Source organism: Quercus lobata, chromosome 9 (assembly GCF_001633185.2).
Source record: "Quercus lobata isolate SW786 chromosome 9, ValleyOak3.0 Primary Assembly, whole genome shotgun sequence".
NCBI classification, from domain to species: Eukaryota; Viridiplantae; Streptophyta; class Magnoliopsida; order Fagales; family Fagaceae; genus Quercus; species Quercus lobata.
Window position 1 is genome coordinate 28,431,922 of NC_044912.1, and position 72,089 is coordinate 28,504,010.

At 35.2% G+C, this 72,089-nt stretch overlaps 2 protein-coding genes and 1 long non-coding RNA gene across 3 annotated transcripts; 1 reads left to right on the forward strand and 2 right to left on the reverse strand.

Annotated features, from left to right (window-relative positions):
* Window positions 1-15,440: 15,440 nt before the first annotated feature.
* LOC115962175 (organic cation/carnitine transporter 2-like) lies at window positions 15,441-17,401 on the reverse strand. The gene has a single exon (XM_031081060.1). It carries the CDS (start codon window positions 17,376-17,378, stop codon window positions 16,158-16,160), a length of 1,221 nt encoding a protein of 406 aa, XP_030936920.1. The 5' UTR covers window positions 17,379-17,401; the 3' UTR covers window positions 15,441-16,157.
* Window positions 17,402-34,226: 16,825 nt separating this feature from the next.
* Window positions 34,227-35,798, forward strand: LOC115961523 (organic cation/carnitine transporter 3-like). Its single transcript, XM_031080496.1, has one exon. It carries the CDS (start codon window positions 34,227-34,229, stop codon window positions 35,796-35,798), a length of 1,572 nt encoding a protein of 523 aa, XP_030936356.1.
* Window positions 35,799-57,866: 22,068 nt separating this feature from the next.
* Window positions 57,867-58,687, reverse strand: LOC115959367. Its single transcript, XR_004084857.1, has 2 exons — window positions 58,374-58,687; window positions 57,867-58,156 (listed from the first exon to the last, which is right to left on the reverse strand). It is a non-coding gene; the product is annotated as an uncharacterized LOC115959367 (long non-coding RNA).
* Window positions 58,688-72,089: the final 13,402 nt, after the last annotated feature.

A 72,089-nucleotide genomic window follows, 5' to 3' on the forward strand; every position in this document is an offset into this window, starting at 1 on the left:
CGGCCATTCCGGCTGGAACGGAATGGAATTCATAACAATGATTCAAACTAGTTAATTGGATGCCTGAAATACAATGACGACTAAAGGTTTGCTAGAATAGTGCCCCCAAAAAAATTGTTTATTATAAACTTCGAACCTGTATATATTTGCCGAATGGATACAATCTGCTCATAATTAGACAAAGACAAAGTAGTCCACGAGAATTTTGCAAAATTTAAACTAATCAATTAGATATCTGAAAAAATAAAAATAAGGACAAAAAATTTGCTAGAATACATACATAACAGTTAGGTGGAGTTTGGATAGCATTTTCAACTGTGCGCATTTGCATTTGTCAGTGGGTCACATGCACTATTCACAGGACCCACAAACTTCTTTTTTCAGCAAAATTTTCATTAAAAATAAGTCTCACGGCACTATTCACACATTTAAAAATTATTTTACTATAATGTTTTCAATTTTCAACTTTTACCAATAAACGGTATCTAAACAAATCCTTAGTACCCTAAAAAACTTGGAGCCTGTACTTGCCGAATGGATACAATCTGGTCAAACAAAGACAAAACAGATCGCGAGAATTTTGCATAGGAGTGATTTTAAACTAGTCAATTGGATATATAAAGAAAAATGTCGACAAAAGGTTTGCTAGAATACAAACACAACAGCTAGCGATACCAAAAGTTTATTACAGACTAGTTACAAATTCCTAAGCCACCTGATTCTTTGGACTCTCTCCCCAATAGACCACAAAATTATCACTCACAAATCATCCATTGGCAATGGAGGCAAAGTGAAGCAGGCACGTAATTGTGTATGTGTAAAACGTTTCTCTTGAAAAACTACAGATACAAGCAGCATTACAAATGAAATTAAGGTTTAACCATGGTTATATATGGATCTTGGGAAAACAATAATAATATGTTATATTGTTATTCTTAATTGATTTGCAAGCTAGCAATCTTAGTTGGGTGCTTTTTTATTTATTTATTTATTTTTATGAGATAGTTAAGTGCTCTTAATTTGAATGTGGTCACTGGCCAAGTTAGTGGCGACTCTAGGAATTATTTTTAGGATGGTCACTAAGAAACTTAAATTTTATAAAATTTAATATAAAAATAACTTGAATATATCAATATCTCCAAAAAAAAAAAAAAAAAACTGAAAATGTATGAACTGTTACTACTTTTTTCTACTAACAAAGAAAAAAAAAAGAACTGATAAGAGATAAAGTGGGAATTGAGAGTGCTGAGATAAGAGTAATAAAGCAAGAGAATTGAAATGATAATATTGAATAGAAAGAAAAATGGATGATGTTTGCTATAGCTATGAGCTTGAATCACTAAGGAAAACAAAATTATTGCCACTGCAAAGACAAAAAATGCATAACTACCGGCATTATCAAGGATAACTCATGAATACAATATTTTTCTTGAGAGGTCAAAATTACTTTTGGAGTAATGCTACATCTATAACATTTTTAAAACAAATCTTATACAACAATTTGTAATTAGTGCTATAAAAAGTGATGTCAATATTAAAACCAAATTAGAATTAGTAACCGATTTTAGCTTATCACATAAGATTTGTTATGAAATTAATGTAAAAATGTTGTGAATGGAACATTATTCTTATTTTTATTGAATTAAAATTCTTGTAATTCTCAAATTAGGGTTGGTAATATTTTTGTTAGGGTGGTCAAAATATATTAGTTTAGAATATATATATATATATATATATTTTTTGGCAAGTCAGGATGACCCTGAGATACATGTAGAGCTGCCCCTAGGCCGAATAGCCATAGGAGTGTGAAAGGGCTTTGATTCTCACAAACATCTATGATTTTACATCTCGTTTTTTGCATTCATTTTTATGAATTAAAATGTGAAAATTCTTGTATCAATTATGGATATGTGTGTGAAATAATGGATGTGAACAAGTGAGAAAGAATGTGTATACCCAATAATCAAAATTATAAAATTGCCCCTAAAACTTGAAAATGACCAAAGTACACCTAAAGTCCTCTAAAATTGCCGAAATGCACCTTAAACCTACAAAATGACCGAAATACCCCTGAAACCTTGAAAATTACCAAAATACCCCTAAAACTTAAAAGAGAAACAAAATATCCCCGAAACCTAGAAAATTACCAAAATACCCCCAAACCTAAAAAATTATTGAAATACCTCCGAAACCTTTAAATTACCAAAATACCCCCCTAAACTTAAAAAAATGACCGAAATACTCCAAAACATAAAATTACCAAAACAACCCTAAAACCTAAAAATGACCAAACTATCTCAGAAACTAAAAAATTATGAAAATACCCCCCTAAACCTAAAAAATAACCAAAATATCATCAAAACCTTAAAATTACCAAAATACCTCTAAAAGTTAAAAAATGTCCAAAATATCCCTAAAACCTAAAAATTTACCAAAATACCCCTACACCTAAAAAATAATCGAAATATCCATGAAACCTAAAAAATGACTGAAATACCCCTGAAACCTAAAAATTACCAAAATACCCCTACACCTAAAAAAATGACCAAAATACCCCAAAACCTAAAAATTTCCAAAATACCCCTAAAACCTAAATATGATCAACATGTCATGGAAACTAAAAAATTACTTTAATGACTAATCTTGTGCTTAAGTCTTGTATTATTTGTATTGAGGGTAGAGAGTTATTGGCTGATTTGGTGTTGTTAGATATGCATGATTTTGATGTCATTTTGGGCATGGATTGGTTGGCTTCTTATTGTGCTAGTGTGCATTGCTTTGAGAAAGAGGTGGTGTTTAGGCCTCCAGGTGAATCAAAATTTTTATTTAAGGCTTCATGTTTGCCTTTTATACCTCATGTGATATCATGCATACAAGCAAACCGCTTGCTTAGAAAGGGATGCCAAGGATTCCTTGCTAGTGTAGTGGATTTACAAAGTAGAGAATTGGAGATAGGAGACATTCCCATTGTGAGGGAAATTTCAGATGTTTTTCCTGATGACCTACCTAGGTTTCCCCCAGATCATGAGATTGAGTTCTTTATTGATCTCCTTCCAAGTATTGCACCTATTTCTAAGGCACCATATAGAATGACACCCATAGAGTTGAAAGAACTTAATAAGCAATTGGTAGAATTGCTGGACAAGGGGTTTATTCGCCCTAGTGCCTCACCTTGGGGAGCTTCAATTTTATTTGTCAAGAAAAAGGATTGTTCTATGAAGTTATGTATTGATTGCCGTGAGCTTAATAGAGTCACCATTAAGAATAAATATCCTTTGCTTCGTATCAATGACCTATTCGATCAATTGCAAGGAGCACAAGTCTTTTCTAAGATTGACCTTCGTTTTGGTTACCACCGGTTGAAGATTAAGGGTGAGGTTATACCAAAGATGGCCTTTCGGACTAGATATGGTCATTATGAATTTTTGGTGATGCCGTTTGGATTAACTAATGCCTTTGCTGCTTTTATGGATTTGATGAATAGGGTATTTCATGAGTACTTGGATCGATTTGTCATTGTGTTCATTGATGATATTTTGATTTATTCTAAGAGTCAAGAAGAGCATAAAGAACACTTGAGGATTGTTTTACAGATTCTAAGAGAAAGGAAGATGTATGCTAAGCTGAAGAACTGTGAATTTTGGTTGAATCAAGTAGTGTTCTTAGGTCATGTGATATCTAAGGATGGAATTATAGTGGATCCTAATAAGATAGAAGCGATGGTTAATTAGGATAGGCCTACAAATGCAAGTGAAGTTAGAAGTTTCTTGGGCCTTGCTGGTTACTATAGAAGATTTGTAGAGGGATTTTCCCGTATTACAGCTCCTTTGACACAATTAACTCGGAAGAATGTTAAATTCGAGTGGAACTAAGAATGTGAGAAAAGCTTCGAAGAGCTAAAGCGGAGATTGGTCACAGCTCTAGTGTCAACTATCCCTTCAGGTACAGGGGATTTTGTCATTTATAGTGATGCTTCTCATAAGGGACTGGGTTGTTTGTTGATGCAAAATTAGAAGATTGTGGCTTATGCCTCTCGTCAGTTGAAAAATTATGAGAAAAATTACCCCACTCATGACTTGGAGTTGGCTGCAGTTGTTTTTGCTTTGAAAATTTGGAGACATTACTTGTATGGGGAAATATGCGAGATTTTCACTGATCATAAAAGTTTAAAGTATTTCTTTACCCAAAAGGAGTTAAATATGAGGCAACGGAGATGGTTTGAATTGGTTAGGGATTATGATTGCTCTATTAACTATCATCCTGGTAAGGTTAATGTTGTAGCTGATGCTCTTAGTAGAAAGCCTTCAAGTTTTTCTACTGTTTTGCTAACCACTCGAAAGGAAATTATTCGAGATCGTGAAAGGATGGAGATTGAGGTTGTTATTGGCCATTTTGAGGCCTACCTAGCTAGTTTGAGTGTTCAACCAACTTTGGTGGAAAGAATAAAACTGTCACAGGCCAATGACCCACATTTAAAGAAAATTATGGATAAGGTGCGTAGTGGAAAGAAATCTGAATTTTCTATCTCTAAGGATGGAGTTTTGAGATTTGGGAGTAGACTTCGTGTGCCAAATGATCCATTGATTAAAAAGGAGATTCTAGAGGAGGCTCACTACTCCCCATATACAATACATCCGGGTAGTACAAAGATGTACCATGATCTTCGTGAAAACTTTTGGTGGAATAATATGAAAAGGGAGATTACTCACTTTGTAGAGCAATGTTTGACTTGTTAGCAGGTTAAGGTGTTGCACCAACGACCCTCGAGTTTGTTGTAACCACTTCCTATTCCCCAATGGAAGTGGGAGAAAATTACTATGGATTTGGTTTCAGGATTGCCAAGGTCTCCTAAGGGTCATGATGCTATTTGGGTGATTGTTGATAGAATGACAAAATCAGCTCATTTTCTCCCTATTCAAATGAACTACTCCCTTGATCAGTTAGCTTAGCTCTATGGTGATGAGATTGTGAGGCTTCATGGAGTACCTACTTCTATTGTTTCAGATAGAGATCCAAGGTTTACTTCTCATTTTTGGGGTGGTGTGCAAAAGGCCTTGGGTACTAGATTGAATTTTAGCACAGCTTTCCACCCTCAGACAGATGGACAGTCTGAAATGACTATTCAAACTCTAGAAGATATGTTGAGAGCATGTGTTTTGGATTTTAAAGGGAGTTGGGCTAGTCACTTAACTTTGGTGGAGTTTGCTTACAGTAATAGTTACCATTCAAGTATTAAAGTAGCACCTTATGAGGCTTTGTATGGGAGAAAGTGTAGATCCCCAATTTGTTGGGATGAGGTTGCAGAATGAAAAATCTTGGGGCTAGAGATTATTCAGAGGACTTGTGAGAAGGTAAATATGATTTGTGATCGACTACGAGCAGCCCAAAGTAGACAAAAGAGCTATTAAGACATCAAAAGGAAGGCTTTAGAACTTGAAATTGGAGATAAAGTTTTCCTATGGGTTGCACCAATGAAAGGTGTAATGAGATTTGGCAAAAAAGGTAAGTTAAGCCCTAGGTTTGTAGGGTCTTTTGAGGTCTTGGAGAGAGTGGGCGAAGTTGCATATAGAATTGTCCTACCACCGGCCCTGTTGGGAATTTATAATGTTTTCCATGAGTCTATGCTAAGGAAATACATTCTTGAGCCTTCACATGTTTTGAGCTATGAGCCTCTTCAGATTAGAGATGATTTATCATATGAAGAAGTTCCGGTAAAGATTTTGGATCGTAAGGAGCAAGTGCTACGCAATCGAACAATATCATGGGTAAAGGTGCTTTGGAAGAATCTTTCACTGAAAGAGGCATCTTAGGAGCGTGAGGATGATATGTTGTCGAGATACCCAAGCCTTTTTCAAGATCAAGGTACATAAAATTTCGAGGACGAAATTTTTATAAGAGGGGAAGAATGTAACGTCCCAGTCAGCGAAAAATAAAAAATAAAAAAAGGGAGAGAAGTCAAATTTTATGGGTCACATGTGCCTCCCAACTACCCCACCTACCCCACCCATTCACACCACACATTTCACTCCACCTTATCTCCCCTCTTTGGCCAGCTCATTCACTTCACTCCTTTTCTATTTTTTCATTTTCTCTTATACACTCCTCTTTACTCTTTTATCCTCTCTCACCGGTACTTCCACACCACCATCACCACCATTTCTACCATCATTTTCCGGTGAGATCACCGGAAAATTCTTTGAGAACCTATAAATACCTTCACATCCTTTTTTGAGGTAAAAATCTCTAATCTTTGGTGGGTTTTACACTTTTGCTTGAGGTTATTTTTATCTAAGCTTTAATAATGATACCCATGTGATTTATGAGCATTGAAAGTGATATTTATGTGTTTGTAGGTATGGGTTTTGTATTGGTGGAATTATTTGATGAGTGGGTATATGGTTTGTGCTAGTGATGACTACTTAAGGTTTATGTATGATGGGAAATTTAGGGGTTTTGAGTTATAACATGTGATGGTTGGTAATCTAATTTTTTCATTGCCATTGGATTTATTTGGAGTTAGTTGAAGTCCTAAATTTGTTGTCTTTGAGGATATTTTGATTTAGCTTTCATGGGTCTCTTAATGATGTAATGTAAATTTTATGGAAGCTAGTCATGGTGTTGGAGATGATATTAAATGGGTTAAATTTATAAATTGGAGTTTATGCCTTGTGAATCAATTTGTTGAGAAACTATGGAAGTGGAATATATTATTATTAATGAGGTTAAATACTAGGCTTGCTTAATTAAGTGCTCATTTGGCAATTCCTAAATTGTAGCTAGATACAATTTCAAGTTCTATGCTTATTGTGATAGGTTTACTTGAACTGTTTAGGTTCTAGTTAATCTCCTTGGAGTTTGGAGAATTAGGCTTTTGCAGTTGCGAGGTAAGTAGCTTTTTAATGGGATTTTTGAAAAATAAACATGTTGCCTAAATGATGTTTTTGGGTTAGACACACTTTTGGAAACTACCTATGAAAATTATATTTTCCTAAAAACTATTGTGTCATAACCTTAATATATGTATGATTACATATGAAAATGCATCATATTTGGTATTGCATTTGGGGAAATGCATGAATTTTTGATATGGAAAAATGAGAATCTTTTATTTAATCTTTGATAAGGAAATCTTGGAATTCATGGTATATTAGAAAATTTAAAGATGCTTATCTTGTCTTGTTATATGGGAAATTGATAGAAAATCTTTTGTTAAGAATGAAGTTGAAAACCTTACAAATTTTGGGGAAGTTAAATTATTTAAAGTTTTTTTAAAACTATCTGGATATAAATTATGTGTTTCAAAGTAATGTAACCTGTGAGCTTTATATGGTTTTGACACCGTGCCATGTGTGATTCCTCGGTGATCACCCAATTTGGTCTCCGTAGTCTTTGTGACAATGGAATCAAATTCGGGTCAATACCCTTTCACTTTGGATGATGCGTTCTTCCCTGCTGCCCATGAGGGGAAGAGGTTCCTTGATTGTGTGTGGGTGAGGCTGCTGCCTTTGGGGCCAAGAGAACACATGCAAGAGAGGTCCTATTTGACATGCTCTCTTTGTTGCCCATAGGGGGAGAGAAAAACCTCGAGGGTATGGGTGATGTTGCTGTCCATGGGGCCAAGAGTTTGCATACTTGAGAGGAAAATATCATACTAGTTGTGAATTGGTGGATCCCCTGACCAGTCTATATGGTAGTGTGGTATATTTGTGATAATTTACCTTATGTTAGATATTATAATTTTGGAAATTATATTGTTGGTACTCACAGATTCTAGTATATAGTTTCAAGGTATTTACTTTGAGAAACTTTGTGTTTCATTATTCAATCATTCTTGTCATATCATATTACTATTATTGAAAATGGAACTTGCATTTTCGTCACCCCCATTAATTATGCTACTTAATAGGCTCTGTCTCATTCCATTATTTTATAAATTTTTCAGAGTAGGCAACAATCTTTTGAGACAGCTTTTTGGTGGCTAACAGTAGTTAGACTAACTACTGATGGAGGCTGAATTTTTGTAATAGAGATATTAAATGATGTACATCTTAGAATAGGCTTGACTCATTTTTTTGTATATTATAGTGGTTGTGAGTTTATTCCCACTGATGGGACAAGCTGATGTTATATAATTATTTATTCAGACCTCTATTCTTTTATGGCCAATGATCCTTGTAATTATTGCTTAGAGCTCTGACTTACTTTGAGAGTATATTCAATGGAATTATCATGATAATTCTTGATATTGGTACTTGATATGATTTATGTGAATTAGATTGTCAAAGAGGAAAATCTACAGGTACTTTGAGATGTCTTTCTCATGCTTTGTATCCTTTGGGGTTTGGGGCATGACAATATGTGTGTGTGTTTTTAGAAGATCTCATTGTGGTGCACCAATTTCATTATTTTTCCTAACCTAAGGTGGTTGTGTAAGAGTGTGTGAGAGATGCAGCCACATAAACTAGAAGAAAAAGTAGCTTCTTTGTCTTGTGATTTTAAGAGAGAGAGAGAGAGAGAGAGAGAGAGAGAGAGGGGTAATAATATTTGTTTGGGGTTTGCATTTAGAGAGAAAGTCTTTATGCCACCATTGTAATATCTTTATTTTAAAAGTGAAAATTTGTCCTTGTCATCATTTGTGGATGCAACTATATTACCAAACTATGTAAATTCTTGTATTATATCAATGAATGCTTACTATTTATTTTGTCTTTAATGTTATTTGAATCTTATGCACTATTTGCCGAACAACCTATTTTGAGAATATGACCTTTACATAACATTCCGGATCAAAATTTGTAAGGTTGAATTTTATCAACCATCTTGTTGGCTTTATTCCGTATCAAATTTTCTTGTATTTTAGCAATTAGTAACTCTGTATTTAGGAGGGAATCATGTAAGGGTAGTGAGTGAGAGAGTGTGAAGAAATGATCAAGATTGTGCAATGATGCAGAGACTCGCGACTGGCAAGTCGCCAAAGTTGGCACATGTGTGGAGCATGCAGGGGAGCTGAAGAGTCATGCCAGCTGTTGCACTACAGGACAAAAGTCCCAGGCTGGCCAGGTCGTTAGCTCATGGCTTGAACTCGCAACTCAGCCTAGTCGCGAGGTCAAGTCACCAGACCACCCTGTTTGGGAAAAACTGACTTTTCATATTCCTTCTCACCCTACCATATATATACCCTTATACCCACGATATTCAGAGAGCTTCTAGAGAGAATTTTGAGAGAGAAACCCTAGAGAAAAATAAGATTGATTCATCCACAATCTTCACATAGAGACTCTTCAAATTTCTCTACTCTCTTCCTCTCAATTGTCAAATCCTTGAGAGGCACATTACCAAAACATTTTCTCACCATACCCATATCTGTGAGAAGGCCATTTGGTGTTTAGGAAGTAGTTAAAAAGGGACTAATTTCATATTAGTTGATGCTATGGTTAAGTAGCGGAATCCTGTAAGCTAAAGAAGAAATAGGTTCGGCGTAACCTCGTTGGAGTAGGAGTTTAGAGGGCTTAGAGGGCTTAGATACGTTAGGTAGATTAGGCTTGGAGGGTCTTTTGCTATTCATGCATCTCAACTACATTCTTTAGTGGATTGTTTACTGCTTGGAGGGCGGTAGAGAGGTTTTACACCGAGGGCTTCGGTTTCCTCTTCGATAACACATCGAGTATTGTCCTTGTGTTTGCATCTCTCTTTCCTTAATCTTTTCCATCTAATTTCTGCTGTGGATGTGATTTTATTTGGTTTAGATTGTTTATCAATTTTGCTTTAAGCTTATGTTCATATTCCGCACATTAATTGTTTGACTTTAAGCTTGAATTGGTAATTTGCATATTGGGAGTTTAAACGTTCATAGTGTTTTATACACTAATTGAACTTTCAAAATTTAACTATTTAATTAATCATGGAGGTATGACCCAACAACCAATCAATAAAATAAATGTGAAAACAAGAAGTATTTAGATGTTTCCTAATACATGTTAAAGGGCACAAGAATTTCAGTTCATAAATTATAGTTCTCCAAGCCAGTCATCAAAGCTTTAGCACCATTCCAATGTGGCAATATCAACTAGAAGCCAGAACCTTGCAAGTTCTGACTCAACTGAGCAAGAGACTCCAAGGATCATTCAAGTCATTCCTTCCTTGTCTCTAGATGAAACAATTGAACAAATTATTGGAGGTTTTGGGTGGTCTCAGTTCATGCAAGCCATCCTCGTATCAGTGCGATCGTTCTTTGATGCATAACAAACATTCATCAGCATCTATACTGACGCTCAACCAAAATGGCATTGCACTACCTTTGATACAGCATGCAACTCAAGCTCCAATATTTGCCAACTCCCAAAAAGTGCTTGGTCTTGGGATGCACCTTCTCACAATAAAATCATATCAGAATGGAGTCTCCAATGTGCTACTTCGTTCATCACAACCCTTCCTGCTTCCTCATTCCTCATAGGCAACCTTATTGGTGGATTCATTCTTGCTACACTTGGTGACTTATGTCTTGGTAGGAAGAACTTGCTTTACCTTTCATGTCTAATAATGTCTTTTGCATCACTTATCACAGCTTTCTCGACGAATGTTTGGATGTACTCGAGCTTGAGACTCGTAAGCAGGTTTGGTTGTGCATCAATTCTAACATGCTCTCTGGTTTTGTTAACTGAGAGAGTAGGAAAACAATTGCGTGTCCAAATAGGGACGACAACATTGTTTTCATTTCCACTCGGGTTATTAGGCTTACCAGCTATAGCCTATTTGAGCAGAGGTTCTTCATGGAGAATAATTTATCTTTGGACTTCCATTCCATCAATCTTGTATTGTATTATAGCATATTTCTTTTTGTATGAGTATTCTAGATGGCTTTTTATGCAAGGGCGTGACACAGAAGCCATAGCAGTATTGAAAAGTATTTCATGTATAAAAGGCAGGAGTCTAGGCTCATACCTATCCAGCATTCACCATAGGCAGGGAATATCAAAGGCCAATCCTGGCAAATTAATTGAACTATCTAAGAGAAGATGGGCTTTGCAACGGATATTGGCAACTATGGTACTCGGTTTTGGCATTGGAGTGGCATTCTTTGGCATGTTATTTGGGGAGGGAAATTTGTGTTTCAACGTCTATTTGAGTGTCATATTTATTGCCTCATTATTATTACCTACAAATTTACTAACCTTGTTCTTTATAGCAAGGTGGAAAAGTAAAGTCTCATTGTTTTCCTTTTGTATAATAAGTGGCATATGCAGTATAATGTGTTGTTATAGGCAGTGGTAGAGAAGGCATGCAGATTTGGCTAGAACTGGCATCCTTCTTTTGCTCATGTTTGGCATACAATGTGTTGATGATATTTACAATTGAGTTGTATCCAACAAGTGTGAGGAACTTGACCACATCACTTGCTAGGCAAGGTTTTGCATTTGGTTCAGTGTTTGCTCCAATATTGACTTCAACAGGGAGGAGAAATGAGTTCCTATCTTTTGGGATTGTTGGATTGACAATATTATTATGTGGGTTTTTTGCTATCATTTTGCCAGAGACAAGGGAAAAAAATCTTTGTAACACGATTGATGGACAAGAGCGTAAGGATAGCATAATTGAGTGAACTTATCTTACAGTACATATAAATGTATAACAACATGGAGACACGGCCTATTTTACATGTATACACGGCCTATTTTACATGTATACATTGTTTCTTTATATTTTCCACTACTAAAACAATAACATAAACAACAAAACCCTTGTTTTTAAATCTTTGCGCTCAGCTATAGATCATCAATGGATTAATTAAAACTTTTTTCTTTTTATACTCTCTCTCTATCTCTTTTCAAGGGAAAATACGGAAGAAAAAAAATACACAAGTGGTTCCTAAACTCTAGTCCATGGGTAATTTTAATCTATGAAGATTAAAAGTCACTTTTAGCCCACAAAAAAACTTAAAAGCGATCGCTTTTGTTCCTTTAGTTAACATATATGAATATCTCAATTGCAACAAGGATGTGGCCTAACTAAAAATTGACAGTTAATCACTCCATTAGACACAATAGGAAGTAAAAGTGATAAAGTTAAGTTTTTTAGGGATGAAAATTGATCCTTAAAATTTTGGGAACTAAAAATCACTCATCCACTAATGTTTACAGGCAAAAAATGTATTTTAGCTGTAAAGTTGTGTTTTACAACTATTTTGTGTTGGCTTTAATTCCGTGCCAAATTTGATTGTAATTATGTTCAATCTTATGTACCCTGTATTTTATGTAGGATTTCTTTGTAAGGGTCGTGTGTGAGAGAGAGTGTGAAACTCAAGGCAAAGTGAAGAGCAAAGAAGTTTTCGTAGTGTCTCGTGAGTAAGGCCTTCCTGCGAGATACCTGCGAAACATTTTGTTTTGCCAATTTGTCATATCTGATATACCAGGTCTCTACACACTATATATACCCATATTACCCACATTACCCACATATTGGAATAGTGCTTTTCAGAGAGAAAACCCTAGCCACAACCTTTGAGAGTTAGAGATTATTATACCTACAATCCTCTACACAATCCATTATGGTTTTTCTCAACTCCTACCTCTCCATTTCCAAATCCTTGATATGTTGATAGCCTAAACACTTACCACACCCATTCTGAGTGTAAAGTAAGGTTTTGGTGCTGTTGGGAAGCATTGAAAGAAGCCATTTGTTTAGTGGATGCAATCGAGCTGAATTGCATGATTTAGAGAGCTAGAGAAGACAAGTCTTGACGAAGTTAGTTGGTAGCAGGAGCTTGGAGGGCTCAAGTACATGGGGTAGACTAGACTTTGAGGGTCTTTTGTTATTCATGTACTCCAACTTATTATCTAGTGGATCAATTTACCACTTGGAGGGCGACAGAGGTTTTTCGCCGAGTTCTTCGATTTTCTCTTTGATAACACATTGGCGTGTTATCTTGTATTTGTATTCTTCTTCCCTACTCTTTTAGCTTTCATTTTACTGTTGTGATTTGATGAATATGGCTTAGAGTAGTTATTTTGTTTATTCGCTCGCATTTACTCTATTCCGCACTTAGTTTAAGTTAGAGTAAAATCGACCGAGCTATAATTTTATTTTGGGGCTCTAAACAACTCTTATGTTTTTACACAAATTCGAGCTTTCATTAGCCAATAAAAATCTAGTGGACATATACTTTGTAATACACTAAAAATTCTCTTTTATCAATTCTCACCATTTTTTTTTCCAAAAAAAGAAGACATTGAAAAGTAATTGAATGAAAAAAGAAAAATGAATTTTGAAAAAAAAAAAAAAAAAGATAAAGATAAAGAAAATTATTTTTTTTTCCTTAAGGCACCATAACCATTCGATCATGTTAAAGATATGAATACTGAATTATTGGTTAAAGGCTTAAAACTCTTCTATAACTTTATTCCAATTTCATTAATTGTATCTAATCTTATTTAGAGTGTAAGGAAAATAATCATAATCCTATCTATTATGATATTCTTGAGAGTTTGACCTAAAATACTCCATTATACCATTTATAAATATCCTTCCATGAGTTTATTGCAATACATTGAATTTGATAGTATTATTAATATTCTATTGTGAATGTAAACCTTTAAGGCTGAACCATATTAACTCCCTTTATTCTCTCAATCTTGCTACTAGTCACATTATAGGCTCATCATGTTTTATTCCTTGTCGTGGATAATGTTGAGGTTCACTCTAAGCCATTCTATTTGCTCATCATGACATATTCCTTACCATGACCTGTATGCATCTTGACAACACCATAAGCATCTTTCTCATATCTTATATATGTTCCGATTTGAATTTCTAGCGGGACTGTTTTCCTCAAGACAACACTCCATAGCTTAAATTATTGGATCAATAGTATGTAGCAGTAAATTTCTCAAAATAATCACTTCTTGGTTGGTTAATAGCTCAGCTTTCAGTTGTGATTTTGGGCCAAGCCAACGGGTCCTGTTAATCCATTTAACTTTAACTGAAGGGCCACGGAAGCTATGACTATATATGCATGTAAATTTAAATATTTATTGCAAAAATAAAACTATACCCATCTAAGAATATTTCCTGGATTGGCAAAAATTTGCACTCTGAAAGATTTAAAAACCAAACTCAATTAAATTTAACATAATTATATTTCAGTAAATTTAGGTATAAGATAGGAGATTCTCAAAAGAAAAAAAAAAAAAAAAAAGGTATACCAAAGGAAAAATATATTTCTCATAATAGACTTTACATTTTAGAACGTATTTACAAGAATGCATTCCGTTAAAATACATTTCTACATGTGTAGTTACCCAAATGCCACTTTAGGTAAAGTGTTATGAAAGTGAAGGTATAACATAGTGAATAGAAATTATTTGGCCTACCGTAAATGTTCCACTTTTATGCTCCTCCAATCCAGTCATAGTATTTCATGTGTCTCATTTTTTTTTTTTTTCATATTAAATTTTTTCTATTTAACTGAAATATAAATGTATTGTGTGGAAGGTTGTAATTGATGGAATATAAATTATTGTGTACAAAATGGGACAAAAAAAAAAATATTATTTTGTAAGGCAATAATGGCAACCAAATAAAATCTTTTATAACTCCAGTCTATAACTACAAAAGTTGAGTCCTTTTATAGTTGTACTCTAATTAAATAATGTATTATAAATCCAGTTAAAAATACTAATATTACTATTTTTGTGTATAAACCAATCACAACGTATTACATTTTTTCTTCCATTATAAAATAACTAAAGCTTAAAATGGAAACAAATCAGAGACATGAGATATTGCAGTTGGTGGCGCATAAAGCGGAACTTGAAAGGTAGAACAAAGGTTTCCATTCAATAACAACCAATATTTAAGGTATAGAAAATTTTCTATCTCAAAATTATTCGCTTCTATAAGAAGAATCCTCCTCCTATCATGGAGGGAGGGGGGGGGGGGGGGGGTGAATCCTACCATGTGTCCCATACAAAGACCCACACTTCTTGTGAGAGAAAAGAGGACTCCTTCCATAGGAGGAAATAATTTCTTGTAGGTGTTCTATTTTATTCACTTCAAATTGCACCTTGTAGCATTTATTTTATTTTTTAGAATCCCATAATGTGTCAGTTGAAATTATTCCTTTTACGGGAGGAGACCTCCTTCCTCTCTCAACAACATATAACTTGTCACATTTGTTGTAAATATTAGGATAATATAGTGGAAATATACTATCATATAGCTTTAATGCTACATAGTACATATAAGAATTTTTTTTATTATTTATTTATGGGATACGTTAGGATAAATGTGTTCAATAAAGAATTTTTGAGTCCGTAAATTATTGAAAAAATTGAACACATATAAAAAAATAATAATAATAATTGTGAAGGGCAGTACCTAGCTATGGTTTCATAACTTCGTTCATTTGGAAAATTTGGGGGGCATTGGAATGAATTGAGGTCAGGACCTTGTACCCTATTTACAGAGAGCATTGTGCCTCTTCATGGAGAGAGAGATCTTTGTGAAGAGTTGTTCCTCATAAAACCAATGCAAGTCGTTATTGAGGGTTCAATATATAGCTTCGCTAATCAGATTTCTTACATATGATTTTCACCATCGCGGGATTTCATTTCTCTGGGAGAACAACACTTATTTGACACTGAAACTAAAAAGACAAAATAAAATAAACAAAAAAAAAAAATTACTTTGTTTATGCAATGAGTTGCTCTCTATGTATTGGTGTCATGCACCATTCGTTATATCCCTTACTCTCCTTATTTGCAGCTGAAACTAGATAGAAACAACAACAAAACAACAAAACAACCCAAAGAAGAAGAAAAGAAACAAATAAGCTGCTCTATATATAGCTCCGAGGTGCCATGCATTATATGTTTATATAAATCACACCATCGTACTATCTTTGCTTTCTTGTTCATCCATGGTGTTGCAAAGAGCTTTACCCCTTGTCTCTGGCAAAACGATCACAAAGAACCCACACAACAATATTGTCAATCCAAAAATCCCAAAAGATAGAAACTCATTTCTCCTCCCTATTGAAATTGATACCGGATCAAACACTGAACCAAGCGCAACAGCTTGCCTAGCCAACGATGTGGCTGAGTTCCTCACACTTGTTGGAAACAACTCAATTGTGAATATTATCAACACATTAAATGCCAAACTTAGCTAAAGAAAGATGCTAGTTCTAGCCCAATTTGTATGCCTTTTCTACCTTTGCCTACAATGACACAGACTATGCTGCATATGCCACTTATTGTACAAAAGGCAAACAATGAACTTTTCCTTTTCCATCTTGATATAAAGAACAAGGTCAGTAAATTTGAAGGTATTAACAATGAGGCATTAAATATGACACTCAAATAAATGCTGAAATCCAAATTTCCTACCCCAAGTAACATGCCAAAGTATACCACTCCAACGCCAAAACCAATTACCATAGCTGCTAATATCCTTTTCAAAGCCCATTTTCTCTTAAATAAGTCCTTCATGGACTTATAAGGATGAACCTTTGGTATTTCTTGCCTGTGGTGAATGTTGGATAGGTATGAGTCCAAAATTCTGTCTTCTATGGATGCAATTCTTTTCAATATTGCTATGGCTTCTTTGTCACGCCCTTGCATGAAAAGCCATCTAGGAGACTCATAGACAAAGAAATAAGTTATGATATAGTAAAAGATTGCTGGAATGGAAGTGTAGAGAAAGAGGATTCTCCATGATGAACCTCTATTAGTATATGCTACAGCTGGTAAGGATAATAACCCAAGAGCATAAGAGAAAAATGCCGTTGTCCCTACTTGGCTACGCAGCCTTTTTCCAATTCTTTCTGTTATCAAAATAAGAGTGCATGTTATAACTGATGAACGGCTAAGTCCACTTACAAATCTCAAGCTCGAGTACATCCAAATGTTTGTTGAGAAGGCTGAGAGAAGCGCGGTCACGGACATTATTAGGCTTGAGAGGTAAAGCAAATTCTTTCTACCAAGACAAAAGTCACCAAGTATAGCAAGAGTGAAGCCACCAATTAGGCTGCCAATGTAGAAGGATGAAGCAGGAAGGGATGTGATGAATGAACTAGCACATTCAAGACCCCAGTCTGATATGATTGAGTAATGAGAAGGTTCATCCCAAGACCAAGAATTTCTTGGGAGTTTACAAATATTGGATTTTGGGTTGCATGATGTATCAAAGGTATTGCAATGCCATTTTGGTACAGCATCAGCATAGATGCTAATGAATGTTTGTTGTGCATCAAAAAACGCTGGTACTGATACGAGGATGGCTTGCATGAACTGTGAACACCCAAAACGTCCTATAATTTGTTCAATTGTTTCATCTAGAGACATTGAGGGGAGGACTACTTGGTTAGAATTTGATACTTCCATATTGGAATAGTTGTGCTAATGCTTAGATGACTATTGCATGCAGAAATATCATTTAAGTACTGGTGGTCTTAAGCCCTTAACTTCTAGGCTTCTAGCAGTCTGTATTTGAATGACTGGTTGCTAGGCCTGCGTGCATAGTAAGCTGTAGAGAAGAGTTATGCTTTTTATTTAGAAGATAAGGAAGCGTGAGAATACTATTAGCTCAAACAAAAGAAAGCCATGTCCGGTCCTGTCTGTCCCCCAATTTGACAGAATTCTCCACAGTTTATGAAAATAAGAGGAGGGGTGAAAGCCACCGTCCATTTGTGCAGAATATTTTCACTGTTGAACTACAAACTGTGAAGAACCTAAAAGAATGGCCAAATATATGAGTAAAGCAAGAAAGAATATTACAATTTTTTTTTTTTTAATTTGCACCTTTTCAAATCTAAATATTTTATATAACATCATAATCATTACTTACATTTTTTTTTCTTTCCTATTTTTCTTTGAGCATAAGTTTATTGTTCTTTAAATAATGGTTAAAGATTGGTGTGGAACAAAAACAAATGACACCAGAGTGTCCCATTCAAGAAAATAACTTGATAAAAAACCTTACCATTTGAGAAACAAAAGCATACACATACAAGGGAGAGAGAAACGAAAGTTATATATATATTAAAAGGAAAGTTATATATATATATATATATATATATATATTTGAGAAACAAACGCATACACATACAAGGGAGAGAGAAATGAGTTCTAACACAAAGACACACCACAACTCTACTCAAAAGCTATGGTAACTTTTAAGGGGGGGTGAGTCAAGTTATACTACACACAATACACTCTCTTAAGCAATGTATCTAAATGTTTGCAATTTAAAATATCTAGAAGAAGCTAGTTATAGTCATTTTACAATAGATTATCAGCACTAATTGAATGCACTCGAATAAATAGTGAATTATGGATTCTCTAACTTAGAACTGCCCTGTAAATGGAAATATTAAGAAAAAAATAACATTTTTTGGGGTATGACATAGATAGATACGATTAATGCTTTTTCTTGGGTCATTACACATACAAATTTTGTCTAAGATAAATACATGTTTTCCACAAATGGAGCCAAATGAAGATTCAGACGATTATAGGTCCAAACTCGATTAAGGCACCTACAAAGAGTGAAAGAAAGAAAATCTAAAACAGAAGCTTCTGTTTTCTAGGTTTTATTTTGGGCAGACTAAATATTGGGCTCAACATGACAAGTCGAACATGTCTTAATTTGTTGGCCTGCTCAGCCCATCCCTAACAAATCCATCAAATCTCTTTTCTTTCTTTTCCCTGGTGACCAAAAGACACAGTTCTCTTACCAACTGCAATCTATTGAGTCTATCAAGAGACCTCTTCCCTAACACCCTAACATTTGGGAGTGCTCTTTAGTCGTTACTTTAATACTTTAGTAATTTCCTAATAAATGCAAAGCAAGTATGAGAAAATACACTGTAATGATGTGAAAGGCTTACTCCATAGGAATGACATTTTCAAAATATTAATTATTGTTGCACATAGTTTTTGAAATCGTGATTGTGTTTGGAAAAAAAAAATTCAGTGATAATTGTAGATCAGTGAAATAGTGTTTTGTGTTTTGAAAACACGATTTTAATTTGTACGTAAATACTATGTTGGATAATCATTATACTTTTAAAAATTCATGTTCATCTTGATGGCAAATGTGCTTACTAGTTTTCATTCCACCAAGGTTAAGTTGTTTGTTGAGTTATATATTGATCCTAGTTAATTAATTCAATTACCAAAAATTGATTAATTAGTCAAATTACATGCAAATCAGATTAAGGCACAAGCAAATCACCAAACTAAATTAAGTGCAGCAGAAAATAAGCTTGACACGGCAATTTGATCATGATGGGAAAAACCCTTGTAGGCAAAAAACTCACCAGGTGAATTTCAAGTTACCACTCCTGAAGAATCCACTAATCAAGAAACAAGTGGTTACAAGTGCAAGGAATTTTACCCCAACTAAACTATCCCAAAGTATCAACCTATAGTAGAACCTACTGACCTATGCCAATATAAACTCCAATGCCCAATTCAACTTGTTTTTGTAGAGATTTCTCATTTGCACGGATTCGAGTACGTGACTAACACCACAACAATTGTTACTTGTTGTAGTTTAGCAGAGTTGTTCAATCCATGCTTAAAGATCTAGAAGTATCTGGCACAAAACCCTTAGGAGCACAAAAAGTCGCAACAACTCCTATTAAGCGTGTATCTCTGTATGTCTCTCTGTGTATGTATATGATGACGATTATAAAATAGCTTTTTTATGCTCTAGAACCCCATGCATGAAACCTTAATACACGAAACCCTAGGAAGCCTTGTCATCATGGGTAGAAAATTGATCTTGGAATTTAAAATACCCGAAACTTGATAGATTGAGAGGTGTCAAACTATCTATCGAGGTTCATTGAATCTTGATAGAATGGTAGCTATCGAGGAGGCATCGAGATGTGTAGTTCTAGCTTTGCTTGAGTAGTTCTTTGAGTGTTCTTGTATCTTTAATAATACCTCTTGTAGAATAACTTCTTGATTTTCTTGAACACATAAAATTAAGACTCAAATAGATAAAAAGTGTGTTTTAATCTCAAATATACTTAACACATAAAAATAGGACCCTTACATTGTTTATACAATTCCAGCTAATAAGTTTATTTATTATGTTCTCTTCAACTTTACACACATATCATTACCATGGTGATTACGGTTTCAATATATTGCTACTACAATAATGGGTGGCTCTGACTGAGAGTGAGTGCCATCTATAAGAATATGTCAAACGTTTTGTGTCATTCCAAATATTTCTATTTTCTTTTATTAAATACTTTAAGGATTTGTTTGATTTTCCACTCTTTCAGAAACTATTCGGTCCTCCGTAGGAATTTACTTAACAAAAATGCGTGTCATTTAATGGACAAAACACTTATAAGCATCGCATGCACTTGGGTGTTTGGTTAGTTAATATTTTCAGCTTGTTTGGACGGAGGGTTAGTAAAAGGGAGTAAATAAGATAGTTAGCTGGTACTCCAAATCAATGAATAAGTATAATGTAATCAACAAAAACAAAAACTTTAGCAGCACTATATCTATACGTTGTTTATTTATATATTCACATTTTAAAGGCCTTTTGAGTCTTTGACATGAGGGAAATTAAAATAAAATTCTTCTCATTCATATTTTTATTTTTTCCTTGGGCATGAATCACACCAGTCGGCAGAAAATGATTCATGACAAAGCTGGCATGGTATAAAGGGAAGTCCAAATTTGATCCGCCGCTATAAAACCGTAGTTAGGAATATTTGCCAGCCCATTTTCAAATTCATGAATGTATTGAGGAACATTTTATTTAATATTTTGTTGAAAACTTTTTGGTCAAAATACTTTAAATAAAAATTAAAAGTTGAATGAAATATTATTTATTATTAGACCAAGTCACTAATCGGTTTTTGGAATATGTAGAAATTGAATCTCAAATATCTTATTCAATCATAAAAATTTTTATCAATTAAACTAACTGAAACTCACTATATATATTTTTTTAAAGTACTATGGCAACATAAAAGTAAATTGGGATCTGCAATAGGCAAAAAGCATCTTACTTTGTACAAGAATCATAAGGTAGGATTCCCAAACAGTTACTTTACCTAACTTGTTAGACAAAAAAAAAGTTTTACCGACATTAAGTTAAGTTTGAATTTTTTTTTTTTTCCGTATTTACGTAAGACTCACAAATAATACATAATTTAAGCAATAAGCCAACTGATAACTACTAGCTTCCAAACGCAAATTGATGATTCATGCAAGGGATGGAGACAAGTTGCTTTCTTAAATTCAATATTTAATCAATCTAGCATCTGGGATTTCTTTGGCGCACATGCTACTCGCTCGAATACCAAAAACAAAGTCGTGAGTCACAGTTATGCAAAGACTGATAATATTCTCCCTTTCATTTCTTTTTATATATATATATATATATATTTTACTTTTCAATATATATATATATATATTTTAAACGGAAATACTAACGGATGTCTTTAGGACATTGATGAACAATCCATTTAAAAAAAAGTTTTTATAAAAAAAAAAAGTAATTAATGTTTTGATAACTTTTTTCATTTTTCATAAAAGTGGTGTTAAAATTTTCTTAAAATGAATTGTTAACTATTGCCCTAAGGACAGTCATTAGCATGACCATTTTTTTAATCTCACAATCTTTTCCCCCAGTATTTAACTATAAAAAAGGATATTAAAAAAGAAAAAGTGGTGTATATAAGAGCAAATATATTAAACGGTTTTGTTTTATATATATATATATATATATATATAAACAATTCCGAAAAAAAAAATGCTTTAAGCTAGTAAAATGTATATGAGGAAATTGAGGATTTACAAATCAATCCTGTGTAACTCTCTTTCATATATATATATATATATATATATATATATATATATATATATATATATATTATTCCTTTAAGCTAGTGGCTAAACAGCAATGATTAGCTTACCACTGCATATTTGGCAACAGATCTTTGAATTCCGTAGTTTCCACAAGATTTAGTTCTTCCTACTAATTTATTTATAAAAATAAATAAGAATATTTACTTACCTATAAGTTACAATTCTGTATGTGTTTTATTTCGTTTGAAAAAATAAATATATGGATCCTACAATGGTAATATAATTGAGCAGCACCAACATATAGTCCTAAAGTACCCAAAAGAGAATAATAATGACCAATATGCAGTCCTTACTCCTCACAATAATTTGAGAGGATTTACAACAAAAAAAATTTTCAAATGGTACCAAAGCCAGATTTTTAAGTCTGTGTTTTAACTTTAGTAGCTTATCTTAACAAATATTATAACTCGATGGGGATTTTTAAATGATGACTAAGCCTCCCTGTTCCTAATTTCAGGTCATTTAAAAATTTTAAATAATATCCCTCAAAAAATTATTTAAATGATATGATATTTTGTATGCTGTTAAATCTAATAAATAAAATTTTAATCATGAAATGAATCTTTTGAAATGGAGAATATCCTATATTGTAAGTAGGACTGTCCAAACACATCCGAAAATCCGACCCACCTAAAGAAATTGACCGGATCCGATTCGACTACTCCAGTGGTCAGCGGCAGGCCTTCACTGCTAGAAAACTGACTCCAGTGGATTGGTTTTGGTTTCCCTCCCACAAAACCCAAAAAACCCAAACTGATCGAAAAATATCTAGATTCCGGTGAAAAAATTTCCAAATCCTGACAAAAACCTAGATCCCAGTGAGATATCAGGTAGATCCGATGAGATTTTCACTAAATCTGGGTTTTCCTCATCGTTTTCTCTGAACAATGACTCTGATCGACCCGTCCACCACCTGTTGAAGGTTTGATCTACCCGATCCAACCAGTCTATCAGTCGGCAACGGGTGAGATTTTCGGCCACCCAATTCCGTTAGGTAGTTTCAGGTTGGGCACAAACGCGACCCAGACCGACCCATGGACAGCCTTAATTGCAAGAGTCATCACTAACTCTAACAAGATATCGATGCTCTATTCTTGAAGTAATTTCCAAATGTGTTATTATGTGTGTTAACGTGTAATAGGGCTGTGGGCTTTAGGCCCACTTTATTTGCTTATATAGTACACATACTTGTACTACACACATACTTGTATTACACACTCTACCTCCTATATAAAGGCACTCATGTACATTTTATTCTTTGAGAAATACAATAATATTCATTCAATATTTTTAACATGGTATTAAAGCTACTACTCTAATCTTCTAGTGTGCTGCTCTTAAGCAATCTTGTCTTCTTGGGTGTCATCCATTGCAGTCGTCGTTGTCATCGCTGCCTCCACCGCAACTATAGTACATCAAAGACCACTGCCTTGCCACTACCACCACTTCTGCTTCTCTGATCAGACCACAGATTGCACCATCAGAAAGTACTCTCTCTGATCTGCTCGCTTGTGAAAAAATGTCTTCATCGGACCTGTCATGCGCCTCCACTTGCCCCTACAAGTATTGGCGGTATCATCATATGCCTGCACGCGCCAAAACTCCATCTGCTGAAGTCATCTATGCCACGTCAGCCTTAGTAATGTCATCAAGCCACGTCATCACTGCCACATCATCATCATCCAGTCATCTGCTTACATCAACATTAGTCACCTGCTTGCGTCATCACCGTTGACTTCGTTGACCGTACCGTTGATTGTTGACTTTGACTTTTTGCACTCCAAGTGCTCTTTACCCAGTTTTTTGTGTAGATTTCATTTTCGCATATTTTGCTTATAAATGAAGAATAAGGATAGGTCTTCTTTTTATTACAACAATCGTTGTTGATAATCCAACAAACAATTTTTGCAATTTTTGCAAATGTCTTGGTCATAATATTGAGACTTGCCATCAACGCAACAAATTAGCTATTTCCATTTCTATTGCTACTGTTGCTAACACTGAGAATATCCAACCAATGGCTCCTGTCTCCACAAAGTCCAAGTCTTCCGGATCCACTATCACCATTTCCACAGTTGACCTTCAAAACATCATTGCTAATACCGTTCGTATGGTTGGTAATGCATCTTATTCCTCTTCTCTCTCAGTTTCATCCAGTATGTCTCCTTTCTCTTGGCTTATGGATTTTGCTTGTTGCAACCACATTACACCTCACTCATCCTTATTTTCTTAACTTGAACCTGCACCACACCCTTTTAATATTTGCACAGCTAATGGTTCCACAATGTTTGGTCATAATATAGGTTCTATCTCGACCTCCAATCTCTCGGTTCCTAGGGTCTTTAACGTTCCTAACCTTTCTTACAATTTATTTTCTGTGGGGCAATTAGCTGAGTTGGGTTATCACATTATCTTTGATTATTCTAGGTGTATTATGTAGGATCCGAGGACGGGATAGGAGCTTGAGACTGGTCCCAGAGTTGGACATAGGTTTCCCATGGACAACCTTTGTCATCCACCTATTGCTCCTGTTTCTGTTGCTATTACAACTACTGTAGTTTCCTCTATTCCTTCCCTTGCACTTTGGCATGTCCGACTTGGTCACGTATCTTCCTCTCGGGTACAACATTTGGCTATTACAGGTTTGTTAGGTTCAGCGTCCATAGAAAATTTTGATTGTGTTTCATGTTAGTTAGAAAAACAACCAGCTTTGCCTTTCAACACTAGTGAATCAATGTCCACTGATATCTTTGACCTAATTCATTCTGATGCCTGGGGGCCTTTCTCTGTCTCTAGTATTGGTGGATCTTGATATTTTGTTGTCTTTATTGTTGATTATTCTCACTATAGTTGGATTTTTCAAATTAAACATCGTTCAAAATTGTTGCAAATATATTCTAATTTCGTAAAATTGGTTGAAACTCAATTTTCCAAACATATCAAAATTTTTCGATCTGATAATGCTCTTGAATACACTCAATATGCTTTCTAAACTGTTTTGCATTCCTATGGCACTGTTCACCAACTAACTTGTCTAAGTACCTCTCAGTAAAATGGTAGAGCCGAACGAAAACTTTGTCATATTCTTGACACTAATCGTGCTCTCATTCTCTCTGCCAAAGTTCCTACTTCTTTTTGGGGTGAAACTATTCTTCATGCTATTAATCGCATTCCCAATCCTGTTATCCAAAATCAAACTCCATATAAGCATCTTTTTGGGTCACCTCCAGACTATCACCACCTTCACTCCTTCGATTCTGCTTATTTCGTTCTTCTTCAGCCATATAAGCATAACAAACTTGAGCCTTGGTTTAGACTTTTTTATTTTCTTGGTTATGGCGAAACTCAAAAGGGGTACCAGTATTATGATTTTGTCTCTCATCGTCTCTGTATCTCCCACAATGTTGTCTTTTGGGAACATCGCTCTTTTGTGGAGCTTTCTTACTTCCGTGCCTCCCTATCTACCTCCTCTGTCTTAGATCTTTTTCTAGATGAGCCACATATTCCTTCTATAGTTACTCTTGATCCTCCTATAGACTTCTCTATCCAACCACTAGATATTTTTTATGCCTCTCCTAGATCACCCTCTAATGAACAGGTGGAAGATGAACAGGTTGAAAATGAGCTACCCAACCCTAAACTTGGATCCCCTGCGCCTACTCCGCCTGAAGATCTTGCATAAGACATTCCACCTTATCACTCAACTCGGGTAAGATCCATTCTTGCACATTTATTTGACTATCATTATTATACTGCTCTTGCTACATTGCACGAGCCTCACACCTATCGTGAGGCCTCCACTGACCCTTTATGGCAGATTGCATTGAAAGAGGAACTTGATGCATTATCTAAAAACCATACTTGGGATTTGGTGACTCTCTCCCCTGGGAAATCTGTGGTTAGTTGTAAGTGGGTCTACAAGATCAAGACTCACTCTGATGGGTCCATTGAGCAATATAAAACTCGTATTGTTGCCAAAGGTTTTACATAGGAGTATGAGATTGATTATGAAGGAACCTTTGCTCTGGTTACTCGTATCTCATCTATTCGTGCCCTTATAGCTGTTGCTACTGCCAATAAATGAGACCTTTTTTAGATGGATGTCAAAAATGCCTTCCTTAATGAGGATTTAAGTGAAGAAGTTTATATGCAACCTGTTCATGGTCTCTCTGTTGAATCAAACAAGGTTTGTCACCTTTAACGTGCTCTTTATGGCCTTAAACAAGCTCTAAGAGCTTGGTTTGCCAAGTTCTGCTCCACCATTTTTCACTTGGGTTACACTGTCAGTCCTTATGATTCTGCCTTATTTCTTCGTCGCATCGACAAAAGCACCATCTTGCTTCTCCTATATATGAATGATATGATCATAACTAGTGATGACTTCAGTGGAATTCAAGAACTCAAAGATTTTCTCAGTCAAGAATTTGAGATGAAAAATCTTGGAGTCTCAGTTACTTTTTGGGTCTTGAAATCACTCATTCCATAGAGGGTCTTTATTTTACTCAAGCCAAGTATGCTTTTGAACTTTTGTCTCGAGCTAGACTCACTAATAACAAGATTGTTGACACTCCAATTGAACTTAATGCCATCTAACTCTTTCAGGGGGGGGGGGGGAACCATTGTCTAATCCCTCTTGAAAGCTCGAAATGTGTGAAAACATAAGAGCTTGTTTAGACCCCCAATTCAAATTATGGCTTGGTTGATTTTACACTAACTTAATACTAAGTGCGGAATAGTGTAAACACAAGCATACAAACACGAGAGCTACTCTAATCCATATTTAAAGCAACACAGCAGTAAAATGAAATAAATAAGAGTAGAGAAGAGAGATGCAAACACAGATAACACCGAGACGTGTTATCAAAGAGGAAACTGAAGAATTCGATAATCGATCCACTAGACAAACAGTTGGGATACATGGGTAAGCAAGAAACCCTCCAAGCCTAATCTACCCACTGTACCTAAGCCCTCCAAGCTCCTACTCCAACAAGGCTTCTCGGAATCGTGTCTTGTCTAGCTCTCCGGATCCCGCAACAAGCTCCATGTTGCATCTGCCATCCTTGGCTTCTTCCAATATTTTTCAACAGCACCAAAACCTCACTAGACACTCTTAAAAGGTGTGGTAAGGGTTTGGGCCATTGACCTCTCAATGGTATGGAAATGGAGAGGTAGGAGATGAGGAAATCCCATAAATAAAGGTGTAGAGAATTGTTGATATAACAATTTCTAACTTTCAAGTGTTTTAGCTAGGGTTTTCTCTCAGAAGCTCACTCTCTCATTTGTGGGTAATATGGGTATATATAATGAGGGTACAGAAAATGTGTATCAGGCAGTATAGACTGGCAGAACAGAATGTTTTGCGGGTGTCCCGCAGGAAGGTCTTACCTGTGAGATACTCGTGAGACACAGCTGTCTCCATCTGTACAGACTCTTCGTATTCCAGTCATGTGCAAGATACATGCTTCACTTCGCGGGAAGCTTAGTCGCGAGACACCCGTGAGAAGTCTTCTAGCTTCACTTGCTTGAGTGTTCACATTCTCTCTCTCTAACACACAACCCTTACAATCACATCCCACAACAAATACAGGGTACACAAGATTGAATAAAATTACAATCAAATTTGGCACGGAATAAAAGCCAACAAAATACATATTTGTAAATCACAACTTTACAATCTCCCCCTTTGGCTATTCCGTGACAAAACCCCTAACAACAGACTCTAGACTTAAACGTGAGTTTAGGAACAAAGGCAAAACTCACTCACACCTAATCTAGAAACTGTGAAGCACTTGCAGTTTATACCTATAACCTGAAACACTCGCACATAAACAAAACTTTCATTAAGCTTATGACAAGATGAACACAAGGTATGAACAAGAGTAAGCATAGTGCGATCAAGTATGTAAACAATAGATATCATGCAAACAAACACTTGATCAAACAAGGGCAGTCATTAAAGAATGACTCCAATGAACATATAACAAGTAAATGTTCATCCGGACATTTACAACAAAGCAATCACTTATGATTACTTGCATGTCCACTCACACGACCAATGCAAAATACAGGAAGTATATGCATCTAGGAATAATCCTATCAGGGCACAAGTGTGAAGTACTCAAGACATTATAGCAATATCTCAAAGTACAAAGAAAATGCTACACAAGTATTGAGATAGTCACAAACTTTTAAATAGCTAAGCATAATCATGAACTATGAGCAAAGCAAACATAGTTAATATAGCACAAAGCTCTTTCTCTGCCTATCATATCACTCCCCTATCATGAATCATAGGAGCTGTGATGAACTTGGAACATATATACCTGTAACCTGAAACACTTGCACAAAACACATTAGACCCTCAAGGTAAAGCAAGTAATAAAATGACAAATATAATGTAACAAGTAAATTGCGATCAAGTAACCATGATGTGAAACATATGAGCAACTTGATTATACACTAGAACAGTCATATAGAAATGACTACAATGATCACATAGCAAAGCAAATGATCATTCAAACAAGCATAAGGATGTATGCATGTTCAACACAAAAACACGATGCAATGAGAGCAATAAAGCATAGAACACAAAAGAATGTCTTCTCCCCCTTGATATATGCATCTCCCCTATGGATTTCTTCCCCTACGAATGTGCACAAGGTAGAATTTCTCCCCCTAAGAATGTGCACAAGAGTCATATAGAAATGATGAAAGTATACACTCCCCCTTTTTGTCACGAATAGACAAATGAATCAAGAGGAAGGTGGGAAAAAAAAGAAGATATGACAAGGATTAAAAAAAAAAATGCATGAGGGGTGCAAGATGAATGAGAAAATGAAGCTCAAACATAAGGCAAAAACATCAAAAAAAAATCCTACAAAGTATAAAGTAAACATGACATGTTAAGGATGATGGACCAAGATATAAACCTAGGCATAACAAGGACATAAGAACATGTAATATGAGCTAAAAGGTCTAAAAAGACTTAACTAGCATCAATGAATGCAAAACATGTCAAGTGTTACAGTGTGTACAACAAAGGTGCAACTAGTGTGCATGTGAGATGCATGACCAATGCATGAATAAGCACTCACGGGGCAAAGTGTATAAAATACACCATCATTGATCAAAACATGATAAACATGAATAATTATGGTGATCCCCAAAGTTTGGTACTCATCGGAGTCCAAGACAACGAGAAAATGCCATTTGGGCATTTTATCAAACACTTAGAGTGCACACACTACACATGTATGATAAACAATGCAAGAACATATGAAAATCTTGCCTTAATACATGTTATTTTTGCCACAAGGGGCCAACATCCAAAGCAAATTATCATTTAAAACAAAGCCCAATAAAAAAGATTGACAAAAAATAAATTTTCCAACTTCCATTTGAGAAAATCCCAACTATGAACATAAAACCCTCTAAAACATAATTTAAGGATCAAAATCAATGAAAAGTATTAAAGATTACCTTAGAGATGTTAATGGAATGAAAAACACTTGAATTTAGTTGGGTTTTGATGTAGAAATATTAAAACAGAGGTTTGGGAGAAGATGAGAGACGTTTAAAACAAATGACCCACGAAATGCCCTTTAAAAAGCTGATTTGGAAATTTTTGCGGGAAGCTAACTCGCGAAAGTACTCACGAAATTTTTCGCGGGTAAGCCTTACTCGTGAGCTACTTGCGAAACAATCGCAAAACTCTCTATCCAAAGCTGAAAAGCCTTTAAAATTAGACCATTTAACTCCCAGTTGAACTTACATATGAAAAGGGTTATGAAAACACCCAAAAAACATGTTTTTCATACAAAAACAACTTGAAAAACATTGAAAAACATGGGTGATACAAATCACTTCCAAAAGCAAACAAAAAAAATAAAAATCTTTTTGGTTTGATCCACATATGGTTAAGCGCACACACATCACATTTGAACATGTACAATCACACAAATGAAATAGATATTCATTGAACATTAAACTTGTGTATTGTGTGTGTGAATCAAGTGTGGAATAGTCCGTAGACCAGAGTGAAGTTTCAATGATCAATTCAATCAAATCATACACAACAGGTACTAAATCAAGTGGTCTATCTCAATTATAGAAATGAACATATATGACCTCCCACAAAAATGATTACAAAATCTTTGAAGCTTTTCATTTGGCTTTTTTACAAATCATAACATTTGATCATTTTTTGAACAATACATCCTTTTTTGAGATTGGTGCTTGAAATTTTTGATATTTTAACATTGAGAGATAGCCTTTGGCTTTTTTTTTTTTTAAGCACCATACATTTTAATATAAAAGTCGCTTTCCCTTTTTCCTAGTCAAATACTAGTATGTGCGACAGGCTTTTGCAGCTCATTATCTCTTTTCATTTGGAGATTTACATTTGGTGAGCTTTATAGTAAAAACATAAAAATAAAGTGGGAAGAGATATAGGCTCAAGTCTATGCAAGTATCAAGACCATCAAGACTATTAACCAATCATTCATGACAAGTTTGAAGATCTATTTACAACAATCACACATAGTTTTCAAGATTTCTCCCACAAAGATATATGTGCATACATAACAAGCTAAGCTCATAAATGCACTACGCCATTAATACGAAGATACTAGGCCAAACTCACATGTGATATGTGCTCAAAACTTATACGGTCAAACTTTTTGAATTTTTCACTTTTTATGTGGTTTTGGATTTTTACACACACAAAATAAAGACATAAAAGTAAGATAAAAAACAAAAACAGAACAATGCATATAAAGAGATGTAAGATGTACAAATGCATGACAATAAAGCATCTAATGCATGAAGGGTCCTACAAAGATCAAAAGAATTAGATCAAGGATCAAAAGAGCACAATCTCAACCATAGGAACCCTTCCTCATCCAACCGTTTGGATGAGTGTCTCATAAGAAGTGAGACGAGGGTTGGAAGAATGAGAACCGGAGACGCACATAAACAAGGAGTTAAGAGCATTAAACACTTTCTTTAATAACATGCTATTTTCACTCAAATTCGGTTTACCCTTTTTAGTACAACTTCCAAGAAGCTCAAGTTTCCATTTTCTTTTAATTCTTTTAAGAGCATGAAACTTAGAGCAATGATGTCTTAGATGACCAAAGACACCACAATGGTGACAAACAATGTGTTTAGGTCCACTAGGCTTTTTAGGAAGGGATCTAGTAACATGGTTTTGTTCCCTTTTCAACTTATGACATTGAGGTCTTATATGACCAATCACACCACAATAGTGACAAGTTGGAACAAACTTAGATCCATCCAAAACCTTAGGTTGAGATCTAAACAAAGGCTTTGACTTAAGAGCCTTTCTTTCCACCTTTTGGTTTATTTTATGTGGAAGAATGTACAATGATTTATCCTTTGAGGTAGAACACACAATAGGCACAAAATCGGGTACTACAACATGATTGCAACAAATATTATCATCATTTTTAGCAGTAGGTTCAGCAATCAAACACTTGGCATGCATCTTAAGAGATTCATTTTCAGATTTAAGATCATCAATAAGTTTGTTAGACAAAACAAGTTTAGCATCCAAGTCCATATTCAAACATTCAAACTCTTTTAACTTTTCAAGAGAAATTTCAGCAAGATTCTTATATTTCTCAACTAATTTGTTAGATTCATTGAGCTTAGCAATCAAATCATCATTTTCACAAAATAACTTACTCAACTTCTTTTGAAACTTCTTAGCATCTTTCTTCAAGAGTTTGATGTTAGGAATATCAACAACACCTATAGATTCATGTAACATGGCATCAGAATCATGAGGATAAACACTCATAGAGGCGTTTTCACAAACACATGGCATGTTACAATCAATAACATTCATAGAAGCATACAAAGCATTACCCATGGCAAAACACACAAGGGGTTAAGGATCACACTTAGGTAATGAAACCAAATCAAGTGTACCCGCTCTGATACCAATTGAAAGCTTGAAATGTGTGAAAACATAAGAGCTTGTTTAGACCCCCAATTCAAATTACGGCTTGGTTGATTTTACATTAACTTAATACTAAGTGCGGAATAGTGTAAAAACAAGCATATAAACACGAGAGCTACTCTAATCCATATTTAAAGCAACACAGCAGTAAAATGAAATGAACAAGAGTAGGGAAGAGAGATGCAAACACAGATAATACCGAGACATGTTATCGAAGAGGAAACCAAAGAACTCAGCGAAAAACCTCTCCGCCGCCCTCCAAGCGGTAATCGATCCACTAGACAATCAGTTGGGATACATGGGTTAGTAAGAGACCCTCCAAGTCTAATCTACCCACTACACCTAAGCCCTCCAAGCTCCTACTCCAACAAAGCTTCTCGGAACTGTGTCTTGTCTAGCTCTCCGGATCCCGCAACAAGCTCCATGTTACATCTGCCATCCTTGGCTTCTTCCAATGTTTCCCAACAGTACCAAAACCTCACTAGACACTCTCAAAAGGTGTGGTAAGTATTTAGGCTATTGACCTCTCAATAGTATGGAAATGGAGAGGTAGGAGATGAGGAAATCCCATAAACAAAGGTGTAGAGAATTGTTGATATAACAATTTCTAACTCTCAAGTGTTTTAGCTATGATTTTCTCTCAGAAGCTCACTCTCTCATTTGTGGGTAATATGAGTATATATAATAAGGTACAAAAAGTGTATATCAGGCAGTACAGACTGCCAGAACAGAATGTCTCGCGGGTGTCTCGCCGAAAGGCCTTACCCGTGAGACACTCGTGAGATATAGCTATATCCATCTGTACACTCTTCGCATTCCAATCATGTGCAAGGCACATGCTTCACTTTGCGGGAAGCTTAGTCGCGAGACACCCGCGAGAAGTCTTCTAGCTTCACTTACTTGAGTCTTCACACTCTCTCTTTCTCTAACACACAACCCTTACAATCACATCCCACAACAAATACAGGTACGCAAAATTGAATAAAATTACAATCAAATTTGGCACGGAATAAAAGCCAACAAAATACATATTTGTAAATCACAACTTTACACCTCTCTTTACAGATGATTTGTTGGCAGCTTAGTTTATCTCACTGTCACTCATCCAGAAATTTCCTATGCTGTTCACCAGGTGAGCTAGTATCTGTTTGCTCAACGATCAACTCACTATGCTGTTGTTCTGTGTATTTTTTGATACCTGAAGGACACTCTCTTCCATGGCCTTTTCTACTCTGCTCAGTCTCCTCTTGTTCTCCGTACATTCTTTGATGCTGATTGGGTAAGATATCTCACTGATCGCAGGTCCACCACTGGTTATTGCTTTCTTCTTGGTTCTTCTCTGATTTCTTGGCGAAATAAGAAACAAACTCTTGTGACTTGCTACAGTACTGAAGCAGAATATTATGCCCTTGCTGATACCACATCTGAGCTCCTTTGGCTGTGATGACTTCTTAAGGACTTAGGTGTGTCCACATCCTCACTACTCCTCTTTATTGTGATAGCTAGAGTTCCATTCATATTGCTCACAATGATGTTTTCCATGAACGAACTAAACACATAGAAATTGATTGTCATTTTATCCGTTATCATCTTGTCCATAGTGCTCTTAAGTTGTTCTCAGTCTCCTCTAAAGATTAACTTGCAGATATCTTCACCAAGTCACATCTTAAGGGACGCCTTCATGCTTTGGTTGACAACCTCAAGTTGGTCTCACACCCACCTTGAGGTAATTTGCAAATGTGCTATTATGTGTGTTAACGTGTAATAAGTCAGTGGGCTTTAGACCCACCTTGTTTGCTTGTATAGCATACATACTTGTACTACACTCGTACTAAACATTCTGCCTCCTATATAAAGGCACTCATGTATATTTTATTCACTGAGAAATACAATAATATTCATTTAGCATTTCTAACAATGTGTGTTTGCATATATTCAGGACGACTACAAAATAGGATAATAACAACATCTCCCTTTAGTAATGGATTATAATTCTCATACATCCACTATTTTTCTTTTTCTTTTTTCACATCTACTTTATTTGTCAAAATATATAGACATGGTAGATATTTCTGTAACAATAATGAATATGAATATATGTGAGATAATAATGTAAACTAGTGTGATTGAAGCAATTATTGTGTTTAAATTTCGATGTGTGAGGTGTAGGCATATCATCATGGATGAGTTTTTTTTATTGACTTTGTATCTTTGACATTTCATGCTATGTACGTGAAGTTGGAAGTAGAAGTGACAAATTCTCTTTACGACCTAAAACATCTATAAAAGACTTCACTCATTCACGGACCTCTCATTCACACTCTACCTTTGCATAAACTTAGTTCCAAATGGCCAATACAACTCCACTTCTCTCCCAACCCAACTCAGCCGAGTCAGAAAGCACCCCTCCACCTATAGAGAAACACCATCCATCCCTTGATTCCTCCATTGAAAGGTATATAGGAGATTTTGGGTGGGCCCAATTCTTCCAAATCCTACTTTTATCCTTTGCATGGCTATTTGACGCGCAACAAACATTCATTAGTGTCTTCACTGATGCATACCCAACATGGCACTGTACTAGTCATCAACTTGGTTGCAACTCAGTCTCCAATATATGCTATATTCCAAAAAATTCATGGGCATGGGATTGGCCTTCCTATACATCAATCATATCGGAATGGAACTTACAGTGTTCTTCTTCCATTATCACTGGCTTGCCCGCATCGTCTTTCTTCATGGGTTGCGTAGTGGGTGGACTCGTTCTTGCCACACTTGCTGATTCCTCACTTGGTCGCAAAAACATGCTCTTTCTCTCATGCCTAACTATGTCTCTATCTTCTTTGCTTACTGTCTTCTCCACCAACATATGGGCTTACTCAGCTTTAAGATTGGTTTGTGGGTTTGGCCGTGCAACAATTGGAACTTGTGCACTTGTGTTAACAATTGAGCTTGTGGGAAAAAGGTGGCGAGGCCAAGTGGGTGTGATAGGATTCTTTTTTTTCACAATAGGGTTTTTATCACTACCAGCTATAGCATATTGGAATAAAGGCTCATCTTGGAGATCTCTTTATTTATGGACTTCTATCCCCGGAATCTTGTATTCTATGTTAGTTCACTTCTTTGTTTGTGAGTCACCCAGATGGCTATTTGTTCATGGACGTAAAGAAGAAGCAGTGGCCATATTGAAAAGCATTGCACCACCAAGCCATAGTGGTGGTTCAACCTTGAGCTTCTCTGAGGTTTCGTTTGAGCAAGTAACTTGGCATAATGGGAATGTTTACTCAGCTATCACAATGTTGATGCAGAAAAAATGGGCCTTTAAAAGGTTGTCACCGGTTATGGTGATAGCTTTTGGGATTGGAATGGTGTACTATGGCATGCCATTAGGCCTAGGAAACTTGCCATTCAATCTCTACTTGAGTGTCACATTCAATGCCTTATCTGAGATACCATCTTCATTGTTCACTATCTTGCTTATAGGTAAGTTGAACAGAAAATTTTCTGTGCTTGCTTTCACTACCATTAGTGGGATTTTCAGTATCATGTGTGCTTTAAAAGGTAAGGAGTGCACAAGATTGCAGATTGGGTTTGAGCTAGTATCTTTCTTTAGTGCTTGTTCTGCGTTCAGTATATTACTCATATTCACAATAGAGTTGTTCCCTACTTCTGTGAGGAACTCAGCTACTTCGTTGGTGAGACAAGCACTTGTGTTTGGTGGTGTATTTAGTCCGATGCTAGTGGCTGCTGAGAGAAGAAATGGAATTTCATCCTATATGGTGTTTGGGTTGGTTATAGGGTGTTGTGGACTGTTTGCAGCATGTTTACCAGAGACAAGGGGTAGAGCACTTTGTGATACTATGGATGAGGAAGAACGCAGAGAAAGTAGCCTGCAATGTGGCGGTGATGTCTTAGCTTAATTTTTGGTTTTCTCAAAGAATGAAAAAATAATTCTAAACCAATCTCTAGAACAATAATAGAATTCATTGTTATCCATCTACTAGTGATGATGGAAGCAGTTTGAAAATGAAAAATTATCCTGTCTAGAACGGGCCTCTAGCTAGATTGGTAAGATTTTAAAAATATTTTTGGAGAAATTATCATTTTGGTCCCAAAGTTTGCCATATGTGTCAAGTTGGTCTTTAATATTTTGAAATTGTATCTGTTTAGTTTCTAACTTTTTGATGTGTTAAAATTGTCTATATAATTAAGTAGTAAATGGAAAAAGCTGACGTAGCTAATTATGATACTCCATCAAATAATGCTAGAACCTAGAAGTACAGCATATTTACTACAAGTCCTACCCTTTACAAACTGATGTGACATGTCACCCCAATCTCACTATCATCTAAGTCCAATTAAATTTGTGGGTTTCAGTTAGCACAATCGGTAAAATTTCTAATGATTGAATAAAAGATCTGAGATTCAATCCTCGCCTACACTAAAAACCGATTGATGTCTTAATCTGATGATAAAAAGTTATCATCATGAGCAGACGACATATATTGAAACTCTCTTTTAAAAAAAGTTCAATTAAATTTCCCTCTCACCGTCAACACAATTCTTAATTTACTCACTAGGAAATCAGATTTTGACCGTTCATATCATCCTCCATCCTCACATATGATCACAGCATCATTGAGTGATCCCCATTTCACCAACGCCACCACACCTCTATAACCAAAGACTGGCCATGAGATGATGAGAAGTAAAGGAGGAATACATCTATCTCTCTTTCCTATTATATGATATCATCCCGTCAACTTAAATGGATCCCATTTACTCAATCTTAGATAAATTTTGGAAAACTGCCCCATTGTCATTTAGATTAAAATCAAAATATTCCATGAAAATTAGGGTGGACAAAATACGGTGTTGATAGTAAGGGTTTTGATTTTATTTTTTAAATAAAAGATGGGTACCCAGCTGTTTTACCTATTAATACTCATTTAATTCGGTTAACAATAATTTTTTACCCATTTAACACATTAATTGGGTGTATAAAGATTTACTTTTTAAAAATGGATAATTTAATTAAAATATGCAGGTCATGAGCGAGATAATTAGTATTGAATCTTGTAAGGTTGAATTTATTCAACTATCTAATTGGCTTTATTCCGTGCCAAATTTGCTTGTATTTCAGCATTTAATAACCCTGTATTTAGGTGGGCTTGTTGTAAGAGTAGTGAGTGAGATAGAGTGAAGTTTGCTCAAGAATGTGCAAGAAAACAGAGACTCGCGGCTTGGCCTCGCGGGTGACTTGCGGCTGCAAGCCGCCAAACGCAGCACATGTGCCAAGCATGCCGGAAGGTGAACAGTCATGCTAGTTGGAGCACTACAGGACAAAACAGGACAACTGACCATACGGTTATCTCACGACTGGATCTCGCGACTTAGTCAAGTCACGAGGTCAAGCCGCGAGCCACCCCTGTTTTGTAAATCCTGACGTTTCACATTCCTCTCCCACTCCAGTATAAATACCCCTTTTACCCACAAATGTAAGAGAGCTTCCAGAGAGAATTTTGAGAGAGAAACCCTAAAGAAAAACAAGATTGATTCACCCACAATCTATACATTAGAGTCTCTTCAAATTCCTCAACTCTCTTCCTCTCCATTGTCAAATCCTTGAGAGGCATTTTACCAAACCTTGTTCTCACCATATTCATCACTGTGAGAGAGCTGTTTGGATTTCTGGGAAGTAGTTAGGAAGGAACCAATCTTCATTAGTTGAAACTACGGTCTAGTAGCGAAATCCGAGAAGCTAGAAAAGAAAAAGGTTCGGCGTAATCTCGTTGGAGCAAGAAGCTTGGAGGGCTTAGGTTCACTGCGTAGATTAGGCTTGGAGGGTCTATTGCTGTCCATGTATCCCAACTATATTTTCTAGTGGATTGTTTACCGCTTGGAGGGCGGCGGAGAGGTTTTACGCCGAAAGTTTCGGTTTTCTCTTCGATAACACATCGCGTGTTGTCTTTGTGTTTGCATCTTCCTTCCCTTTTATCTTTGCCTTTTATTAACTGCTGTGGGTTGTGTTTTTAGTTTGGCTTAGATAGTTTTTCCAATTCCATATTATAGCTTATGTTAAGTTTCCGCACACTAATTGTTTGACATAATGCTTGAATTGGTTAAGATGTAATTTGGGGGTCTAAACGTTCAAGGGTGTTTATACACATATTTGAACTTTCAATTGGTATCAGAGCGGGTACACTTTTATTGGTTTCAATACCATTGTGTGATCCTTGACTCCCTTTTGAGATGGATCGGTCTTAATCCCTAAATGCACCTCCATATTTTGATGGTAGTAATTATACTTTTTGGAAGGTTTGCATGAGAGCTTTTCTGTGTTCTATTGATGAATCTGTTTGGGATGCTGTTGAGATTGGTTGGACCAGACCTGAGGCAGCCAAATCCACATGGGATAAGGCAGCACTCGCTGCATCTAATGCTAACAGTAAAGCACTCAATGCTATTTTCTGTGGTGTGTCTCCAGATGAATTTCACAGGATCTTCCACATTACCGTTGCCAAAGAAGTATGGGAGATTTTGGAAACCACCTACGAAGACACGAAGAAAGTTAAAGACACCAAGTTGCAAATGCTGACCACTAGGTTTGAGGAGCTCAAAATGAGTGAGGATGAGTCCTTTGACACTTTCTATGGGAAGCTAAATGAGGTGGTTGTCAGAAAAACAATTTGGGAGAGAAAACACAGGATTCTAAAATTGTAAGAAAGATCCATCGATCATTGCCGGAAAGTTTTCGCACCAAAGTGACAGCGATTGAAGAGAGCAAGGACCTTAATGACATCAAAGTCCAGGAGCTGGTTGGTTCTCTTCAGACTTATGAGATGTCGCTGCCCAATCAACGGAAGAGTAAATCTCTTGATCTTAAGACCATTAATGAGAAGGTGGAAGATCAAAGCTCATCAGGAGAAGATGTGGTTGACAAAGATGTTGCATACCTTGTTAAAAATTTTAGAAAATTCTTGAAATTCAAAAATAATGGCAAATTTGGTGATAAAGGAAAATTCCAAAGTTCAGGAAGGGAGAAAAAGGAATTCAAAAGGAAAGATGGAAAAGAATCCCAACCTACACAAGGTGTCACTTGTTCCGAATGTAACGGGCATGGACACTTTAGGAAGGAATGTCCGAATTATTTGAAATCGAAAGGCAAAGTGTATGCCACGACATTGAGTGACTCGGATTCATTTGACTCAGAATCTGAAGAAAGCTGTGATGGAGAGGGGAACTACTCAGCTTTTATGACTATTGCTCATGTTGAGCCTTCAGACGAGTTGAATCTGCTTGTACAAGACCTTGGAGAACATAGTGATGAAGAATCACTGGGAATTGTTGAAGAATCAGATGCTGAAGAAGATGAAAGCACAGCCAATCTTCAAGAGAATTATAACTCACTCCTGGAGAAATCGGGTGAGTACACAAGGGTGGCCAAGGCTGCTATGAGAAAAATGAAGAAGGCAGAGGAGGATTATAAAAGTCTCCTAATCCGATATAGGGAGGCCAAATGTGAGATAGAAACACTGAATGGTGAGCTGTCAGAAACTTACACAAAAGTGAGATTTCTTGAACAAGAGGTTGTGCAAGCAAATGCTAAAATAGAGAGGGTCACCACCAAGAAGGTAGATGATGTTATTTCATCTCAAAAGAGTTTTTCAGACAAATCCGGATTGGGATATACCGGAGGAAGTAGCTCATCTGGAATTGTCACTAAAAAAGTGAAATTTGTAAAGGCTAAAGATCTAGTTGTAGTTGACCTTACTGCTGAGAAGCTCAAGATGGAGGAGAAGAAGAATGTGGAAAACCAACGATTGTTGAATCCCCGCAATCAGTATGTGGGCAGGTCTGAATCTCGTGCCAAGTCTCGTCCACGACCACAAAGAGGTCCTAGATCAACTTATGTGTGTCATCATTGAGGACTTCAAGGGCATACTCGGCCAAATTGCCAAAAGCTGAGAGCAAAGAATAGTGCAACTCCTCAAAGGTCAGGAGGACCTAGAAATGATAGAAGAAATTGGGTAGGTGAATAATCTAGAGATCAAAATGGCGATCCCGGAATGATGAACGTGATGAAGATGATAGGTGCATTCACCAACTGCTTGGAAAGCTTCTCACGAAGGTTTGAAAGCCCTAACTCCCGTACCCAATCCTATAAGGAAATCACCCCAAACACAAGTGACGTGTGGGTGAAAAAGGGTACTCATGCATAAGCATTACAACATGTCCATGCATTAATACTTCCTATACTTTGCGACGATATTTGTTTGTTTGCTTGTTGTTTTTGCTGATGGTTATTTGCTTGTCTTTTTGTGCATATTTTTTTGTTTTTGATTAATCTTTTTCTTCTAGTGTCAAAAATCCAAAAATCACATAAAAATTAGAAAATTAAAAAGTTTGATTGACATTGTTGAGTTTTTGTCTCAAAACCTGTTTTGCCTTGTACCTTTGTGCTAATGGTTTTGTGCATTTTCGAGCATTGCTTGTTTCTTTGCACTCATATCACTGTGGGAGAAATCTTGAAATCTATGTGATTGTTGTAAATAGATCTTCAATCTTGTCATGAATGATTAGTGAATGGTTATGATGATCTTGAGACTTGCATAGACTTGTGTCTATATATTTTTCCACTCTTTATTTTTATTTTTGCTAAGAAGAGCTCACCAAATGTAAATCTCCAAATAAAAGAGATTTTGAACTGCAAAAGCCTGTCACACATTCTAGTATTCGACTAGGAAAAAGGGTAAGCGACCTTATACTAAAGTGAATGTTTATTCAAAAAGCCAAAAGCTAGTTCTTTCAAGTGAAATATCAAATATCACTCTCACAATGAGAGGTGATTGTCTCAAAAGATCAAAATGATCAAATGTTATGCTTGAAAGTGAAGTCAAATGTAAAGCTCCAAGATATGTTATCAAGTTTTGTGGGAGGTCATATATACATATTTCTATAATTGAGATGGATCACTTGATCTAGTGCTAATTGTGTATGCCTTGGTTGAATTGATCATTGAAATTTCACATTAGACTAAGGACTATCTCATTGTTGATATCCACACACAACACACAAGTTTATGTTCAATAAATGCCATATTCATTTGTGTGATTGTACTTGATGAAATGTGTTTTTACATGCTCAATCTTTGTTAATTCAAGCACAAAAAGATTTTTGAATGTTTTAGGTGTTTTTGGAAAGTATTTTGTTTAAAAAATCTGAAAATTTCAAAAATCCATTTTTGCCCTGTTTTGGCGACTCAGTCGCGAGTAGGTCAAGTCGCGAGCCTCAGTCGCGTCTTCGCATGTCATTTTTGGCGACTTGTTCGCGAGTGGAAGGTCTAGTCACGAGGGTTACTCAGAGATTTTCGCGGCTCAGCTCGCGACTCTCTCGTGGGTAGACCTTCCAATCGCGAAAATCACTTAGAAAATTTTTTCGAACTTTTGTCTTTGAGTGTTTTGGCGGCTTGAACTGGCGACTTTGTGGCGACTCTATTCAGTCGCGAAAAACGCGTGTTTGGCAAAAATAGGGGCATTTTTTAAATATTTTTCAGTTTTTCCCACGAACTTTTATGACTATTCATCTTCTCTCTCAACTATCTCCTTCCCAAACACTCCGTGCTCCCATTCCCAAACTCCATTGTTGCATATTTTCTACTCAAAATCTTCAAGTAACAGGTATGGGTTTTCATTCTTGAATTCCTTTCTACTTGATTTTGTCTTTTTCCCCCTTGATTTTTGGCATGTGTTTATGTTTTTGAGATGGGTTTGTGTTTCGGATATTGCTCTATGTTCATGCTTAGCTTGTGGATGTTGTTGCTTGAGTTTGAAATTATTTTAGTTGTTTCCTTTTTGGTCTTCATCATGTGCTTAGCTAAGTGTTTCTTTTTATTTTATCTGAACTTGTGCTGATGAGTTGATTCAAAATGTTCCTATTGTGGATGTGAAGTTTACTGTGTTGAATGTGCATGTTCTATAGTGTGAATCTATTGAGAGCATCTGTGTGTTTTACTATGCTATTTATGAGTCATGTCTTTCTCATCACATTGTCTTTAGGATATTTTCTATCTCTGCTGCCTTATTTCTCCCCTGCATTCTCCCTGTTGTTCTTATGTGTCCACTTTTTAAGCCTGTTCATTTGTGTGGTTGATTTCAGTAGCATGAGGTTTAATTGTTTAAGTTTATCTGAGTGAAGGCATTTTTGTCCTTGTCACTAACAAAGTTCTGTTTTGTTCTACACATGTTTTGTACTATGTTGTTGTGGCCTCTTCTAATTGTTCACAGATGGCTCCCTCACCTCCGAAGAAGAAAACTCTTGCAAAGAAGGCTGACAAAAGATTGAAAATGGATTCTAATCTGTTTAGGTCGGTTCAACACTTTGAGAGATACAAGGATTTCTTCTTGAAAGCAGGAATTATTCAAGAAAGATTTGTAGATTTGGAGGATTTAAGAAACTCCTTTATCCCCAGCTGTTTTGAAGGGAGAGGATGGGAAAAGCTTCTGAGTGATCTCCCTGTAGTGTGTGAACCCCTGATTAGGGAGTTTTATTCAAATGCTGTGATAAGGGAGAATGATTTAAGCTGCTGGGTTAGAGGTAAAGAATTTACTTTGGATGCACATGTCATTGATGATGTGCTAGGGCTTGAAGGATTAGAAGATCAGGAGTTTGTCAATTACAAATATAGGATTGTATCTATTGAAACTGTTCAACAAAGGATAGGTGGACAGAGAGAAGGGAAATGTCTGAATACCACAGCTTTTCTAGTGGACATGAGGTGTCTAACAATAATCATGATGTTTAACCTCTATCCCATAAAGAAGTTGACTACAATCAATTGTGCAAGAGCAATTTTTCTGATGGATCTCAAAGAAAAGACTTTTATTGACATAAGTTCTCACATATATGACACTATTGTGGATGAGACTAGAACAACTTTTAGGCCAAAATTGATCTTTCCTAGTTTGCTAATGAGGATCTTTAGAAAGAAGGGTGTTCCAATCCCACAAGACATCAGTCCCATGTCCACACCCTCTGTAATTAGCAAGCTTACCTGCAAAAGGATAAGTGTTAGGCTTCCAGGAGAAGAAGATGAAGGTGATGAAGGAGAGGGTGTCCCAATGGAGACTGAAGCAGAGGCAGCAGGGCATGCATCAACCTCAACACCGAGGAGGAGTGGCAAAAGGACTAGAGCATCAACTTCTTCAGATACACCTCCAGATGCTTTTCAAATCATTCTGGAACGACTTGATGGGATCAGAGGAGTCCAGACTGAGCACTCTGAGAGGATGAGAGCCATGCAGGACCAGATTGATATTTTGTCTGCAAAACTTGATAGCTTCACCACCCAGCATGGACAGTGACCCTTTGGCCATTCCGGTCAAAAAGGGGGAGATGTTTCTTTCTGTTGTTGATGACATTGTTGATGAGAAGCAGAAAAGCAGCTCTTAAGGGGGAGTAATGTGTTGAGGGGGAGTTGTCAAAATCAGAGACTTTGTTTATATATGCTTATGTTTTGGGTATTTAATGTTTATATGGGTTTAATACATTGTGGTTTTTGTGTATTCTTGTTTCTAACCCATAACTTACAATCTTGGTTTAATCTTTAATATATATTGTTGATGTTATTCAGAATATTTTGTGTTTGTACCCATGTGCTTATGTAAGCTTTTAGGGTTAATGTTTTATGCATAATCTGTAGGCTTTATGGTTTGTACCTTGCTTCATGCAGCCTTTTATGCTATGTTGAAATCAATACTTCTATCTAAATGTCTTGCATTTTGATTTATATACTGTCACTCTTGTGCCCTTGTAGGATTGTTCCTAGATGCATATACTTTGTGTATTATGCATTGGTTAAGTGTTAAGCATACAAGTATCTTGCCTTGTGCTTGTTAGCTTGTATGTCCTTATGTTCATTCCAAGTGTGAATAAGCATTATGGTCACTACCTTGTAGTGATTACTTGGTTGATCAAGCCATGGTTTGTTTCTTAACTCCATCTTTGCTTGATCACATATTGCCTGTTTCATATGCATTTCACGATTTTCTGCTTACAATGATCATGGTGTATTGTTGTGTTTCAGGAGTCTTATGTTCATATGATTCAAGTGCTTCACAGTTTCTAGAGTTAGGTGTAAGTGAGTTTTGCTCAACTGTTCCCAACTCACATGCTAAGTCTAGAGTCTGTTTTAGGGTTTTGTCACGGAATAGCCAAAGGGGGAGATTGTAAGGTTGAATTTTTTCAACCATCTAATTGGCTTTATTCCGTGCCAAATTTGCTTGTATTTCAGCATTTAGTAACCCTGTATTTAGGTGGGCTTGTTGTAAGGGTAGTGAGTGAGATAGAGTGAAGTTTACTCAAGAGTGTGCAAGAAAACAGAGACTCGCGGCTTGGCCTCGCGGGTGACTCACGGCTACAAGCCGCCAAACGCAGCATACGTGCCAAGCATGCCGAAAAGTGAACAGTCATGTTAGCTGGAGCATTACAGGACAACTGGCCATACGGTTATCTCGCGACTGGATCTCGCGACTTAGTCAAGTCGCGAGGTCAAACCGCGAGATACCTCTATTTTGTAAATCCTGACGTTTCACATTCCTCTCCCACTCCAGTATAAATACCCCTTTTACCCACAAATGTAAGAGAGCTTCCAGAGAGAATTTTGAGAGAGAAATCCTAAAGAAAAACAAGATTGATTCACCCACAATCTATACATTAGAGTCTCTTCAAATTCCTCAACTCTCTTCCTCTCCATTGTCAAATCCTTGAGAGGCATTTTACCAAACCTTGTTCTCACCATATTCATCACTGTGAGAGAGCTATTTGAATTTCTGGAAAGCAGTTAGGAAGGAATCAATCTTCATTGTTTGAGGCTACGGTCTAGTAGCGGAATCTGGGAAGCTAGAAAAGAAAAAGGTTCGACGCAACCTCGTTGGAGCAAGAAGCTTGGAGGGCTTAAGTGCACTAGGTAGATTAGGCTTGGAGGGTCTATTGCTGTTCATATATCCCAACTATATTTTCTAGTGGATTGTTTACCGCTTGGAGGGCGACAGAGAGGTTTTACGTCGAGGGCTTCGGTTTCCTCTTTGATAATACATCGTGTGTTGTCTTTGTGTTTGCATCTTCCTTCCCTTTTATCTTTACCTTTTATTAACTGCTGTAGGTTGTGTTTTTAATTTGGTTTAGATAGTTTTTCCAATTCCATATTATAGCTTATGTTAAGTTTCCGCACACTAGTTGTTTGACATAATGCTTGAATTGGTTAAGATGTAATTTGGGGGTCTAAACGTTCAAGGGTGTTTATACACATATTTGAACTTTCAAATCTTTTCTTCCACCCTACTACTAGCACAGATCCAGCAGCAATTGCATGTTTGGGGAAGTAACAATTTATGGATATGCAATTTCAAGTTTAGTACAACGGAAAGATGTGTATCTTTGAAACTATATTAAAGAAATAATTAGGTAAGGAAGACAACCACATACATTATTATTATTATTATTGTTAGATTGCAAAATTACTTTGTCTTTCTATATTCGAAAAAATGTCTTTTATTAAACCATTATGTACCTATTATTAAATCAAATTTTTTTTAGTTTTCAAATGACGTCATATCTACTTAACATTATGATCTAATGCTTTTTTAAGTACATGTGTGTCTATATATATATATATATATATATATTTGAAATATGTTATAATTTATGTTTGTATCCTAATTTGTTGTAACATTATGATCTAATGCTTTTCTAATGTAATATGTGTCCTAAATTGTGGTTTCTTTTTTCTTCGTAAATATTTAATTTAATGTTTGTCGTGATTAATGATAAAATTTTTAGGCACTTAAAAAATGAGATGATTCATAATTTTTTTGTGTTTTATAAATATATTCTTTATTTGACCTATATCATTATTCTTTATAATGAAAAGCACATGTCTTACATATGAAACCCAACTTAGTTGCTAAAAAAAAAAAAAAAAAGAAGCAGATAGTCTCAACTCTCAGGCCATTGTTCTATTGCTGGATTTTAATGGTTTGACTAGTGAGTTTCCTGATAAATCAGTTTCAATTCCATGTTTAAAATGAAATCCAACCAAGCCCATGTCGTCACTTATTTTGACAATGATCCGGTGGCCTATTTTTTAGGCCCTCAGTTTTCAAATGTGTAAACCAAAGTATGATTAGGTTAAGTGCCAAAGCCCATGTCTTCATTAGAAAGTTGGCTCATCTTCATTACATGGGTCCCTTTTTGCATGCTACACATAAAACAATTGATCTTATTTAATCACTTGCACTTCTTGTTAATTTCATTATTATTACTAGTGAATGGAAGCAGTTTGAAACTGAAAAATTGTCCTGTCTAGAATGGGCCTCTAGAGAGATTTCTAAGATGTCAAAAATAATTTTGAAGAAATTATCTTTTGATCCTAACGTCTACCATATGTGTCAAATTGATCCCTAATATTTTAAAATATGTCAGTTTAATGCCTAATCTTTTGATGCATCAAATTTTCTATGTCATTAAGTAGTAGATGGAAAATATTGACTTAACTAATCATGATACTTTATCAAACAATGCTAGAAGAATTACATATTTACTATCGTGCACCCTTAGTACGGTGGTCACTCCATAAGTATAAATGCTTGTGGGGTATGTGGGGTAAGGGTCGGAATTCAAGTCTCTAGGAGGAAGTTTTACACATATATACTTAGATTAGACTAGAGTAGAAATTCTATCTTGTAAAAAAAAAAAAATAGTATTACATATTTTACTCAAGTCATATCCTTTACAAATTGATGTGACATGTTGTCACATGCATCCAAAATTTCCTTCTCATTGTCGGCATCATTCTTAATTTGTTCACTAACAATCAAATATTGACTATTTATATCCTCCTCAGTCCTCACATATAATCATTATATCATTGAGTAATTTCCATCTCACCCAGCGCAATCACACCTCTATAACCAAAGACTAACCATAAGAAGCAAAGGAGGAATACTTCTATCTTCTCTTTCCTGCTATTACTAGTATATTATCTCATCGAATCGAATCGACTTAAATTGATTCCATTTACTCAATCTTTGATAATTTTGATAAAAAAATGCCACTTAGAGTCATTTGGATTAAAATCAAAATACTTCACAAAACTTAGGAGTGGACAAAATACGATGTCAATAGTTAGGGTTTAGACTTAACAAAATAATAATAATAATAAGATGGGTATCCATCAGCCCATTAATGCTCATTTAATTGGGCCGTCCAATAATTCTTTACCCATTTAACCCATTAATTGGGTGGGAGGATAAAGATTTACCCTTTTTTTTGGGGGGGGGGGGGGGGGGGGGGGAGAACAAGGATAAATTTTTACTTAAAATAGGCCTATATCGAGGGAGATAATTGGTATTGGATCTTTTTTGCCACCCAACTAATAGCACAGATTTAGAAGCAGTTGAATGTTTGGAGAAGTACCAACTTATAGATATGCAATTTCAAGTTTAGTACAATGGAAGATATCTATTTTTGAAACTATATTAAAGAAATAATTTCTTTTTTGAGAAGAGATTAAAGAAACAATTAGGCAAGGAAGACAAATACATACATACATTATTATTATTATTATTGAGATGGATTCAAGTTAATCTTGATATAACTTTTTATTAATAAATTATAACAAATCAACTACACATTTTAGGAAAAATTAAGGTGAAATTTCAATATTGGTCATTGAAATTTATCCTATGAGCACAATTAGTCCCTTAACTTCTAAGTGAGTGCTATTAGTCCCTTAAGTTTCAATAATGAGTATTATTAGTCCTTTTGTTAACTACCGTTAATGTTATTGCTTATGTGGCTAACAAAATATTATAAAATTTAATTTTAATAAACTCACTACATTTGATGTGGCATAATGTCATATGGGCAACTAAAATAGTAACTTAACATGTCAAATTTAGGAGATTCTGGCATTTTACCCTTAATTTTTTTTAAAAATTGGCAATATGCCCCTGTTTGCAAACTATATAGGGGCGTGCCCCTGTTTCGGTACTTGATTACCTTAAAATCGAGTTTCAATAAAATACTCGATTCGTAGAAAATCGAGTTATGCCCGATCAAACTTAAAAATAAAAAAAAATAAAAAAATTTGCATGGAACTCGAGTTTCTGGAAATCAAGTTCCATGCAAAAAAAAAATATATATATTATAAGTGTGATCCCCTATATTTAGGGAGACTTATAGTGATGTTTTTAAGACCTATAGTGACGTTTTAAATCCCTATAGCGGCATTTTCCTGCAAATTTTTTTATAAGTGTGATTGCCCCATATTTAGGGAGTCCTATAGTGGCGTTTTTAAGGCCTATAATGACGTTTTAAAGTCCTATAACGGCGTTTTCCTGCAAACTTTTTTAGTGTGATCGCCCATACCAGGTTCAGGGAGCCCTATAATGGCGTTTTTAAGCCCTATAGTGACGTTTTAAAGCCCTATAGCGGCGTTTTGGAACTTGATTTTCATAAATTCGAGTTTCATGCAATTTTTTTTTTTTGTTAGTTTGATCGGGCATAACTCGATTTTCTACGAATCGAGTATTTCATTGAAACTCGATTTTAAGATAATCGAGTATCGAAATAAGGACATATCCCTATATAGTTTCGAAATAGGGACGTATTGCTAATTTTTTTTAAAATTAAGGGCAAAAGGCTAGAATTCCCGTTAAATTCATTTATGTTAAGAAAACAGGTCGAATATTAAGATTAAAGAATTCTTTATAATCTTTAAAATCACTTAAAACACCAAATCATTCAAGTGACCATCCATCTCCTCCCAAAGTCTCTTCGTCTGCATCACGTACAAGATTTGCTCACTGTTGATTACTATCCACCCACATCCTCGTCGATTTCAATTCAACCCATCAAAGCCTCCACCTCACTGCCAAAGTATCCACCACATCCTAGGCTGTCTAAACTGGATCTCATCGTCTTGATCTTGATATTGCATTTTAATATACTACAGCAAATTATATTTGGTTTGGCCTGAGTGTTGTGTAAAGACTAAAGATATGCTTTGCTAGAGGCATTGATGAGAATTTGCTTTCAAAATCCATGACTATTGGATTTCATTCAGATGAACCGACAATTAGCCTTTTTGTAAATTATAATAATTATTAACCTAGTAACGTTGGAAGGATTTGTTTTTTGGAGATTCTGGCATTTTACCCTTAATGTTAAAAAAAAAAATTGGCAATATGCCCCTGTTTGCAAACTATATAGGAGCGTGCCCCTGTTTCGATACTCGATTATCCTAAAATCGAGTTCAATTAAATACTCGATTTGTAGAAAATCGAGTTATGCCTGATCAAACTTTAAAAAAAAATATATATAAAAAAAAAATTAAAAAAAAAAAATTCCATGGAACTTGAGTTTCAGGAAATCGAGTTCCATGCAAAAAAAAATTTTGTAAGTGTGATTGCCCCATATTCAAGGAGCCCTATAGTGGCGTTTTAAAGCCCTATAGTGACGTTTTAAAACCCTATAGCGGCGTTTTCCTGTAAAAGTTTTTTATAAGTGTAATCGCCCTATTCTGGGTGCCCTATAGTGGCGTTTTTAGGCGCTATAGTGACGTTTTTAAGCCTTATAGTGACGTTTTAGAGCCCTATAGCGGCATTTTCCTGCAAAATTTTTTTATAAGTCCTCATACCAAGTTCAAAGGGCCCTATAGTGGCGTTTTTAAACCCTATAGTGACGTTTTAAATCCCTATAGCGGCGTTTTGGAACTCGACTTCCCTAAAATCGAGTTCCTTTTTTTTTTTTTTTTTTTTATAGTTTTATTCGTCATAACTCGATTTTCTACGAATCGAGTATTTCATTGAAACTCGATTTTAAGGTAATCGAGTATCGAAACAGGGGCATATCCCTATATAGTTTCGAAATAGGGGCATATTGCTAAATTTTTTAAAATTTAAGGGCAAAAGGCTAGAATCTCCTTTGTTTTTTAAATAAATAAAAAAAGGATAATGTCTTAAACCTTGTCTGGTTTGAGAAGCATAAATTACAATTTGAGAATTTGAACTTCGATACATTTACAATTCCTTTCTACGCTTTCCAAGTATTTATTGAATGGAGATATTTCAGTAATTAGGTGCCTAGGTTGGTGAAGAATCCGGATATGGATGGTTGAGTTGTTATGGAGGACTTACCATGGTGGATGGAAATGAAGGCAAGATGTAGGTTTGGAATGTGGCTGAATAGTTTTGTAAGGATTTTAAGGGTCAAGAAGCTTGGAGGCTGGGACACTGATGAAGAGACTTGGGAGGACACAGATAAACTTACCTGTAGGACTTGCTCGCTATTGATCTATTGTTTAGTGTTTTTATTTATTTATTTTTTTTCCTTAAATGAGTGTTTTAAGGGTTTTTAAAATTAGCAATGCTACAGTCACAAACTATTTTATAACATTTTTATAAATTGGTGATATAGCCTACTTTTTATTGTTTTTTATCTAGGCTTATCATTAGCGCCACTTTTTTCATCTACCAATAATCATTCATCATATCAACAGTTTGTAAAATTTTTCGTAAAATAGTTTGTATCTCTAAAAGATGTCATATCACTATTCCGTTAGCCACATAGACAATAATACTAATGGCAATTAATAAAGGACTAACAAGGCTCATTATTGAAACTAGAGGGACCAATAACACTCACTTAAAACTTAAGGGACTAATTGCGCTTACACGATAAATTTCAGGGACTAGCAGTGTAGTTTCACCAAAAATTAAATGCAACATCCAATATATATAAGTAAAGCAAAAGATGGTCCTAAATTTATGTCACTTTTAATTAGGTATTAATTTCTAACAATAATGCAAGACGATAATTACATTAAATGCATAATGATTAACAATTTTAAAAAATTCCTTTGGTGGTACATATAATTTAAAAAAAGTATTCAAAAGGAAATAATAGTCCGTAACCTACTATTACACGAACGTTAATGGGACAATCTTAGATAACAACTAAATAAAAAATATTTTAAACGAATAATTAAAAAAGCTTCCAAACATAGGTCACGAACCTATTAAGTTTCAATCCATAATCTCCTAATTTCGAGTCGTATTATGTTGGGTTCGCGGGTTGTGTCCAATTTTGCCACCCCTTGTTATTTCTCACATCTAAAAGCTATTTAGTAATTTAGTTACCAACATGAGGCCAAGGTAACAAATGCAATGCAATTCATCATTATGGTTTGTCAAACACTTTAACGCAAAACATTTTTGTCAATTAAAGCTCTTTATCACACTAGCTTTCATTCCAATCCTATAGTTTCTGCTACTTGGATTACTATCTTTCATTTGGAAAATCAAAAAAGAAAATATTTTCATATATTAACAGACTCTAGAACTCTACTGTTTATTTATTTATTTACTTTTGCTAAAGAGAAATACAATAAACACTCAAAAGACAAACAAACAGAGAGAAACAAAGACCACAGGTTACTTAGGGACTGAACAAGAGATTCCATTTGCAAAACTCTGCTATTGATGTATTACTTTTTAGGGAGAATTATACTCTCATCTCTTGAGATTTGGGGGAATGACATTCTACCCCAAACTTTAAGCAAAAAAACACTTCCCTTTCATGAGATTTGAAAAAATTAACACTTCTCTCATTTTATTTATATCGGTAGCAAAATATTCTAAATTTTTATAAGAATCTATTTACAAAAGTTTAGCCATTGTTAAAAAAAAAATAAAATAAAATAAAATAAAATAAAATAAAAAAAAACTGATAACTTTAGAAAAGCACGCAATTATCAAGTACCAAAACACTTGCAATGTCAAATTTCTCTATAACCCGTTGAAAAAAGGGAAAAAAATAATGATAAGAAAAATTCATACTTAATATTTTTAAAATAGAATTTAATTAAACATTTAAATCAATTAATTTTAATTATGAAATAAGGGATAATTTTTGGAATCTACCCTTAAACAAATGGCAGGTTAGCACACAACGTTTTAATGTTATTAATTTAACAAATTTTGGTTAATTGGATGTAAAGTGGGGAAAGCGTTTTGTTGTTGTATTTTTTTTTTTTTCATCAAGTTTGATGTAGAGTGTCATTGTTTTTCTAAACCTGAAGAAGGGGAGTGTAATTACCCCATATTAATTTAACAAAATTTGGTCAATTAGGATATTAAAGGGGAAATGTTTTTTTCCCTTCAATTTTGGGGTAGAGTATTATTTCTCCAAACCTCAAGGATAGAAAGTGTATAATCACCCCTACTTTTTATAACAATATCAAATAAGAAAAATTATTAGGTACTCTCAAAGTACCACAAATGCATACTCCCTCTTCTCACATAAATGGTAGGTCTCACCATGAATTTAATTAGTGGGACCCACCATTCATGTAAGATAAATGAGTACGTATTTATGGTACTTCGAAAGTACACAATAATTTCCCATCAAATAGATGCATTGGAATTATTTCAACGAGTAAAATTTTTTAGCATCAAATAATGGATTCTCTTTAAATCTTGCCAATAAGGAAGCGTGAGAATAGGAATACTACTAATTCATAGAAAAGAAGGCCATGTTCAGTCCTGTCTGCCCCCAAATTTGACAGAATTCTCTCCAGTTTATGAAAATAAGAGGAGGGGTGAAAGCCACCCTCCATTTGTGCAGAATATTTTCACCGTTTAACTTCTAATTATGAAGGACCTAGAAGAATGGCCAAATATATGTCACATGTCAGAAGGTAAAAAAAAAAAAAAAAAAAGGAAGGAGTAAGACAAAAGTCTTTTAATTTGCACCTTTTCAAATCTAAATATTTTATATAATATCACAATCATTACTCATATATTTTCTTTCCTTTTTTTCTGTGATCATTAATTTATAGTTCTTTAAATAATAGTTAAACATTGGTGTGGACTGAAAACAAATGACACCACCACCGCACACCATTGGTGCGGTAGTCACTTCACAAGTATAAATGCTTGTCGGGTGTGAGAAGCAAGGGTTAAAGTTCAAGTTTTCAAAAGAAAGTTTCACATACATATACATTTAAATTAGATTAAAGTAAAAATTCTATCTTGTATCAAAAAAAAAAAAAAAAATGACACTAGAGTGTCCCATGATCAAGCAAATAACTTAATAAATATTGAAATCAAGTTGGTGAAGTATTAAAGAACCTTATTTAGCATTTTTAATTCATTTTCTAAATTTATATAAGAATTATCTTAAAGAATATTACCCTACAAGTTATATACCATTGAAAAATTTTATGCCTCTAGTTTGCAATGCATCTAAATGTGTGCAATTTAAAATATCTAGAAGAAGCTAGTTATGATCATTTTACTGTAGATTATCAGAACTAATTGAATGCACGCAATAAATAGTGAATTATGGATTCTCTTACATGGAACCGCCACTTGTAAATGGAAATATTAAGAAAAACATTACATATATCTTAGTTTACAAGATACTATATCGATTACAAGAAAATATGTTAGAAGGTCTCTATGATCTATTGACAATCTTCAAGGATGATAGTTACACGGAAAAGACTACATAGCCTATAGTCCCAAATTTAAGTTAGAAGGCTAAGTTATGGGATGACAGGTGTTAAGAATCCTTCAGCACTATATAAAGATTTATCTATTAATGCATATTGTCCAATATTAACAATTCACCATACACTTATCAAATGAAATTAAAACGAGCAATCACTCAAAATATACATTTTCAAGATTCTGGCCTTTTGTCCCTTCTGGGTAAAATATTTGGCATTATGCCCCTATTTCAAAACTATATAGGGGCATGCCCCTGTTTCGATACTTGATTACCGTATAATCGAGTTACTTAAATAACTCGACTATTATGAAGCCGAGTTCTGGGCAGGTTCCTGCCACACTGGTACTCCAGCTTGGCTTTTGGGCAATAAAATATTTCCGCTTTTCTGTTTGTAACTCGGCAATGGGGAAACCGAGTTACTGTGAACTCGATCAATTGAAAATTGAGTTATTAATGTTACTCGGCTCTGGTATAATCGAGTTTTCCTGCTATTTTGATGCCATTTCACATTAGTTATTTGCACATGAAGCTGAACCCGATGAATGGGAAATCGAGTTATTAATGTTACTCGGGTCTTTTATAATCGAGTTGTGCTGCTATATCTACTTCTCATGCAATTCTCCTCATCATTTTCAAATATTCTCCTCATTTTAAGAATTTTTTGTCAGAAGTTGGTGTTATCTCTCTATCATCTCAGATGAGAAACTCATTTTCTTCTTTGAAATACATAGAGAATTTTATTGTGTAGGTAAACGTAGTTGTAGATATTATAAAAGTTTATCAACCATGATGTATGTTTTTGTTAGAGAAGAATTTTCATTTAATAGGTTGTATTACTTGTGCTTTGGTATTTTCTTGAATGAGTGTTATGTGAGTAGATTAGGGTTATATTAGTTGTTTGGTATTGTCTGATGTTACAAGAAATGTACAATAAGCTATAGAAACGGTGATGAGTGTTATGTGTGTACATTGGGTTATATTGGGTCTTTACTAGTGTAAATTTCATTGACAAAAAATGAAAATCTTTAAATTTGCTAAAACTAATAAATAGTTAATCTTTAGATTTGCAAAAGTTGAATGTACATACTCATCATTGGTCAGACATTAAGAACAACATTTTGTATTGCACACAACGTGTAGACATTAACAACAATGTCTAATGTTTATGGTCAAATTTGAGTGTTAGTATTTCATTTTTAGCATGTAATAGTACACAAATTTATAAATGTCTTTGTTGTGTACCATCTTATGCAGCATTACATTATTTGCCAACAGTTGATGCACACTGTTAACTTGATCATTTGATGTTATTGTATTCAGCGTCAATGTCTGGTTTTGGCAACCCACAACTCTATAGGCCTCATGATGTGTTCACTGCTATGGGCCGTTGCTGGGTATTGAAAGATGAGTTCAGCTATCCAATCAATCCGAATCTGCGAAATAGTGCTTACGTTCACAATACCAGGAGACAAGAGTGGGCTTGGTTATTTCATGAACAGCAAATGTTTTATGATGAGTTGGTTGGTTTTAAGTTGCCAATGCCTCGGTGACTCGCATTGCAGATGCCCAGAGACACAATCGACAAACTTTGTAAAGCATTGAATTGTATAAAAGAAGAAAATAATCGAATGAAGATACGTCTTAATCGATATCGGACCTAAGTCGAGATTCGAGAGTCAATGGAGGGAAGGTGGTACGAGTACACACAATTCATGCAATCACTTGCTGATCCCATTTATCAGTCAGACGTGGAGATGTCAGATGAAGAGTAATCATGTCGTGGTGTAATTAGACTTTGTTGTTTAACTATTTTGCTTAACTATGTTTTAAATGTATGTGTGTCACTGTTGTTGCATTTGTACTATGTAAACCTTATTATTGATTGTGAGGAGCATGCATGTTATTCGTAATCTAGTTTATTCCCACAGAACACATAAAAGTTAAATATTCCCACACATGATGTTTTTCAATAAGCACCTACAACATAACACAGAAAACTTCAAAAAACTTACACGATGTCACCAATATGCATGCATTCCATATTGAATACTAACGCTACTAACATTATTAACTTAACCCTAGAAATAACACACATACCACATAGGCATTCACTCTGACAAGTAGTTCTCGTAGTTTAGGACATTGTTACGTTCCGTCGGAGTGAGTTGCCTGTTCGTTGCGGCAGCCAGCTCTTCTGCCAGCTGTAACATATGATACCTGGACCTACAGAGTATCATCAAATTATTCTCTTTTTTTTATTTTTGTCACTACACGCTCATATTAGTGCATGTTTTGCCATGATAATGTGAGCGAGACACGGTTGACAAGAGGCGCTTCGAGTCGCACGAGATCATCGTGCAGAGCGTTGGACTCATTCACGCAAAAGTCCCACTCCCACCGCAATCCGGCATAGTATTCCCTCTTGTCGGAATCTCTCTCCCTCTTATAGTTATCTGGAAAACGAGGTAGCATCCAATTGTGCATTGACATTGGAAAATGTGACTTCTGATCGGTATGTGTAGATGTTTTGCAATGGTAGATGTAAATGGAACTTCGGTATGTGTAGATGTTTTGCAAGGGTAGATGTAAATGGGACTGGGACTTTATATAGGAGTTTTGCAAGGGTAGATGTAAATGGGATTGGGACTTTATATAGGAGTTTTGCAAGGGCAAGTATTCATGTGGATGTGACTACATGTAAGGGTAAGTATTCACGTGAATAAAGATGATATGACTCGACATTGTATTGTTCAATGAGGTGTTGAGGAACACAAGCAAAACTACGAACATGACTTAGCTATACAATGGCACCTGTTGGTGCATGTGGTTCGCTGAGGCAGCTATTTGATATGGCTATTAGCATGCAAACTTTGCTCTATGCTGGAAACAAAGGGTATAGCAAAACTCGAATTAACATGGAAACTCTAAATACACAACACAAGCAACCAAGCAAAGGGTAGTACACTTGAAGCTTCATTTTTTAGTAGAAAGTTACAAACACACCCGGTGAGACTTGAACCCACGACCTCACCCTCCACCTTACTCTAACAAAAAGTAGTGTCATTTGAGCTAGACCTCATTGGCATAGTACTCCTAAAAATTTAATTCTATCAAGAAGAATGCTCTCAAATAAGTAAAAAATATCACAACTTAATGGCACAATATTTGCTTATTATGCTAATAAGAATGACGATATAATACAATTGATCTATTCAAGTAAATTTATAATTCTTGGAGGGGGTTATTACGTGGAAGATGCAACCTCCATACAACTATAGGAATAAAAATTGATACCATCACAACCAAAACAAGAGATCATCATAATAAATGTTTAATGCGGTTGTCAAGAAGACCAAATATAATTGGAGTGAGATGTAGTAGAGTATAAATAAGGAATGAGTTCAACTAATGGACATGAGGCAATTGGACATGATATAGAGCAGTGCTTCAAGAGTACCATCTCATTGACACATTTGATAAAATGATGCAATTGATGAGGATTTTTAAGATACTACAAGCCTAGCCATGGTTAGTAAATTAGGATTAGGTACAGAAAATCAGCATTCTTATACCAAGCACCAATCCTTGGATTGTTAGAGGGAGAAGAGAACAAAGAAATTGAAAATAAATTAGGGACATCATCAATAGAGATAATAAGAGTAAAGACAATAGACATGGTTTATTTTTATATTAAGAAGTCCAATGGTTACACTAGTAAAATTGTTTAGCATCAGGCAAATTGAACATAACAAACCGCCAAGAAAACAAAAGGAAACAAAACAAAAACAAAAAAGATTGCAAAACAAAACAATTATTTTGACATTAACTAATGAACTCGATAGAGAGGTTTGAAAAGAAATCCTAATCAACTTATCCAAGTAGTTAGTTGGGGTTTTTTTTTTAAAAAAAAAATCAGAATAGTTAGTTGGTTTTTTTTTTTTTTTTTAATATTTATAAATAAGCATGGATGTTGGGCATTGTAAAATGGGAAGCTTCCAAGAAATTACCCAACCCCACGTGATTGTCTTTTCAATGTCTTTCTATTTCTACTTTTTATACTATTTCATCTTTATTTACTTATTACTGGAATTGTGTGGTCAACTCAATAAAGCAAATAAAACACTACCCCTTACTTTGCTGGAAGTCTGAAGCTATCTCTAGTTCACTTCTCAAAGATCTTCTCAGCTGGGTTCTAGTGGAGTCTTTGCAAAGACATGGGTTCTAACTTCTAAGAGGAAGCATACATAAACGATAAATCTCATTACCAAAAAGTCACTACCTTTACAAGGCTCAAGTGAAAATAATTTTTGCATACTATGGTAAGTATCAATTTTCTCTAGGCTCTAGTTACACAAAGTCTAATTCTACATGGGTTATAGGCAGTCTATCCATATTAACCATTCGACCCAAATATGTTTTCTCTTTCTTTCTAATTTTCTCATGTGGGACTTGGTATTATTATAAGGAAGAGTTAGGCATTTCCTGACTACTTGATGTGCTTATTTTAACAAGGAACCCCAGATAAACAAATCCCAAAATTCCAGAGGAATTTGTCCTACAAGAAACGATCATATAGTTTGTCCAAAAATGATCAAACCCAAATGCCAAATTCGAAGTACCCATCAATAACAGCGGTCCAAGTAACAACTTTCTTCCTCGGCATTTCATCAAACACTTTATGAGCGTCGGTTAATTTCCCAAAACCCTAGATAAATAGTAATCAAATTAGCAAAAATTTAACAAAAATCGAATGTATTTCTCAAACCTCTTTACATATGACAAACAGATAACAAGTTAAAGCTCAGCTCCAAAAATTGATGGTAAAGTTGGAGAATTGAATTGTAATGTCATTGTTTTCAGCAACCAAACAAACAAACAACATTCAAAAAGAGAGAAAGGAAGAAGAATCTCTGTGTCTGTACCTGGCTAAGATCGTTGAAACGAAAAGAGCTTTGAATTCATTGAGCAATCAAAAGGAGATTTGGGCCAGAGGAGGGCTAAGTTGGGTTTGGCCTTGTCAGTGCTGGGCTCAGCGGCACTGGGTTGGTCTTTCCTCGTCGGTGCTGGGCTCGGTGGCGCTGGGTTGGTCTTTCCTCGTCGGTGCTAGTGGAGCTGTGTGTGAGTGTGAGTGTGAATGTGAAGATGTGTGTGTGTGTGAGAGTGAATGTGAGAGATAGAGAGAAAATGAGAGAGAGTTTTGTGTAGTAGGAAATGAAATATTCATGGGAAAATAAAAATGTTTTGTGAAGTGGGAAATGAAATTTTATGCGGGCAAAGTGATGAATAGAAATGTGTGGAGTGTGGACTTAACGTGTGGCTTTTTTATTAAAATGATTCATTTTGGGAAAGTTTTTATGGAAAATTGCAAAAGCTGTCAAAATAGTAAATTACTTTTTTTTTTATTTTTCTATTAAAATTTTCCTAAAACGGTTTGCTAATATATGCCCTAAGAGAACACATTAGTAAATCCCTTATTAAAAATTAATGATAAACTTTTGCTAAAAAAAAAAAATAATCACTAAAATGTTCCTCAAAACAAAAATAAAAAATAAAAAACTTACTAATGGAGTAATTACTATAAGTATTTTTAAAAGGAAAATTAATTAGAATTTAATGAATTAGAATAATACTATCTTAAATTAAGATTAGTTAGTGTATTTTTATTAAAATAAATAGAAAGAGATAATGATAAATTAATGAATATTCATAAGTAACAGATAAAAATTTAAAAACTAGTAAATTTTTTAGGGAAGAATTAATGGATAAACTCATTCCTAAAATATAGGTAAATTTGACCAAAATACTCCTGAAATCTTGAAAATGACAAAAAAATAAAAAAATAAAAACCTCTTAACTTGTAAAATGACTAAGATACTCCTGAAGCTTCAAAAATGACCAAAATACCTAAAAGAACTCTAAAATAATTAATAGACTCCTGAAATCACTAAAATGACACACACACACACACACAAAAATGCCCTCAAATCCTTTAGAATGATTAAAAAAAGAAAAAAACTCTAACACCTCTAAAATGACAAAAAATACCCCGAAACCTCTCAAATGACCAAAAATACTTTGAAACATCTAAAATGATAAAAAAAAATACCTTTAAAACCTCTAGAAAGACAAAAATACTCTTAGAACCTCAAAAATGAGCAAATGTACTAATTGGTGAAATTTGAGACCAAATGGATGGCCAGATTGAGAGAACATAGCCATACAGGTACATAACCCATATCCATCACGCGCCATTCTTAGATTTGAAATCTAACCGTTGGATTCGAAAAGTGTAATGAAAGGTTAATTCTAATAAACTATGGTCATAATTAAACAGTTGGATTTGGAGAAAGGCGCAGTCAAAGTTTAGTTAAAATTGGTCAAACCCGGTGAAACTTAATAGATGGTCCCGAGACCATTGCACTTGGTGAAATTCATATTCATATCTTGATCATTGGGATTGAAGAGTATAGTGACATATTGATGTTGGTGAAATTTGAGAACAATTGGATGGTCAAATTGAAAGAACATAACCATACAGGTACACAGCAAATGTCCATCACGCGCCATACTTAGATTTGAAATCTAATCATTGGATTTGAAGAGTGTAATGAAAGGTTAATTTTAATAAATTATGATCACAATCAAACGGTTGGATTTAGAGAAATGCGCAGTCAAAGTTTAGTTAAAGTTGGTCAAACTTAATAGATGGTCCCGAGACCACTGCACTTGGTGAAATTCATATTCATATCTTAATCATTGGGATTGAAGAATACGGTGACATATTAGTGTTGGTGAAATTTGAGACCAATTGGATGGTCAAATTAAGAGAACATAGCCATAGAGGTAAGGCTGTCCACGGGTCGGGTCGACTCGGGTTTGGGCCTGACCCGGACTCGACCCGAGTGGATCAGGTTATAAAAAATTTGACCCGCAACTGACCCAATATATGGGTCAGACCCGGCGGTTCGGGTTAATAGTTGAATGGGTCGGTTTGGTCAGTTAGGCGGGTTTGGGCCGAAATTGGGCTAAAATTGTGAATTTGCATAATTTTTTTTTTAATTCAACTTTTGACAGGCCTTTTGGGCCCAAATTAATGGGCTTACTACTTTTAACAAAGATTTATATCATTAAATCATGTATATATATATATCAAATGGGCCTCTTTTCACCTCCTTTATTTCAAATTGGCCTATTACACAACTTTGAACCCTTTGGGCCTCCAGCTCTTCAGTCCAAATTTAATTTTCTAGCTCATATCTAATGACAAAAATACAGTAAATTCATAACACATAACAACATGGGTAATTGCAAGCACTTAAAAAACACACATGTTATTACTTTCTAACCACCTGTTAAAACCACACAATACAAGAAAGAAAATCTTTCAAAATGCCTTTAGCATTAGGACCTGGGCAACAAAAGCACAAGAGGATATAGCAAACAAATTCCATACATGTAAACCTGGGCAACCTATTAAACCTGCCAAGTTATGCCAACTATTCCATACATGTAACACAACTTACACAAGCTAGCAAACAAATTCTAACAAATAATTCAATCACAGCCACACCACAAGTATGGCAACAAAAGATAATAAGAGCATCTCTTGCAATATTTCCATAGAGTTAAAGAAGGCAGAAAGGTAGTTACTACAAGTGTGTACGGCAGTAAACTACCAAGGCAGTAGCTAGTTATAATTAGTTACAAACTTACAATTATGAAATATCTAAGTATTTCCAAAAAATAGCTTTTCTAAAGCATTTAAAGAGCAACTACTATATAGTTTAGTCCATGACTTATAGAAAAGAAAGCCTATAAACTTAATAAGTTTTCTTTCCTATAAGCAAGAGTTGATTCATAAATTATCAGTTAGAAAAGCACTGTCCAAAAGAACTTCCAAATTGCATCCAAAAATCTGCCTCCTATACAAAATGTGTGTCCTTCCTCCTACAAGAAAATGGGCAAAAAGATATTTATCAATAAAAAATATAAGGACAATACCAAAAAATACAGAATAGTAATTACCAAAAACAATAGAGAAAGCAGAACCAAACTCAATAGAAATAATAGTAAGGGCAGAAACTTACCCAATTTGTGATTAGTCATCAATGCTAATTGAGATACCTTTGCTTGAGCTTGAACTTCCACCACCTGCTGCTGCTTGACGTATAACTAGAAAAGAGAAAGAAATGAAGGCTATTAGATTAAATTTCATTTGCATAAGACACATTTAATAGCACTTAATAGAAAAAAAGTTTGGAAGTTAACAAATTACCTAAATCATGAAATTCATCTTCCAAGGCCTCTAGCTCATCCTTTGATTTGTGAAAAGAAATTGGAACCAAGGCTTGAAGCCAGTCTTGTGCACAAACAAGATTTTGAACCATAAGTGGGGAGAGTGAACTCCGAAATGGATCAAGTATGCGTCCTCCGGTACTAAACGCTGGCTCAGAACCAACAGTAGAAACAGGTACAGCCAGAACATCTCTAGCCAATTTGGACAGCACTTGATACCTATTTGAATTGGCCTTCCGCCACCCCAATATCTCACATTTCACATCCCCCCTTCTACTTTCACAATTTTCAGCCAAATATTTGTCAATCTCATTGCTACACCCTATGGACTGCTCAGCCTCCAAAAAATGGTCAAACCTAGAATTAACCATTGCATATGGATTGCTACAACCAATTGACTCACCTTCTATGTGTGTCCTCTCCCTCCCACTTGCTACTTGTACATTTGGTGAATCAACACGAGAGTAAAAATCATACAAGTTGACCAAGATATCCCTCACCAATTCAACCATCACATCAGCCACTTCATTCCCATAAATTTCAGAAAAACAAAACTTCAAAAACCTCAACTTCTTTCTTGGATCAAGAATCACAGCCACATACAAGAGATGATTCATTTTATCCCCTTTTCCCCAATACTTATGAAACTTAGATTCCATTTTAGTTGCCATGTTTTTCAAGAGGTGGTTTTGTGATTTACTTAAATGAGAAATATTCTCTTGAATGACAAACATCTCATTAAAAAAGGTGTTTGCAGTAACATACAAAGAACCTAAAAACTTTTTCGTGGCATTGTACAAAGAACCTAAAAACTTTTTCGTGGCATTGTAAAAAAGTTTCAAAAAACTCACAAATGTCCTACAATTTTGAAAATCAATACTACTAGGAGATCCCATACCACCACTATTCTCCTTGTTCATAAAGTATGAAGAATAACTATCATCCTCAAAGTCCATTCGTATGAATACTTTCTCAAATTTTTGTGTGGTTTCTAACATGAGGTAGGTAGAGTTCCACCTAGTTGGTATATCTAGACAAAGAAGAGACTTAGACTTAATACCTAATCTCTCCACAAAACCCACAAAAGTTTGATTCCTATTTGGTGAGGACTTCACATACCTCACAGCTTCACGCACCTTTGCAATGGATGCATCAATTTCTCTTATACCATCCCCCACAATTAGATTTAGGATATGTGCACAACACCTCATGTGTAAGAACTCATGTTCTAAAACAGTTCCCTCCCAATCTTTAGTAACATTTTCCAAAAACTTAATGGTGGCACCATTTGAGCTAGCATTGTCCACTGTTAAAGTGAATATGCCACTAATACCCCACTCACGCAAACACAACTCAATCTTTCTACCTATAGTCTCCCCCTTATGGTCTTCAACTTGACAAAAATTCAAAATTCTCTTATGCAACTTCCAATCATCATCAATAAAATGACCTGTAAGAGACATATAACACAGATTTTGAATACTCGTCCATGTGTCCGTAGTAAGACACACCCTACAACCCTTCAAGGCCCCCCTTAGTTTCTCTCTCTCAACACCATAAATGCCAATCACATCCCTAGCCACAGTTTGACGAGATGGGATATCCCTAATTCGCAACTTAGGTTGTAAGGTTGTCGCATATCTTTGAAACTCATACCCTTCAACAAACCTAAAAGGCAACTCATCTATTATAACAATTTCAGCAAGTACCTTTCTAGAAGCCTCAACAGTAAAGGCTGTTGGTACAAGCTGAAACCCTTCCTCCCCATCCATTTTGGGTTCAAATGCTAAGGTTTATTGCCCTTTAAGTGTCTTTCTATTAGGGTTTTTAACACAAATTGGCGTATGATTCAATAAATTAGCAATACCATGCCCCTTACTATCAGCTATATAAGTTTTTTGACAGTAATTGCAAACAGCCTTAAAATGACCCTCACCAACATCTACTTTTTCAAAATGGTCCCAAGCAATAAAATTTTTCCTATTATTACACACATTGCCTTTACCTTTAGGTGGAAGTGGGGGAACCTCAGCATTAATTGGAGTGGCAGTAGGTACAGCTTGGGCAACAGGTTCAGTTGTGGCAGTAGGTGTTGCTTGGGAAAGGGGTGCATCACTTGAGGGTTCCATAACCTAAAGACATCAAATTTATGCATTAGCAAACAACCATAAAAGTAACACACAAACAATAACAAGAAGTTAAAAGAGAAAGAAATGATACCTCAGAGAACTCTTAGCTATTAGGGATTCAACCTTGAAAAGGAAGCAAAAAGCCTAGGATTTCAACTCCTGTATAAAATTAGGATTTCAAATTTTTAAGTTAAGAAGCAAAATGAATCAAACAAATGAGCAACAAAATACAATTAGATAAGAAAATAAGAATGTGGATTTCATCTTTTTAAAATAGGGGTTCATCTTCTTTTTTTTTTACAGTGAAGATATAAGTATATTGATCATAGAAAACAAAACAAAACAAGAATAAAACAGGCAGATAAGAAAATAAAAATGTGTTTGGATTTCATCTTGTTAAAATAGGGGTTCATATTCTTTTTTTACAGTGAAGATACAAGTATATTGATCATTAAAAAAAAACCAAACAAAACAAGGAATAAAACAGGGCAGATACAAATCACACTCAGAGCACTAACATAATGAATCAAAGGAAGAAAATGATAAACCCAGGGAGCACTAACAAATCACACACAGAGCACTAACAAAATGATAAACCCAGATTGGGCAAAAAAAGAGGAAAGCTTGATGTATCAATTATCATACAAAGTTAATAGTGTAAATAAAGAATGAGATGCATCCTCCTAAATAACTAGCAGCAGATGGCTTGAGTAAATAAATTTATGACAAACTTTGTCTGAGATGTCAAAGACTCTAGTCTATTAGAATGGTGACTCAATATCATAGCCTATAAAGAACACATATTTGTACAAGGTTGAAATGAAAATGAGATTCCTTATAATGCATTTAACAATCTAATTGCAAACAAGAGTTTCAATTCAATTAAGTAGCAGGTCACAACATTAACAAATAACATAAAATAAAGCTTAGCAATTTCTAGCATCAAGTTGTTGTGGCAAGTTAATCAACTCGTGAAGAACAGATTATACCAAACAAAGGAATGAAAATCATCAAGCCTTCCTCTTTTTTTGCCCAATCACAAAAACAAAATACAGAAAAAGAGGGATGAAATAGGAAGAAACTTTACCTGATCTAAGACTAGGAAGCCGAGTCTGAGAGGCTGAGTGTTAAGGAGTAAAGGGATTTGTTTGTTTCAAAATAAAAAAGAGAGATTTTGAAATCAGTAGAGAGACTAGAGAGCAGAGAGAATGAAGAACACTCGAGAAAAGTCCAATTTATAAGGGAGAGATATGAGGGAAAATTTGATTTTGATTTTGATAAGTGTAGCCAAGTTGGGTCTTGAAACCCTAAACCATGATTCATGAACAGAGGCATGGGAAAGATCAAATCTGAGTTTGATTTGAAGGGTAGCCGACTAGCTGTTGGGGCTGGACCGGCTAGTAGAGAGAGAGATAGAGTGAAGGCTGAAGATTGAAGAGAGTTAGAGAGGCCGAAGACTTTTAGTCCCAATTTGAGAGAAGAGAGTTAGAACTTAGAGAGGCTGAAGGAAAATTTCAGCCTTTTAATCCCAATTTTAGGCTTTTAGCCGTTTTGATGCTTGTTGGTGATTTGATGTCTGCTTTTGCATGGAAGGAAGTCTCTGGTGCCGTGTAGTTCTCAATTAGGCAGAAGGAAATGCTCAGTCTTATCAGTCCTCAGTTCACACGTGATTTGATCTTGATCTGATTTTTTTTTTCTTTTAAAACTCTGATCAGGTCGGGTTATACGGGTTTTTAAACCTTTAACCCACTACTCGAACCAAATAGTCGGTTTTCCTGAGATAAGGACCTGAATCCAACCTGTCAAGGGCTTCAGGCCGACCTATTGGGCTTCGGGTCGGTTGGATTCAGGCAGTTTGATCGGGTCCTAGGCCCGTTGGATAGCCCTACATAGAGGTACACAACACATGTCTAACACGTGCCATATTCATATCTTGATGACATTCATATTCATATCTTGATGACATTCATATTCATATCTTGATCATTGGGATTGAAGAGTATGATGACATATTGGTGTTTGTAAAATTTGAGACCAATTGGATGGTCAGATTAAGAGAACATAGCCATACAGGTACATAACACATGTCCATCATGCGCCATACTTAGATTTGAAATCTAACCATTGGATTTGAAGAGTGTAATGAAAGGTTAATTCTAGTAAATTATGATCACAATCAAACGATTAGATTTAGAGAAAGACGCGGTCAAAGTTTAGTTAAAGTTGGTCAAACCTAGTCAAACTTAATAGATGGTCCCAAGACCATTGGAATTGGTGAAATTCATATTCAAATCTTGATCATTGGGATTGAAGAGTACGGTGACATATTGGTGTTGGTGAAATTTGAGACCAATTGGATGGTCAAATTGAGAGAATATAACAATATAGGTGCACAACAAATGTCCATCATGCACCATACTTAGATTTGAAATCGAACTGTTGGATTTAAAGAGTGTAATGAAAGGTTAATTATGGTAAATTATGGTCACAATCAAACAGTTGGATTAGAGAAAAGCGAGGTCATTTAGTTAGAGTTGGTTAAACCATATAGGTACACAACTCATGTCCATCATGCGCCATACATAGATTTGAAATCTAACCGTTGGATTTGAAGAGCGTAATGAGTGGTTAATTCTGGTAAAGTATGGTCACAATCAACGATTAGATTTAGAGAAAAGTGCAGTCAAAGTTTAGTTAAAATTGGTCAAACCCAGTCAAACTTAATAGATGGTTTAATGCAATTTTATATCGTAAAAGAAATTCCCATTTATATTATTTTCTATTACTGCTAAGTTTTATTTTTATTTTTTAATATTTTGAAAAATTAAAATAAGGAACACCCACATAGCTCTGTAAATTTAGCATAACATAAACAAATTCACAATTTATTTGCAAAATTCCTTAAGTCCTAGTTCAAGTATTACCAGTACAATTATTATTAAAAAAAAAAAAAGACTAATTACCTAAAAAAGATAATCTGGTATTACCAATAACTTATTATTGAATTCATATTTTGAAAATCCAACCGCTGGATTATATTTTCATGCCAATCGAGTATAATTTACCATTTGATCTTTAAACTCATCTTTTATGCGTTATTTTAAACTACAAAAACTTGAATTTAGACAATTGATTGATGATATACCTTGTTAGGTTCTAAAGACTTAGGTTTTTATGTATTTAGAACTCTAATGTGTATTGTTAGCAAACCATAATCAAAACAATGTGTTTAGAAGTGTTTTAGTCTTGCTCAAATTTGTATCTTTTATGTAAAGTTGGAATCAAGCTAATGCAGAAGTTATTGTGCATTTCGGCCTGGTTCGATCGATCGAAGCTTAGGCTCGATCGATCGAATCTCAGGCAGAATGCATTTTTCTGTAGATTTCTAACTCAACCCTAGTTGTTTAAAATTTTTAGGGTTTTCTAATTTGTTCCAAGTATAAAAGGCAAACCCTAGCCACGTTTTAGTATTGCTCATATTGCTGTTTGTGTAAATCTCTTGTGAGATCTAGAGGAACTTTCCTTTACACAAACTTAGGGATTTCAAGGAGGAGATTTTATCTACGCCTTGATGATCAACTCGGTTGCTGCCATTGGAGTTTAAAGAAACACAAGTGGGTGTGCTTGTATCTGGTGGTGAATCCAAGAAAGAAGGAGTCCGTGGATTCAGAGTTTGCACGTGGTCGTGTCAGTAAGTTCTACTAGTGGGTAGCAATAAGAGGTTGAGGTTGGGGGCTTGTAAGTCTTATTGTATGAATTTCGATTCTTTCAAGATAGTGGATTCAAGTTTACCTTGAGGATAGCTAGGTCAAATCATCCCCAAGTTTTTACCGGTTTGGTTTCTTGGGTGATCATATCTCTATGTTATTTATCTTTCCGCTGCTTTGCATGATATGATTGTTTTGATTGTGATAACCTAGTTTTGATAAATTGGACTAAGTAACAACTTGATTAATTACCTAGGTTAATTCAATTGTGTTTTTAAGGGGTCTAAAAACTATCAAGTGGTATCAGAGCGGGTTGCTCTCTTGTTGTTGATATTTTGATCATTGAGTTGATCCTTGACCCCTGTTGTCATGGAACACGGACACTCTCTAGTTATTCCTCCTCACTTTGATGGGAATAATTATGCTTATTGGAAAGTAAGGATGAAAGCATTCCTAAAATTGATTGATGAAAGAGTCTGGAACTTCGTTGAGTACGGATGGGAGAAGCCCGCTACTCCTGTTAGTGAGTGGGAAACTTCTCAAAAAGAAGCAGCTGCGTTCAATAGCAAGGTTATGAATCTCTAATGTTGAGGTTGCTCATACTGCTTGGAATATCCTCCAGATTGTGTATGAAGGCACAAAGGCTGTCAAAATCAATAAATTACAGCAATTGACTTCAAAATTTGAAAGCATTAGGATGTCTGATGATGAATCTTTTGATGAATTCTATACTAAATTCAATGATATTGTTAATTCTGCTTTTAACTTGGGTGAAATCTATGATCAACCTAAAATTGTTAGGAAGATTCTTGGATCTTTAACTGAAGATTTTAGACCCAAGGTGACTGCCATTATTGAGAGCAAGGATGTGGACTCCATCCCTATTGATGAACTTGTAGGATCTCTTCAATCTTATGAGTTGGACCTACCCAAAACTAACAAATCCAAATCGATGGCTCTTAAGTCAGTTGATGATGTTAAGGTTGGTGGATTTGATGATGAGCTTTCTACTACAGAGATTGCTTACATTGCCAAGAACTTTAGAAACTTTCTCAGGAATAGTAACAGAAAGGCAAGAGGTACGAACACTGCTGAACCTAGAAACTTTAGGAAGCATGATCCCACTAAGGTTAACAATAATGATAAACCTAGAGAAAAAGTAGGTCAATCTTCTAATAATTCTATGGGTCCTCAGTGTTTTGGATGTCAAGGGTATGGTCACATGAAATCTGAATGTCCTACCTATTTGAAGTCTAAGGGTAAGGCTATGGCTGTAACCCTTAGTGATTGTGAAGTTTCTGATAATGAGTCTGATTGTGACGAGGATGAAAATTTCATTGCTTTCACTGCTACTGTTGTAGTCAATGAGAGCATATCTGTTGAAGAAAACCCTTCTGATGGGGAACTCTCTGAGGATGCAGACCTTCAAAAGGCCTATAATAAACTTTGCAAAGTTACTGCAAAGGATGCTATGACTGTAACCCTTAGTGATGGTGAAGTTTTTGATAATGAGTCTGATTATGACGAGGATGGAAACTTCATTACTTTCACTGCTACTACTGTAGTCAATGAGAGCATATCTGTTGAAGAAAACCCTTCTGATGGGGAACTCTCTCTGAGGATGTAGACCTTCAAGAGGCCTATAATAAACTTTGCAAAGTTGCTGTAAAGGATGCTATGAATGTTGAACTTGAGCTGAAGAAAATTGAATCTCTTGAGCTTGATAAGAAGAATTTGCTTGTAAAACTGTTTGATGCTAATAAACTTTTGAACAATATGAAAATTGAGAATATGTTTTTGCTTGATAATGTTAAATTTTTGGAACTTGATTTATCTGTTACTAGATCTGCTAGTTCTAAACTTGATCAAATGTTGAGTGTTCAAAAGTCTCCTTTTGACAAATCTAGATTAGGTTATGTTGAAAGCATCTCTGTGCCTGCTCCCCATTCCACAAACTTTGTCCCTTCATTTTCTTCTGAACCTTCTATGAGTGAGATTGTGAGTGAAACTGTCAAACCTCCTATGAGTGAGGTTGTCAAACCCATAGAAGTTTCATCATCTAGGAAGATTAGGGTTGATCTGAAAGAGTCTAAACCTAAGAAGCCTACCCTATCTAAGGACAAGATACATGATAAATCTGCATGGGTTTGTCACTTTTGTGGAAAGTCTGGACACATTCGTCTAAACTGTTACAAGCTGCAAGCTGTAAAGAGAGCAAACAAACCAAAAGTACATGTGCCTCAAACACAAGATCCTATGGTACTCATTGGTGAATTCGAAAAGGTTTTAAACCTTTATTCCAATCTTGAAGTTGGTAATTATTCCCATGTGAATAAGAACTCCAATGCTCATGGTACATCTAAAAGGTTTTGGATGCAAAAGATTCTAACTAATTGAGTCTTTCTAACATGGTTCTTGTGCTTCATTGCTCTATCCTTTGTGACCATTGTTCCTTGGTTTTTTTTTTCCTAGGATTTGCATTGCATAACATTCATGCATTTCATTCTAGGTGTTTTTTTTAATTAAAAAAAAAAGAGGGGGATGAAAGGGAAGAAAAATGAAGAAAATTGTGTTTTGCACTAGTTTCTTGGTTTTTGAGAACAAGGTTGGTCAATTTATTTTCACATAACATTTTTTTTGTACCTTGTTTAGCTTGGATGAGCTTCTTTTATTGTACTTTATTAGTTGAAGTTTTGTAGTGCATGTTGTGTGGGAAAGATGTTTATGATTTTTGATCACTTTGTCGTGATCTGGAAGTCACATGTTTTTTACTATCGGACTTGAACTTTTAGAGAAAGGCATAAATAACCATCTCACCATTGTTCACTAGCCAATCATGAGCACCTTAGTGCATATCGTGTAGCACAAGTACAAAAAGAACATAAGGTGTAGCCTCGGTTTAATTGCTTAAATACTTAAAATTGGTGTGTACTATTAGGCTTGATGCCAAAATCACATAATTAAAATTGGTGTGTACATTATCCTGGCCTTTTAATAAGTTTCTGTATGAATTAAAATTGGTGTGTATATTATGAGGTATAATTCAAGAAACTTACATGATTGCAAGCTTATAATCTAAGAGATGTGGGAGTTATATGATGTAACTCTTTAGGTAATAGTCTCTTTTAAATTATATGTGATGAATTTTGCAGACTTTGTGGTTGATTGCTATTCACATATCACCTCACATGTATCTCAAGTTTTTGCTAGTTGCACACACTACAAGTTACTCCTTGCTAAACATTGTACATGTTATTGTGTGTGTTTATGGTCTGACTAACCAAGTTTTGCAAATATTTTGAATTTTGTGCAAAATTGATTTGATGCTTGAAAATTTATGGAGAATGCAAGAAATTTTAATTTTGCAAATTTTGGGCTTAAATTCTTGTATTTGAAAATCATATCATCACATATTCATGCATTTTGTTCCTCAATTTCAATGCTTTGAGTTGTTCCTAAATGTTTTTTCAAAAACTGTATTTTTCCTCAAATTTAGTGAGCCTCTGCCAGTTTCGATTGATCCATTCTATTTTTCGATCAATCGAAATTTTTTTAAAATGTTTTAACAAGCCTCTGTCTGTTTCGATCGATCAAAACTGTTTTTCGATCAATCGAAACTCATGAATCAGGTTTTTTAAAAACTCAGATTCGACTTGTTCAAATCACTTTTTCAAAACTTTTTCAAACTTTTTTCTCTCTCTCCGACTAGGCAAGGCTCCACTGAGTTTTTTTGTCGTTTTCCTCCATTTTTCTTGCAAGGATTCTCTCTCCCTAAGCCGGTATGTCCATTTTACCCTCTCTTTTTCATTTATTTTCTGTTTTACATGCATTTTTTCATGCATTGAAGGGTTATTTTCGGACTTAGCATATTTTGGGGTTTTTGATGATACAAACCATATCTTGTGAAATTGATCATTGGGTTTTGTTTTAGGATGTTATAATCATGATCCTTGTGGTTTAATTTGATCAATTTTGTGATTTTTGAGGAATTGAAAATTCTAGGGCTTGTAATTAACCCGAATTGGAGATTTTGTTCAAATTTGGCTAAATTGATGAAATTGGCTTGTTGATTTGATGTAATTGGTCATTATTTTCTTAAATCTATCTTGTATGATGATCAATTAGTCAATATCTTTCAAATTGATCAAGTGGTTTTTCAAAATTTTTGGGGTTTTTGTGTTAGAAACTCTATGCTCAAGCCAATTTTGTGAATTTGAACTTAATTTGAACTTAATTGCACTGCATTAGGACATGCATCATGCCATTTAATTTGTTCATGCATCATATAGATTTTTGTTCTATATTTTTTTTGTGCTAACTTGCAGTCTGCCCTTGGTGTTTTTTTTTTGTTGTTTTGTTCCTTTGTTTTGTATCTTGGTCCTTATCCTAGCATCATGCCTAGGAAAACTAGAGCCCATAGGACACCTTCCACTTCCTCTGAGTCTCCCTCTAGGAGTGAGGTGTTTAGGAATGATAAAAGCAAAGAGGCCTTTGAGACTTTGAACTA

Bases quoted from the DNA above. Each gene is read 5' to 3' on its own strand.
- LOC115962175 (XM_031081060.1), bottom strand. From the start codon at position 17,378: ATGGAAGTATCAAATTCTAACCAAGTAGTCCTCCCCTCAATGTCTCTA.
- LOC115961523 (XM_031080496.1), top strand. From the start codon at position 34,227: ATGGCCAATACAACTCCACTTCTCTCCCAACCCAACTCAGCCGAGTCA.